Source organism: Sinohyriopsis cumingii, chromosome 15, assembly GCF_028554795.1.
Source record: "Sinohyriopsis cumingii isolate HCF-2022 chromosome 15, ASM2855479v2, whole genome shotgun sequence".
Taxonomy (NCBI): domain Eukaryota; kingdom Metazoa; phylum Mollusca; class Bivalvia; order Unionida; family Unionidae; genus Sinohyriopsis; species Sinohyriopsis cumingii.
The window spans coordinates 37,551,868-37,612,033 of NC_142975.1; the positions used below are offsets into that span (position 1 = coordinate 37,551,868).

The window sequence follows — 60,166 nt, forward strand, 5'->3', positions numbered from 1 at the left end:
TTAAAGTGCAACATTTGACTAATGCTTGCATACTGTATAATTCAACTCGCAATCTTAGGCTTGGTTAAACTGATGTAAAACGTAAAATTAAAGATTTTTTTTTTACCAGTCTTCAAATAATCAAGTAAATGCGAATACATATCCATTGCACTTATGATGGGTGTTAGCGTGTATGTTGCCTGAAAGTTTCCGTAAGCTTCTTTTACCACCATATGCAGCAAATATGACCTGATACGGTAAATTCAAAACTATTTCAGAATCGCGATAACTCGAGGGAGTTAAATACCTCAACAAAACCATCCTTATATCATTATACTGCTCGCACACATAAATTGAACAATTTCTATACTCCTTTAATAAGCCTTTAATAAGCCTCTACTACATACGTATTAAGGGCAATAATGCACATTCCATCTATACAACACTTTCAAATCCAATATATCTTAAATTAAGAAATATATTTATACTAAGCAATGGGTTTATGATTTTCAGGAATGCAAATAAGTGTAAGCATATGCGTTAATATTTGACCATTTAAGGATTGGTAATAAGTACAACGTTGTCGTTGCAATCGTACTTTGTTATTGATTTTTACGTCAGCATTTCTGTGACAGAACATTATTAAGCTCATTAGCGCATCCTACTACTTGATTTCATAATAACTTTGTTTATGACAACGGATAAGAGGGGTGTGTTAAATAGGAATCTGTTGATTCGTTCATTCTAGTCTCCATAATAACTGCCTGTTTTCCATGAGTTTCACCTTTGCCATCATGCGTACTTTCACTTTGATCACCATCATCCAATCCAAAGCACACATTTGTATTCAATAAAGTCACCATTATAAGTTGTACTATGCTGAACTTTGCTTAGTGTAATATTAAACTACTTCTCTTTGTGGTGAATTTCAACATATAATTTGATCGACTCTGAGTCAGCAAGTACTTATTTCTCTCAATGAGTCATTACAATGGAGTTAAGTAGTTATCTACAGGAGTTAAGTTGTCATTGACAGGAGTTAAGTTGCCATCCACAGAAGTTTAGTTGTCATGTACAGGAGTTAAGTAGTCATCTACATGAGTTAAGGTGTCATCTACAGGAGTTAAATAGTCATCTACAGCTTCTACATGAGTTAAATAATCATCTACAGCATATACAGGAGTTAAATAGTCATCTACAGCATCTACAGGAGTTAAATAGTCATCTACAGCATCTACAGGATTTAAATAATCTTCTACAGCAGTTAAGTTGTCATCACCACAAGTTACGTTGTCATGTACAGGAGTTACGTAGTCAACTGCGTGAGTTAAGTTGTCATCTATAGGAGTTAAGTAGTCCTCACTGTCAATTGCTGCAATAGCGCTCTCATTAATTATGCAGTCAGTTTTAACGATTGTAGTGGAACAGACACTTAACGTCTTCGCTTGATCCACGTTATCAGAAGAAATATAACCAACATTTGGAAAAGTCTCCATTGTAGAATCGTTTCTTATCGAAAGCATTTCTTGTTCCGGAAGTTCATCGTCCTGTTTACTTTCATGGAGCTCTGTGTGATCTAAAACGGTAAGGTGAAATCCTTCCTTTGGTTCGCCGTGAACTGTGTCGTATCTTTCGTTTCTGAATTGTATGCCTTTCCTTACTCGACCAAAGATTCCGAAAAGTGTATTCGTCCTTGGAGTTGGGAGTCTTTGACGGAAAGTTTCAGGATTGAAGATCTCCCCACGAATTTGTTGCTGACAATTCTCCACTTTAATGTCTATCTCATTCAGTGAATCGTACATGTTCTCTTTCATGTCGTAAGTAGTGTTTCCCTTTGAAATGCACCGCAGTCTTCAAAAAGAGGGAAATGAAACTTTGTTAGTACGCATATTAACAAATATTGTAGATTCAAACTGAGCGTGCTAGCGACTGCCTATGTCAAATGACAAATGGCAGCTAACGGCTATCCCTGCTGTGAATGTATTGCACGCTCATAAAACACCAGCATTATAGAGCACGTGCCTCTGCTTTAACTCGAAGAGTCTATATCAGGAGTGCACAACCCCCGGCCCGCGAACGTATTATGTCCGGTCACCGGCCATACTCTAACATTTTTCTTTGTACATCAGATTTGCGTTACATGATTAAAAGTAGTTATACTGGCACAAAGAGAATAAAACAATATGAAGTGTAAGGAAAATATAATGTAATTACTCTTAATAGAAGTACAGCGCTGTTACTTCCCATTTTAGTTACGATTTCCATCCTATAGAGGACGCCAACCAGAAATGGCCTACATTTATCCCCACAAGACGAAGTACATGCTTCTCGTTGTCTAAAAATAAAACACCATAAACTATGGATATGGAACATTTAGACGAAACTACTGATAACGAATCTACTGTTCAGCTTCGTATCGATGTCAATGCACGACATACTAGATTGTGTTGCTTTCAAAACTGTTCCATTGTTTCAATTTATTTTCGAAATTCCCGTTGACACAGGTAAAAATGAATTAATGTTGGCTACCCTATGTCGGGCGACTTTGTAAGCAAAATCTCGGCACACTTAAAAGAATCCAAAAGAACCAAAGTTGGATTCCCTATGTAGGCCAACTTCATTAAAAAATTCGGCACACTTCAAAGAATCCAAGGTCAGTTTACTGGGTTGGCTTTGCTTTTCGTAGTAAAATAACATTTGTATTTGATATACTGTCGGTACGTTTAACCAATGAGTTTATTGCTCGCTGCCATTTGTGTTTATTCACCATACGGGCTTCTATATATTTGCCATATGCAATCATAATTGATACAAACGGACATTGATGGTTGTAGGGTAAATAGTATACACAGCCATAACTTGCTTTAATAATACTTTTGTAACCAATCCTAACGAAAAGATTATTATTGTACTCACAGTGAATGTATTTTCAAATAATGATTTTTATTTGACAGATACAATCGTATAGTTAACATGGATGCAATACAATCTCGGTCATTTTGCACCTTTTAACGTCTATACAAACTTAAAGCGTATCATGAGTGAATGGTAGGTGCCTATCAAGCAATCGGTTGACATTCCCGTCTCGTTTTCGATTTTGTTATTTGACAAACGACACATACTACAGTAACTATGCATACGCCAGCCGGAATCCGCAACATAAACGGAGTTCGTGGATGTATATTTATCGTTAATAAATTTCGCATGATGAAAAAAAAAAGGAATAAATGATAACAATCCAGGTTTAGTTTCTTTCATTTAATTTCCAAATATGTGTTTTATTTATCTTTTTTATTGTACCGTGCTGGGTGGAGAGAGCACAAATTCAAAACAAAATTATTCGTTTCTTAAGTCTTGGGACATAAGACGGAAGAGACTTTTTCTTATATTTGAAAGACTCTGGGAATATTGTAGGCCTTGCTGTCTTTAACAAATTATATTTCATTCGTACAACAATGGATTTCATTAACGAAGAAGGGTTTTAAAAGCAACTGTTCTCAAAATACCTCATGCACAAGCGAGATGCTGCTCTTGTCATAAATGGTAAAACTTTCCCATCCCTCATCCTATTCGATATCACAGCTTCAATACACGTTTTCCCGGTAAGAAATGTCTTTCGGTAAAAGATAGAATCCTTTTGTCTCATCATCACTCGTATGATTACTTCCATATGCAACACAGTGCACCATATGTGCTGTACAAATGCACGATCGATAGATAAATACAGGTTTAATAGAAGCGATAAATGTACGTCATATCTGCTTTTGGTACGCGGATACTAGCAATTGTTTACGGAGTTTGCCAAATAATATATTTTTGTATTTAAAAAGCTGATTTTTAATTCTAATTAAATATTTATATGGTGTACATACGTAACAAATGCGTTTTTGTATGAATACAGTAATATCACACGTTTGTTCGATATAGGCGGTCAGTGTCTTTTAATAAAGTTTGTCAATTATCAAATTTTAAATGGTCAACATTACTGCTATCGCATTTATTAGTTTTCCACGACATAACATTTTGAAATATTACACATGTTTAATGCAGAATGTCAATTTACACGTTAGTTTAACCCAACATTGTATATAGGAACATTATTCACTATAAGAAATAGGATAATGAGGGCCTACAATTACGGCAGTCAATATAGACAACTATATCAAGAATACCATTAACTACACATATATGGCATTGTGCACTGCATATTTGTTAAATCTGAGATTTTGTCTATCCATATTTGCATTGATCTTGTCTAATAATCTGTATTGCAGATACTGATTCTATCAAATAGTTCATATTTTCCAAAAGGTAAAATTTGTCAGACATGTGCCTCGACTTCATGTAGCCTCTAATCATTACATAACATACTAGATAAGTCATTTCATAAACACATTCAAGAAATAAGTATTTATTTATTTATTTATTATCTTGTAATGCTAAACAGAGATTGGCCAAACAAGTCAAACTGAACCGTAACAAGTCTACTTGTGAAATTAATCTTCTGAAAGTTTGAGCCTGGAGGTTATAAAACCCTGCCATATAGTTTTGATTTATAGTGCTCGTTTTCAACAAATAACAACATATCTTTTAAAAGCATACTTACGATTTTGAGCACCACACCAGGGAGAGAACAATAATTATGATTAGCAGTATGGCCAAGGGAGCTGCTGCTGTTTGTAATATGACATCTAAAGTAAAATTATATAACGGATTAATATTGCAAATATAAATAAAAAGAAACATATATTTAGCAAAACAGGTAGCTGCAAACCTAAAGGTGAGGGGGCTTGTGTTGGTACATACAAATATGAAGATAAATCCACATATGGCGTATCATAGCAAGTCGATGAATATATGAGTAGATATATATTCTACTTAGTTAAGTAGGCAAGTAAAGAGAGATACACACATAGAGATGCAATATTTATTGATGCATCCACTGTATGGATTTATTCATACAACCAACCTCTCAGACATCGAAGCAAACCTGACTACTTCTAACAAACTAATCAAGACTAAAATGAACTAAAGATATAAACAGTTAACAGTCTACCTGCCTTACCTGCTATAGTACTCATTAACGTACAAAGTTACTAATTTGTCAACTTACATGTTTTATTACCTACATGTTTAACTTGTCATAAAATTACAACAAGAATAAAGGCATAAACTTCACTTTGATTTCCTTTAACAACAACCTTTCTGAAGTACAAACTGAATAGCTTTCAAATGATTAACGTAACATCCACAGTATTTACGAAGAGACGATTTTTAACATCAATAATGAATTTATATTTATTATATCACGAAGGTAAATTAATCATTACCTTATGTTCTAAATGTCGTGTTTATTCATTTTACGTCGCTCAAGAAATAAAAGCTTCTTAGAGAAGTCGATACATACTCTTATGATACGAAAATGTACCTGCTCCTGAAGTTTTCGTCACCTTGCTGTCTTTCTCCTGAAGAGTTACGATGGGATGTGTGGTGGATCCACTGCCATCTTCATCTTTGGTGGACCAATTACTACCTTCCGCTTGGACGACTTCAGTGTTACTGACTAACAAGAAATGTTATATGCACGCTGTTGAGGCGAGTAAAAGACTCAGATAAATTCAGGATGTAAATATATATTTATGTCAAGTGTATTGCTCTGGAAGAATAACTTTCAAAGATTAAGTTTGCTTAGCTAACGTAGTCATCACTAAGGATATGATGTATGTACCAATTCGAAATCCGTAAACTCCTAAACCATAGATATAAACATGCATTTAGATCCGTGTAATATCAGAAGGGAATGTGACCTAAAATAAAGGAATTCAAGATTAGAAAAAATAACAGGTGGAAGAACACAATGGTTGCGCCTTTAAATGAGAATTTGGACCCAAACTTATAATTTTTGAAAATATCATTATAGTTTACTAGAGCATTGCAGATTTCGACGGCTGATACAGTTAAGTGAGATTTGCACTGCTCTGTTGTACCTTCTGGGCACCTTCTATGACCTGTTAGAAGTTTGGCAAGGTATGGCGTCTGTACAAATGAAAACTCATCCCATGAAAAGTATACAACAGAGTCAACAAACGTTCCACAAGAAAACAAAACCACATACAGCTTTCTTTTGGATGTAACGGTTATCCTTTAAGAAGAAACTTGTATGATATCCACAATCATCATTTTGATACACATTAGCAATAATAATGTTCGAAGTCAGAATAAATTCAAATGTGTAAAGTCTCATTTGCTCTCACAAGTCAAATATACAGAGTCGTCTTAGCTATCATTGGTCAAATGTATAAAGTCTAATTAGCTATCGCTGGCCAAATGTATCAAGTATCATTAGCTATCGCTGGCCAAATGTATCAAGGATCATTAGCTATCAGTCGGTCAAGTGTATGAAGTCTAATTAGCTATCGCTGGTCAGATTTATAAAGCATCATTAGCTATCGCTGACCAAAATTATCAAGTGTCAGTAGTTGTTGCTGATCAAATGTATAAAGTCTAATTAGCTATCGCTGGTCAAATGTATAAAGTCGAATTATCTATCGCTGGTCTAATCAATAAAGTCTAATTAGCTATCACTGGTCAAATGTATCAAGTATCATTAGCTATCGCTCGTCAAATGTATCAAGTATCATTAGCTATCGCTGGTCAAATGTATAAAGTATAATTAGCTATCGCTGGTCAAATGTATAAAGTCGAATTATCTATCGCTGGTCTAATCAATAAAGTCTAATTAGCTATCACTGGTCAAATGTATCAAGTATCATTAGTTATCGCTGGCCAAAGGTATACAGTATCATTAGCTATCGCTGGTCAAATGTTTAATGTCTAATTAGCTGTCACTGGTCGAATATTTGAAGTATCATTAGGTATCGCTGGTCAAGTGTATGAAGTCTCATTAGCTATTACTGTTTAAATGTATAAAGTCTTATTAACTATCACAGATCAAGTGTATGAAGTCTCATTAGCTATTACTGTTTAAATGTATAAAGACTTATTAACTATCACAGATCAAGTGTATGAAGTCTCATTAGCTATTACTGTTTAAATGTATAAAGTCTTATTAACTATCACAGATCAAGTGTATGAAGTCTCATTAGCTATTACTGTTTAAATGTATAAAGTCTTATTAACTATCACAGATCAAGTGTATGAAGTCTCATTAGCTATTACTGTTTAAATGTATAAAGTCTTATTAACTATCACAGATCAAGTGTATGAAGTCTCATTAGCTATTACTGGTCAAATGTATAAAGTCTTATTAACTATCACAGATCAAGTGTATGAAGTCTCATTAGCTATTACTGGTCAAATGTATAAAGTCTTATTAACTATCACAGATCAAGTGTATGAAGTCTCATTAGCTATTACTGGTCAAATGTATAAAGTCTTATTAACTATCACAGATCAAGTGTATGAAGTCTCATCAGCTATTACTGTTTAAATGTATAAAGTCTTATTAACTATCACAGATCAAGTGTATGAAGTCTCATCAGCTATCACTGGTCAAATGTATATAGTCTCATTAGCTATCACCAATTATGTCAGAAATAAGAACTGAGTCAAAGACTGAGTTTGATATAGTGTCTATAATCTTGTTACTTAGTTTGTACGTCAAGTGGCTCTACGTATATTGAATTAGATGCGGTCATCATAGCAGATATATCTAAACTTGAAGAGTAAAGGGACATACAGTGGCTGAAGACCATAAGATGTGCTGCAGATAAACTTGAAAAACTGCAATTTTTTTATAGATTGAATACCTTCTGCGCATCTTCATTGTTGTCATTATCCGAGCTGAGCTGTGTACAACACGTGTGTTTTCAGACAAATAAACGTAGGGGAGAACATCAAAATGTGTGTTTTAGTCAAACGGACGTAGAAGAGAACAAATGTATGCTTTCAATCAAACAGACGCAGAGGAGAAAATAGAAATGTGGGCTTTCAGTCAAACTGGCGTAGAGGAGAAAATAGAAATGTGTGCTTTCAGTCAAACTGGCTTGAAAGAGAAGATAGAAATTTGTGTTTTCAGTCAAACGAACGTAGAGGAGAAAATATAAATGTGTGCTTTCAGTCAAACTAGCGTAGAGGAGAAAATATAAATGTGTGCTTTCAGTCAAAAAGGCGTAGAGGAGAAAATAGAAATGTGTGCTTTCAGTTAAAAAGGCGTAGAGGAGAAAATATAAATTTGTGCTTTCAGTCAAAAAGGCGTAGAGGAGAAAATAAAAATGTGTGCTTTCAGTCAAACTAGCGTAGAGGAGAAAACAGAAATGTGTGCTTTCAGTCAAACGGATGTAGAAGAACAAAATTAAGATTATCATTACCAGTTTCCTATGAGTAAATTAAACACTGGAGATATTAAGTTGAAATTAAACATACTTTTAATTTTAAAAGGGTATATATCGGCCCTAATACCTTTTCCTTTAGGCTTCTGAGCATCTTCCGAATGCCATTGCGCATAGAACATAGTGTAGCTCATCCCAGGATCATACGTGAAGACAATACGGAGCAAATTTGAGCTAGACTTATGGACTGCAAATTTCTTGCTTTGACAGAGAATTTTTGATGGATCGGAATCAGCCTCTGTCACCTATTGAAGAAAACTATAATTTTTGGTAACTTACATCTAAATCTACTGTTTGAGATGGAAATTACAGAAGCTTGCTTGATTAATACCACTATATGGTCTTAAGAGAAGTAAAAACAGAAAAAATGAAAAACAACAAGCTTTCTAAAATTAAACAAATACTTTATTTCCCTACAATACAAAGTAAAAACGTAAAATAACTTACGTTATTGCGAATTAAAAGGTAAAATAACTTACGTTATTGAGAATTAAATCCCAAATATTCCTAGAAATATTAAGTCCTAATGAACAAAGTTCTGGATAAAATTTTAGGATATTCCAAAATAAGTCCAACGCTAAAATTGTTGATGTGCGATGGCCTGCAAAGTTAGAGGTGGCAACATTCTTTTGCTGAATCACATTAATACTATCCAAGGTATCCTTGTTTGTATTCACTATAATTCCCATTCAATGTTTCTTTCCAAGAATACTATTCTGAGCACTTTGTATTTTTAGAGAATAATACATATTATCACTCAAAGGAAAATCTGAATACAATAATATAAATGATTACTCCCCAGATGTTTTATTTTTTAATAAACAATATTTTATACTCCTATACCTGACCTATGTCATAATTACCATTTTCTAAAAAGATTCTAAACGTTTACAATCAAAATCTGTTAATAACATTATGATATAGACCAAGATAAATATGTTTTCTTCTATGGATAATGATCCTAATATTAAACCGATACTCAGAGAGACACTATTTGCTATGTTTTAGATCTTTAGAGAATTTAAAAAATCTATGTCTGTGGTAAGGTACACATGTACGTCACTTTTGACAAGATGTATGTGCTCTTAAAATAAGTAAAACAAAAGAGTGAAAGACAACAATCTTTGTAAAATGTAACAAATAATTTATTTCCCTGAAATACAAAGTGAAAGTGAGAAAAAGAACGTATGGTATTGCGATTTAAGTCTCAAAATAATCCACCAATTGTAAATAAAAGTCCTATTAATATAAAGTCCTGAATAAAACTGAGTACAAGTCCAGAGAAGATCCAAAACTGAATATGATGACGAGTACGTTATAGTTATGGAAGTGTTGATGTGTCAACAGTCTTTTGATAAATCACACTAGTATAATTTCAGGTTTGAATTTTGTATAAGCTCCAGTGAATGTCTTTATCCAAGAATCTTATAAGAGCACATTTGTATTTCCAGAGAAAATAATGACTTGAATTCAGTTTGAAGAAAAAGATTCATCCAAACTGGACACAACATAATACATCTTGAAAGTGCTACATATTAAAACACGGATGACCAATTTCTCACAATTACATGATTATAAAATTCTCTACTTGACCTTGGGTCACAATTTGCACGTTCTAAACCAAAACATTACCTAATGGAAATGAACATTCTAGAATGATCACTTGCTTGCATACAACACAGTAACATGTAAATTTCACTTAGGAAATCCAAAACCCCGAGCCAAATAAGCATGTTTACTCCGTCTTGTTTGCCTGATTAATAATCCTGATATTAAGCTTATACATATAGAGAATACTTTAGCTATTCATTAATTGTTGACATAAGATGAAATACAGGTTGTTTTTTATATAAAAAAAACGTCAACCAGGTCAAGCAGAAATGAACGCAATTTTGCACAATGTCAAATCAAACATTCAATGTTGAATTACAATAGCATGTAATGAAATAATGTTTTTAAAACTAACAAGCAAACAATTAAATTAAATATACATAACAAAATTATAAATAAGAAACTAGCGAACAATGCAGATTCATTGTGCATAACAGTGATATTGTCGTTCATCCCCAAACGATACGAAACGTTGCTGTGAAATATATCATTTCCAACATTTTGCAACACTATTTTCGTTATTGACAGTGTATAGGTTTATGTTACACAGTTGCATCATTTAAATCATAGGCTTATGCTAAATATATGTATCATGGACAGTAAAGGTCTATGCTAAACAGTTGTACCTTTACAGCATAGCTTTATGATAAATAGTTGTTTCATATATCGAACATCAATGGATACCGGTAGCGCCAATATATGTTCTGAGAGGAATATAACTCAGTTACTATAAGCCATGATTTGAAAACTGTAAATTTGTTTGAAATGATGCCGAAAATGTAGCTGAGAACTTCTCTCTTGGCTGGTTGAGCAACATCAGCATGCTGTTAGGTGTTCATTTCATAAATGAATGTCCTGTCCAGTGCTTGATTTTGTTACTGCTGACTATACCGATAGTTGTATGAAACGTAAGTTAATTTTTTTTTTAACCATTCGCGAAAAAGAAGACAATAATTTACGTGAAAATATCGTACAACTAGACAGAGTAGCGATTCGCAAAATTAAAAAGAACACTTTAATGTCACTAGAAGTATAACACTGGACAACAAATTTTTACAAAAGTCATGTTACTGAAATAAAATTAGTCAATTCTTATCAATTTTTATGTGCTGAACACGAATATGACAGTCAAATTGCAAAATTGGCTCTAGTTTTTTTGTAATCTGCAAGAAATTAATGTTTACATAACGAAATGCATTCCAATAGTAAAAGGTCAACTGTAATAGCCTACCTATAAAAAATCAAGTCATTGACTACATCTTAGATTTGTTCGCCTGTCTCTTGTACAGCTGTTCGGGAGCATCTCTGAGGAGTGTCCAGCAGTAGTCAGCCAGCATTGTAGTGGACCATTTTCCCTGGTATCTTTGTTCCATTGTTGCGATATCTTGATGAAAACGTTCGCCGTGTTCATCACTAACAATACCACAGTTGCTAGGAAAGAAATCCAAATGGGAATGAAGGAAGTGAATCTTTAGAGACATATTGCAGCCAAGTTTCTTATACTTCATCAACATGTCTTCTACTAGTTCCTTATAGTTTTCTGCCCTAACATTTCCGAGGAAGTTTGTAGAAACTAGGCGAAAAGCATTCCATGCTTGTTTCGCGTCACCTTCCAGCAAGTTGTTGAACCGGTCATCTTTGAAAAGCTCTCGAATCTGAGGACCCACAAAAACTCCCTCTTTAATCTTTGCTTCGCTGAGTCGAGGGAATTTTTCATGCAGGTATCGGAATGCTGGCAAAGTCCGGTCAATGGCTTTCACGAAGTTCTTCATCAAACCTAGTTTGATGTGAAGGGGTGGTAGCAAGATTTTCTGAGCCTCAACCAGAGCTGGGTGTTGGATATTCTTCTCTCCAATGGCTACATTCTGCCTGTGAGTCCATTCCTTCCTCATGTAGTGCATTTCCCTTGCTCGGCTATCCCACTCGCATAAGAAACACATGTATTTTGTATATCCTTGCTGCAGTCCCATTAAAAGGGCAACTACCTTCAAATCACCACAGAGGTGCCAGCTGTACTTGTTATACTCAATGGAATTCAGTAGCTGCCTTAAGTTATCGTATGTCTCTTTCATGTGGACAGCATACGCTACTGGAATAGATGGAAGAATGTTTCCATTGTGCAAAAGCACAGCCTTGAGACTCAGTTTCGAAGAGTCCACAAATAGTCTCCATTCTTGTGGGTCATGAGTGATTTTTAAAGCATTCATGAGGCCCTCAATATCGGAACAGAATATCAGATTACTTTCCTTTCTGAAGAAAGGCTCCAATTGCTGGTGGCGCTTTCGATATGCAGTAATTGTGACATCTTCTTCTAGAAGATTCCATTGTTGGAGTCTTGATCCTAGCAATTCTGCCTTGTTCTTTGATAAGTCCAAATCACGAATCAGGTCATTTAGTTCTTCCTGTGTTATTCTGTGTGGGGTTGATGATGCACCACAGTGAAAATCTGGATCACTGCATGCTGATGGACCAGGAGAAGAACAGGTCGACTCACCTTTGTCTTCGTCAGATGAATCAAGAGAATATTCTGCTGGAGGTTCTGGAATAGGAAGTCCCTCACCATGTGGAACTGGTCTCAATGCAGACGGAATGTTTGGGTAGACTATTCTCGACTTCTTTCGCTTCGTTATTCCGCCGGAAAGAGGAGGAACCAAGCAGAAGTAACAGTCATTTAGGTGGTTGCTTGGCTCTCTCCACACCATTGGGACTGCAAACGGCATTGATGACCTTTTGCAATTCAACCACTGTGAAAGCTGTGTTGTACATGTAGCACAGCATATATGCGGAGCCCAAGGCTTGTCTTGGTCACCAACCTTGCATCCGAAGTAAAGATGATATGCCTTCTTCACTTGAGAATTGATACTTTTCTTCTGGTTGGCAAATGTCACTTCCCCACAAATATAGCAAAAATTGTCCGCGGTATTAACACACTTTCGAGGCATTACTGTTCTTTATTGTACGTAAATGGATAAAATAATAAGTTTTATGTAACAGTAGCTTGAACTGTCTCGCACAACGTCTAAAATATTTTAAATGCTGAACCTATCTGATTGGGCTTTATATAGTACACTGCTTACGTCAGCTTCAGCAGCCGCCTGGCATTAGTATAATAGGCCTACACATGTATAGTACACTGCTGACGTCAACTTACTTCAGCAGCCGCATGGCATTAGTATTGCATTGCATCAGAAAATGATGCAATCAACTGTGGATGATGTGAGCATGATGGTATTATGCAATGTTACATCATTATTCCGGATGTTGCTGCAGTCCTACTGGAGAAATTTACACAGTGAAACATAGAAAATGAGGTATATGAATATCTTCAAAACGAGAGCCAATACAAATTTTTCACGGTTATATTCGTGTTCGGCACACCAAAATACTACAGATTAGGGCCTTTTCAAGTCAGTAATGATTTCACTGTTGACCAGTGTAATCATAATATAAGCCTTCAAATTCGTCAATGCACGAGAGAATAACATACACATTATCATTGTAAATTTTACATTGAACATAGAAAACAGCAGATATTGCATGTTCCTGTGTAGATATGATCAATCTAGAACAAACATTATCTTTTCCAACCTATAGGACATGTAAATATATAGTGAAAAGCCTAACAATATACGTCTAAGGTCTAATCTATATATTATGTAATAGTCCACCGGGATGGTCCATCTATATGCATCTATGGTCCGAGGTGGTCCATCTATATGCATCTATGGTCCGAGGTGGTCCATCTATATGCATCTATGGTCCGAGGTGGTCCATCTCTATGCATATATGGTCCAAGGTGGTCCATCTATATGCATATATGGTCCAAGGTGGTCCACCTATATGCATCTGACCTCCAGATAACTCATATTGTGCAATAGTCCACAGAGAACGCCCTACTATATGCCATCTGACATCCATGATCCACTCTGATTAATAGTTCAGACAGAGTTCAGAGAGAGAGTTCAGAGAGAGAGAGAGAGAGAGAGAAAGAGTCCAACTATTTGCACCTGACATCCATATGATTCATGCTGTGTAATATTAGTCCACAACTGAGATACGGCTAATTTCTATTGTGTAACTGTCCATTGAGAGTCCAGCTTAATACAACTGACATCAGTATTATTAATATAGTGTAATAGTCCACAGAAATAGTCCAACTATATACACCTGACATTAGTATGATTAATATAGTGTAATAGTCCACACAACGAGTCCAGCTATATACACCTGACATTAGTATGATTAATATAGTGTAATAGTCCACAGAACGAGTCCAGCTATATACACCTGACATTAGTATGATTAATATAGTGTAATAGTCCACAGAACGAGTCCAGCTATATACACCTGACATCAGTATGATTAATATAGTGTAATAGTCCACAGAACGAGTCCAGCTATATACACCTGACATCAGTATTATTAATATAGTGTAATAGTCCACATAACGATTCCAGATATATACACATGACATCAGTATGACTAATATAGTGTAATAGTCCACAGAACGAGTCCAGCTATATACACCTGACATCAGTATGACTAATACAGTGTAATAGTCCACAGAACGAGTCCAGCTATATACACCTGACATCAGTATTATTAATATAGTGTAATAGTCCACAGAACGAGTCCAGCTATATACACCTGACATCAGTATTATTAATATAGTGTAATAGTCCACAGAATGAGTCCAGCTATATACACCTGACATCAGTATTATTAATATAGTGTAATAGTCCACAGAACGAGTCCAGCTATATACACCTGACATCTGTATTATTAATATAGTATAATAGTCCACAGAACGAGTCCAGCTATATAATATGGGATCTAGATGATTCATGTTGTCTGATTGAACACCGACATACACTTTACGTTTTACTATTAATTTTAACTGTGGTCACACATTAGTATTGTTTTTGCAGTGGTTGCTGTTGTTGTTACCGCTTATTTTGTATTTGCTGCACGTACGAGTCTGGTACATTAGCAAGCGTAGTTCAAGAGTTAGAACGTTCGTGTCATTAAACATGTCCCGTGTTCGATTACCGGTCCTATCTATTTCGTAAAGTGGATATCCATCATACTCACCAATAGCTTGACATTCGGGTTTGGAATATGTTACAGAAACAGATTAAGTGTATCGATATGTGTAACTCAAGTGGCAAGGTACTTGTGTGGTAGGTGAGGTTTAATTGTACAAATTAATAAGTCATATTTCTTATAAGCGAAAACAAATACACTGAGGTCAAGCAGCCTGAGGTAACATGAATACATATCAGTGTTATTTCATAAAGCCAATACTGGCTTGTTATCTCCTCAGGTTACTGAAGCACATATCCCTTTAATAAAGAAGTGTAAAACTGAATTTAAGATAATCTCGTGTTTATTGCAATGATGTACCTAAGAATAGACTGCCTGGGTTGTAACAGTGCAATATAACTTGGCAAGGTTGAACCTTATGGGTTATCTCAACCTGGTATCTCACAAGAACGAGTTACTGAAACACTAAATATCCTTATGTCTAATTATCACATAGTCTGTACATGTTTCATATACTGTGTGCAGTTTAATATTGTTGATATTATAACATGTTAAGACATCACTTTATGTGAATCTGATTCGCCCCTGAAATTCTTGCGCAGTATTTTCATTTCTGATTGGCTGCGATCGTAGGAAAAATTTACTTATCCCGTCTTTTGGAATGTTTTGCTTTTACTATTACTATCAACACTTTGTGAGACAATTGTTGATTGGATTGGCGAAAGAAATTACGATGAAGAGTCAAGCCTGTCTTAATGTGGCCAATTTACCACACATGGCTTGTTGCACCATGTATCATGCGCTGAAAAATGGTGTTAAACCCCAAACATGAGCAGCAACAACAATACATAAAACTAAGTATATTCTTCAACTGATAGCGATCGTGGATGAGTGGTGTTTGTCATACATGTAATATGGAACCACCCTATGCAAAAGAGTGGCTTACATGTTAACTTCTAAGAACAAATAAAAACACCTCTGTTCATAATAAATGTGGACATAAACCGGTCTCCCAAATAACAGAACGTTTTTAAATCCTATCCTTTTATATTCCGTAAAATAGCTCAAATGATTTAGTGCAATTTTGACTGTCAATTGTTCCAAATCAAATAATACAAATATCCGGTCACAATAATATTACATTAAATCTGGAATTTCTGCATCCAGTAGTCATCTTGTCATATTGATATCCATCAACTTCTAGTACAGAAACTGCCACACGTTATAGCAAAAGTTACACGGGTCATGTATGCGCATTCGGTCATTTTAAATTAAATATATATTGTTATTTTAAAATTTAACACTTATTTGCTTTAACCAAAGTCTATTTAATCCTGATTATTGAATGTTTTGCGCCTTAGATGTCATCAAGAATCTTCAAGACGAAAGGTATTGATATTTATGGTCTTTTACAGTGGTGGCTATGTACTAAACATAGGTCAAGAAAAGAGCACATCGAGTGGAATAGTCACAATATAGGGTATTACGAATTTGAATATCAATATGCGTATCGTTCGTTGTGACATCACAGCGCGCGACATTCAATCTGGATTGTACTGGATCATACCTTTAGGTTCATTTCGTCAAAAACCGTCTACATACTTTAATTTTAATTTTGATATATGCACCTCTTTTTGGGGTTTCTAAATAAAGACCTTTCAAACGAATGTGTATGTCTAAGAATCGAAATGAAGATAATATTTGCCACTTAAAGGTATATAGAATCATATTGAGAAGGAAAATAAACCATTACTGAAATGGTCGATGTTGAATGGCTGCATGTCCAGTGTGTTTTTTACTATAGGTGTAGCATCGTCTAGCTAAACCGACTCAAAATATGTGACAAGAAACGAACTTCCATACACATTCTGCGTTGAACAATGATGTTGTCTGAGTAAAATGTTCTATTTATTCGGAAGGGCAGTTACTGTTTTAATTATAATTTGGAAAAGAAAATCTGCTTTTAAAACGTAGTAGTTATAAAATTGCGCAAATATGTGACTCTTGAGTTTAGGACTATTTTGAACGGGAAATAAATTAAGCGTGCATCGTCTGAGACAGAAAGAACAAGATTATTTCTTCTTCTTTCTCTCTAAACTATTCCATTAAAATACAAACTATGTGAAACTGTACTCGCAAAAGCGGGACATTAATAAACTCGTTTCATAAATTAAATATGAAATCAGCATCCGTTTGAGATTCTCTATATGTTAATACAATAGAGAATATCATTAAAGTTCATGCCCCTTGTTTCTCTACATAGGGCCACTATCGATTTTGTATCAACCACAAACTACATAACAAAGTTATATGCCACTCAAAGGAGAATGTTGGATCTATAATTTCACGGTCTTAATTTCAATAAATTGTGTCTCATATTCTGTTAATGATATAGCTTAATGTGTTGAAGGGTCAGTCTGAATTGATAACATTAGGAATATAATTAAAAGTTCTCTTATCTGAATAGACGTCGTTCAAATTTAAATAGGTATTAGCCTACGATGAGTTCACATTAATGCTCAAAGTTACAAATATAATTTGTTTACGCCATTTGATTGCTTTGTTTCATTTCATGTATGAAAAAGAATACAGAAAGAAGACCTCACATTATATCCGTCACAAACAATTGACAAAAGCAAGGACATTTTAAACTAGCATTGACTTAATATATCCCTGTTCATTGGAATACACTATATACAAATATTAGGTCAGTAACAAATCTAACTTCAGTTGTTCTAAACAAACTTTCCTGATTATTATCTAGAAATATAGTTTTCATTATAAATATTGACGTGTTTAAACTAGTTTTTATGTTAATGCATTTCTGTGCTTATATTTACTATATTTCAACCTGCTTTCTTACTTATCTACTTACTTTGCAATCGCGATTGGATCTTGGTCTAAGGGTATGCTATAACTGAGTTATTTCCAAGAAAATGTTTTTCTTGTCATTATTATAATTACGATAGGTGTTAATGTTATTATTTACATTATTATGTTTCGTAATGCAGTCCCAGTCAGACCACCATGTTGGAATTTTACATAGGACATACAAAATATAATAAATAAATCCTTAAAGTTTGGGCTTCATCCCACTAGATACAGCTCATAGATGATGTTTTGCCCAACGCTGTTGCCAATCGCTTACGTCTAGCACGGCCAATGTTATGTAATCTTTGCATGGAAACAACTGTTTTATAGTTCTAGTCCATAACTTATGTGGGAATGAAAATATATGACACCATTACCTGTACATAAGACTTGCATCTAGCTTCTTCGTTTGAAGTCTTTGGAAAAGTATAATTTATGACAATGGTGTGTCCAGGAGAAACGTTGATGATCCAGTTGCATTGAACTTGGGAATTAAAGTCTACAGGATTGTCTGGACTTGCCAGTTCTCCGTTGTCAGCGTAAAAGGTATCGCCACATTCTACAATTGGACGAAATGATCAATGGAACTCATTCAATCAAATACAACTCAAGACATACAGTGTGTACTATAAGCCTTTTCATTTCTTCTGTTTAGAAGTTTAGTTCACGAGAAACTGTCTAGAAGTCTATAGTGCACCAATACCAATTACCGGCATATGAGAGTGATGAGTGAGTTATTTAATTGTGAGAATAATAAAGCCGATAGAACAACACAATTGCGTCATGGATGTAATCTGTGCGAAGTTCCTTGAATCCGTATCATAACTGCATTAATACACACAGGATAAATCAAAATATGACGTGATACAACGTCCTTGACCTCTCATTGTAATTAATGATTTAATATCACAGTTGTAATACTTTTTAGCTACATGATCAGTTACATTTTGTGAGTTGAAAGGACTCAAATTTTTTAAAATACATGAATTGAATTTGTTACAGAACGAGATTGGATGCTGTCCACTAAGAACAATACATATTTTATGACAGACCTACATATAATGCCTACTCATATTAATGGCATGTACCAGACACGCACATACAACACTTGGTTGAACTCTACCAATCCACATTTAAATTTCAAGGGGTTTATTGTTGTCAAAATCCTCAATAATTAGGTCCACAATACTTTCTGACACGGATTAAGATATCAAGGATCTTGATTTCACTGGTCCCATTTTAGTTTATCTTCTTAGTCTGAAAGACAATGATACCCCCCTTTCAATCCCTATTATATAAATTGACCCTGCCCCAAAATGTGAATATTGAAAATATTTAAGATCGATTCACAAACTTCAGATATGAAGACCACTCGTGTAATCCACCACCACAACTACAACTGCTACTATTATTATCATTAGCATCATGTCGTTGTCGTCGTTTTCGTCACCGTCATCATCATCATCATCATCATCATCATCATTAATTGATGTTCATGAAAGCATTGACTTACTTGATTCCCACGAAGCATTGAATGAAAGCCCAGTAGTAGAATCATAATCAGATTGAAAGACGATTCGCATCGATGCATTAGACTTCCATTGCAGCATTCCAGAACAAATCGGGCCTCTGCTTATCGTTTCGTCATTGTCACTCTCTATGACCTAGAAACATAATAAGGCTTAACAGCATTTTTTGTTGCATAACCGTCTGGGGGGTTCTTTATGCAACAGTACCGTTTTGTTCTAAGATAGTTTGAAAATTTTGAGATTTAAATATAGAACATGTATTGGATCATCGACTAAAGCGCGTTTTAAAGAATGTTTTGAATGTTTTAATGGTTTTCGTGCTGCCATCCTAATACTCTTTATTATTTGAGAGAACCACATAAAACAAGTATTTTATAGACATTTTTCTTCTTTTATTTAAATGTATTAGGTCAAATATATCTACCAATTGCTCCAATGTGGAAAGATGACATATTCTAACTTGGTTTACAAATTGATTTAAAATGCCATTAAAATACGTGCCTTGATGCATAATATAATGCGAAAATGACAGTCACTAATGTTTATAGCTGTTATCCTACAAGAATCATATCGCTGGGGCTCAGATTCATTTCCGGTCATGATCCAAACGATCGAATACAAGTTACTACCATTGTAAGAAGTATTTTATTATATACTTGTCACGCTTCTATCTCAGAATGAGTCAAAATAACTGTACATTCCGAAAAGTAGAAAAACGATACTGTCCTTTTATGATTTCATATTACCCAACTCTCAAAAGAGTCTGAAACTAATTTGTCCTCCAGGATTCTTCGTTACATCTGAACAAGTGTGAATAAGTATGCCGTAGAATCACCTGACATACAAACATACATGAGTAGCACTGTCTTTAACAAATCTGTATCATCTATTTCTAACAACCTGGTCATTCACGCTGTAAATAACTATTGAAATAATGATGTAATCCGCATGACAAATTCCCATCAGAGCTTCTCACAACGTCCTCCCAGGAAAAGTTCAAACGCTATCAGCCGAACTTCAAATATAATCTGCCCTATTTATTCAGCTGGTAAATGATGCAGAATCTGACAACTGGTTTTTAAAAAGAATTATGAAATAAACCATCGGGCTCAACGTTCTTTATGTGCATAAATCCAGTTTAATTTTACTTGCTCATATTTATTTCTTCTTTTCACAGATCGTACGAACCACGATTTATTAAAATAGAAGTGAACAAAAGACAAAGTCTCGACTACAGACCTAAGGCAGAATTGTAATCTATCGTACAAACAAACGTATATAGACACAGTTGGTGCTTTAACAACTTTTAAGCTTTACCTAATATAAGGGAGGTAACAGTCAGTTGTTAATATAGCATATTTCCTACACAACAAAGTGTGCAATCAAATATGTTAACATCCACCACACGGACATGCATCTGTCCTCTTAAGATGTTATTTCATGTCAACATCCACCACACTGGCATGCATCTGTCCTCTGAAGATGTTATTTCATGTTAACATCCACCACAAGGACATGCATCTGTCCTCTGAAGATGTCATTTCATGTTAACATCCACCACAAAGACATGCATCTGTCCTCTGAAGATGTTATTTCATGTTAACATCCACCACAAGGAGATGCATCTGTCCTCTGAAGATGTTATTTCATGTTAACATCCACCACAAGGAGATGCATCTGTCCTCTGAAGATGTTATTTCATGTCACCATCCACCACAGGGACATGCATATGTCCTCTGAAGATGTTATTTCATATCACCATCCACCACACGGACATGCATATGTCCTCTGAAGATGGTATTTCATATTACCATCCACCACACGGACATGCATCTGTCCTCTGAAGATGTTATTTCATATCAACATCCACCACACGGACATGCATATGTCCTCTGAAGATGTTATTTCATATCACCATCCACCACACGGACATGCATATGTCCTCTGAAGATGGTATTTCATATCACCATCCACCACAAGGAAATGCATCTGTCCTCTGAAGATGTTATTTCATATCAACATCCACCACACGGACATGCATCTCTCATCTGAAGATGTTATTTCATGTCAACACAAACCAAATGGACATGCATCTGTCCTCTGAAGATGTTATTTCATATAATAAACAGTCATTAGTTCGTCATTTACTTTTGGAGCTCGTCTTTTCAAAACTTGTCTGTTTAATAACAGTGATTGTCCAATACTCTTAACTTTTAGAGCAGGTATGACTGTCTTCGTGTTTGCTATATAAGGCTGCATCTGACAGAAAGCATGTATTAGAGACGTTGAGAAGATTTAAACAGACGCTACTAAATTTATATACACTTCAGGATATTCGACTTGACACATTAATGCGATTTATTAAAAATATGCCTGTTTGAAAAATGTTGTGTATGACATTAATAACAAAAAGCTTCCGACTATGTATTCCTAAAGGTAAGTCAGCAAATTTGGGTACGAAACGCATGCATATGCCATTCAAAAACTTATTGCTGCCATCTACTCTGCCTTTTGTTTGGACATTCTTTTCAGTGGCGTAGCCCAGCAGTTTAGGTGAGGTGGAGCTGATGAGACAAATAATTCGGTCAGATTTTGTTGATATTTATAAAATGTACACATTGTGTATATAATATATGCAATATATGTCAAAGAGTGTTGTCGTTTAACCAGCAAAATTTATCTCATCTGTACACGTTTGGTCTGATTATTACGTTAGTCTTTCTTTCATGAATGAATTAATAGATTCAAACTAAAATCACACCATAATATTAAATGAATCCTTTATGTGTAGGAGCATGAATCTATAGATTTGATCGAATCTTCGTGGATGTGGTCGAACTAGCCACAACATCGTCTGACTTAATGTATTGATTTATTTTTACTTCAATCCACCCTTATGTCATCAATGGCACTTAACCAATCGGAAACTGGAACTTATCTTCGCCCGCACATTCAATAAAATAACTCCAGTCTGCCGCTTTTGTAATCCTATTTCACGCATGAAAATATAAGATATTATTATTTAAGAATCTAAGGACGAGTTCACGACTAGTATCATTCAAACCGTGATGTCTTCACCTGTCTTACTATCAGGGCCGCGGACAGGGTAGGACAACAGTAGGACAACTAGGACAGAATTCTGGCGGTCCACAATCGTCTGGTAACCCAACGTTGAAGAGAAATGATTTTTGGAATTCATAGGGCCTTCTGAAGAATTATTCCTAGTTTCCACAAATCCTGTCTCTGCCCTGCTAACTATAGAGGTTTGTTCTTGTTGTCATTCTGCTTTTGTGGTTGTCGTCATGTTTGCTTTCTAGTTAATATGTTCCAGTAAATAAAATAAAATGACTGAAATAATACAATCCACAGAAGTTTAAACATGGCCTCGATCTCATTCGTAAACTAAGACTCAGCACCAAATTATATTGCTTGATTGGTAAATGTTTAGAATTGGCCCAAGAATATGTCTAAGTTTCGACATGAGAAAATATCATGACATCGAGACCAGGTACATTTCGGAAAAAAAATAAACCAAGAAATAGTAATAATATACCTGAATGTAGTCAAACGAACAATTAGTGGAGTCGTTATAACCTTCAATATTTAGGTTGAGTAACAGCATGTACCCGTTCAGAACCGTGATGTTCCAGACGCAGGTTTGGTTTTCCGGATATCCGGAAGCATGCTCTGGACCAATCAGTTTCCCAGAGTTTCCATCTAGCGACCCTCCACAAACTAGATCATCCAAAAATATAATAATGTTTTGAATATGTAAAGGTAAAGACGATCTCCTACCTTAAATATAATTGTCTGGGGTTCTTCTCTCAATTCGATATTTTGTAATATTTATATTACCTGTCATTCTTGTTTGAACCAGTAAGTTCTCCACTTCTTGTACATCCAGCGACGTCAGTTTATTTTTGTTGTTGTTGCAAGCATCAAAATATACACTACATTATTGAACACTATCTTAAGATTCAATAAGTCAAAACATATCAATTATAAATAAATAATAAATGGTTTTTCTACTTCTTTAAGTTAATGCAACGATTGTAACAATAATCGATGAAAAAAATGAAGATTATATATATATATATATATATATATATATATATATATATATATATATATATATATATATATATATAATCATGTATAATATCAGTTGAAATATAGCAATTTGCATAATTTTTTAGAGACATCGAATGATACAGATAATTCCATTTTTGAAAAAATAAGACTTGTATTACATATAATTAAATTCATTTAAAGTATATACATGGTGAGAATTTGCCATGAGTAAATTTTGCATGCATTTTGAAGAACAAAATGTGTAAATTAACATATGTGGGAACAATACGGGAGCGCTAAAGTTAGTAAAAAGTTCTGTCCAACACTTGGCTTAGACTACGCTGTTGTGTGACCACGTGCCATGAAAAGTTCACGCACTGTATTTTCACAACAGATGTGCATTGATGAACAGGATATCTCAAGCGTAAATAACTCTTTGTGCGCTCATTATACTGATAAATGAGACGAACGGCAACGTTTTTCCCCTTTAATATATTTTGATGTTATAAAGAGCACATATTATAGATTAAACAATAAAACTGAATCTTGTATCGATAACATTTTTGAAAGTGCCGTTTATTTGATGTTTTCCAATCCTATTACCAGCTATTCAGTCTTTATAAAATCATTCTAAACGTTGACGTCATTCGTAGAAATAAATGATGGCAACAACTGTCGCCGTTTTCGGACATGATACAGGTGTAAAATGGAGCGAGGGAGAAAGCCAAATTGCATTTAAATTGTTTTCTTTCATGGTACAAGTGTATTACAAAAGAATCACGGTTTTATATTTTAACACTCCTGAATAACGAAAGGAACTTACACACTTAGTAGAACATGGGGAGGTGTTATTAATAAATAATGGGAATGTTGGGTTCGGTGGGGATGCGGAGCATTACATTGTGATATATCTGTGAGTTATTGATTATTTGTTGATGATATTTGCCGAAATTAGGTATAGACTGTTCTTATCTTCTTTTAGTATCTTTTACGTTGTCTCTTGTTAGAAAATATGTTTACAGAGAAAAAATCAATTTCATGAATTGATGTTTTGGGTTAACGGCCATTTTTCAGTTTATGATAGGCTGTACATGGTGGAATAAAACCTCTGAAAAACCACTGTAAGAACAACCCAAACCACTGTAAGAACAACCCAAACCAACAGAAAGCAACTGGCGAGATTCATCACAAACCCACTTTGTCCGAGCTCAAGACTCTAACACTAGCGAACAGAAATGAGATGGTATTAAACATTTGGCTATCCTGGGCCACTATGGGGTGCATAAACACACACATACACACGCGCGCGGACACACACACACACACACACACTTATATATATATATATATATATATATATATATATATATATATATATATATATATATATATATATATATATATATATATATATACCTCTCCACCACTGTATGTCTAGACGAGTCGAGTTGGCATCTATCCTCACTTCGATTTCATTTTGCTTACTTTCATACGTTTCAAGGTTACGATTTAATGCTCGAATTGAAGATGTCGTGCGGTCAGCACATTCCACAACCTGTAGATAAAAGGTCATAAGATAACATGTTATCATATTCAAAAACATAATTTAAAAACTGCCCTTCCCTTAGTCCAAATTATAACAATAACATGACGTACAAATGGAATATTGTACGAAAATTCCGATTAAGTCTAAGAATGTCTGACAAATATACCGCAAAGACCGAGCCATACGTATGCTATCTGTCTGTCTATCTATCTGTCTAATATCTAACTATCCATCCATCCATCCATCCATCCATCTGTCTGTCTGTATATCTATCTATTTATCAATCTATCTATCTATCTGTCTGCATGTCAGTCCATCTATCTATCTATCTATAGGTCTGTCTGTCTGTCTATCTATCTATCTATCTATCTATCTATCTATCCATCCATCCATTCATCTTTCTATATATATATATATATATATATATATATATCAATCTATCTATCTGTATGTCTGTATGTCAGTCCATCTATCTATTTATAGGTCTGTCTGTCTATCAATCAATCTATCTATATATCTATTTATCTATCTATCTATCTATCTATCTATCTATCTATCTATCTATCTATCTATCTATCTGCCTTTATGTCAGTATGCAAGTATGTATGAATGTGTCGGTCAGTGTTCACATTTGTGGCCAGTGTGAAGATTTAAATTATGTTGTCTTTTGATATGTTTTCTTTTAAGTGTTTTTGCATATGGCACTGCTTGTATGCTTAAGTATGTGCCTATGTCAATAAACTTATTTATATTTAATATTGTGGTTTTGGTGCACGTCTGAGAATTGTGGAAACAATATTAGCACAATCAAGAAACTCGTTTTTCCGGCTCATTTTGTCTTTTATGTTTCAGTATGTTACAATGTGCATAATGTTATTCCAAAAGCTACTGAAACTTACTTCAACTTCAAAATTACTCGTTGACGACATAATAAACATCTTAACACGGAATCCTTTGCTGACTTTAATCCTTTTAACGCAATCGAAACGAACATTGCCTCCCTTCAATTGAAAGTAACCTCCAGCATCTGTTTCGCTTCTGGAGGAGCATTCTGCATTTGAAAGTAGAGATGAACCAAAAAGAAGTTTTTAATAAAACAGGCCTTGATAATTTGTTCCAAACGATAGCTTGACCAGCTGACAAGAAACTTTAACTTGCCTTTTTCTTTTAAGCCTTCCCCCAAATTAAAAATGCATCATATCTCAATGACAGTTACAACAAGATGTAAAATAAAAATGGGGATGATTCCTTGAAGTTGTGTACTGATTATTTAACTAATACAGAACGTTTTCTTGCTTTTTCTGTTAAAGTAACGAATACATATTAATCCCAAAATATTATTTCAGTCAAAAATGCCACTTTGTAATTCCAATAAATAATTTAAATAAAATTTTCCTCAAAACTTATAGGTAAACACAACTAAAAGGGACGCCAAACACATATTAAAATAGGAACGAATAATTGTTTTCCCCAAACCCTTTTTATACATCTCCACTTGATCTATGGCGCATATGATATAAGACCTGTCTGAAGAACAAAATATAATGCAATATTGTCAACAAATTCTTGCAGAAAATACTAAACTAGTAAACAAATTCAGTACACATTATGGCAATTGTAAGGTAGACAATAGAATTTGCAAGAGTAAAACCATCATCTTGAACTCAGATCCAATTAAACATGCTTTTAACAGATTTACATTAGTCATTTAGGCCAAACGCACAATTACGGACAAAGGTCCAACACGGTACAAATTAAATATACATAACAGAAGACAATTAGATATTACTATTAATATTATAATTATATATGATTAAACATAGGTGAAATTTTGAAATTATTCTTATCATGAAATTTAATTAGCTATTATTATTTATGCCTTCTTGTTTGTAAGAAAAAAAAGAAAGAAAGACGACCACACAAAGACGAAATGGTTTAGGAGAAGGTAAATGGATGGAAAAGGAATTCAGAAGAAGGGAGATATTTAAAGTCACCTGTAAACAGTCGTGAATACAAATTGACGTTCTTCAAATGCAGTAGGAAATACAAAAAATTGCATGCATGTTTGTTTTTAGACAACTATTCGACTAACACACATGTACCTTTTTCCTTTCCGGTAAGAGCACTCCCTTGTATAAGACAACTAATGTACAAAGCTACATGGATGATATTCATATCGGGATGAGCTCAAGTACGCATATGAAATCGACAAACCTGCAATATTCATTGCATTAGTCAATATTACATGAATTAAGAGGGAGAACGACATATTTTATCACCACCGACGTGTTGCAGTGACAACATGTGAAGTCCCTTATTTTATTTAATAGTTAACAAATTAAATATACTCACCATCTCTCTCTCTCTCTCTCTCTCTCTCTCTATACATACTGTGCTGTTCTGTGCTGTGCTGTACTGTACTGCTATGCTATGCTATGTGATGCAATGTTATGCTATTTGATACTATAATATACGATGTTATGCTATAATATCCTATGCTATACTATACTATACTATGCTATACTATGCAATACTATGCAATACTATACTATACTATACTATACTATACTATACTATACTATACTATACTATACTATACTATACTATACTATGCTATGCTATACTATACTATACTATACTGTACTGTGCTGTGCTGTGCTATGCTATGCTATACTATACTATACTATACTATGCTATACTATACTATACTATACTATACTATACTATACTATACTATACTATAGTATACTATACTATACTATACTATACTATAATATACTATACTGTCAATAATACTTTAATGATAAAATTGACTTTTTGTATGATCGCGGACTACCAAAAGAGAGCCGTGGATTTGCAGATGGGCTACTCTATATTAGGTATATCCATCTCACATCCATATGTCTGAAGCTTTCAAAGTGAGATAGAGGTAGGGAGACTATGACGCAAATATATATTCAGTTTATATCTCTATATGTTGTAACAATACATTCATTTCTATCTCGTTATATGTTGCAATGATGTTCACATTTCTATCTCGCTATATGATGATATGACACATCATTTTCTATATCGTTAACCTAAAAAATTAATGGCAGTTCTAAAATGAAAGCAAAGTAACTCGTATCTTCAAATGTGTCAAAATTGTATGCATTTGTCTATGTACCATATATTTTGTAAACCATAAAATACATCTAATCATCAGACAAATGTATTCTGTACAAATACTTGCAAAATAGTAAAATATACGTAAATTAGCGTGTTTATTGATTATATATATATATATATATATATATATATATATATATATATATATATATATATATATATATATATATATATATCATACTATCGCGAAACCGAGTCGCCAACATTTGTGTTTGTATCATTTATTATATGACCAATATGCTTTAGCCGATGCGACTTTCGTTAACAGACATACATTTTTTTCACGTCTAAAGCAAAAGTTTCTAATATATTGTGTTTTGTTTAGGCTCAGAAGAAGCCAAATAAATTTAAAGGCAAAATAGATTTTTCGTTTAATTCAATCTCGTCCCACTCCAAACAAATGTATATCTCTTTAAATGAACTATGAGACAGGATTGGTTAAAGTTGGATGAGTTGTGACGGTGTTATTTTGTTTGGTTAAAGTTGGGTGAGTTGTGACTGTTAGTTTGATTGGTTAAAGTTGGGTGAGATGTAACGGTGTTATTTTGATTGGTTAAAGTTGTGTGTGTTGTGACTGTTATTGCGATTGGTTAAAGCTGGGTGTGTTGTGACTGTGTTTTTTGATTGTTAACGTTCGGTGAGATGTCACCGTATTATTTTGTTTTATAATTGTAAGTTTAGCAAATGGTGTGAGTAGCATTTTTAGACCATTTTCAAAGAAGATTTCTTACTTTCCTAGCTTTTGTAAAATGATTTTAATTTGCTATTTTGTTTACATATGTAGAACAATGTATACCCAAATGAAGTAACAATATATACATGCCCGTCTTGATTCTATTTGAAACAATGCCTGGTTATTACTTCCTGTTTTACTATTTGCACTTACGCCTTTAGATTGTTCATTTAAACAATTGACATATGAGCCTCAAAATTGATTTATTGATTTAGGTTATTTTTTCAGCGCCATGGAGAGAGAGAGAGAGAGAGAGAGAGAGAGAGAGATGTGTGATGTATATATCAAACAAATTATCACTAGCATCAATAATCTTTATGTTTGAATTTTGACGAATTAGATCAGATAATTACTGCAATGCAGATTTTTACTAAAATTATTCTTATGAACCTAAATTGTTTCATTTTTGACCTCATTTTCTGAAATTCTGAAATTGTTTATATCTTTGTTTTACTATGCTTCATTGCTTTATCACCCAACATTTCTCAGTTGTTGTTTTTAAATCTTTACTATTGTTTGTTCGTGCCTTATTGTATCTATACGAATTACATGAGAAAGCGATGGCCCCCTAACACCAAAGTTGTATGACACATACTCGGTAAAGAACACTCAAAATATTATATAAATAAGAAAGCCACTAAACCCATCTTCCCCTCTGTGCTGTTGACAACTATGAGTCACTACACTAAACCCATCTTCCCCTCTGTGCTGTAGACAGCTATCAGTCACTACACTAAACCCACCTTCCCCTCTGTGCTGTAGACACAACTCCACTAAACCCATCTTCCCCTCTGTGTTGTACACAACTATCAGTCACTACACTAAACCCATCTTCCCCTCTGTGCTGTACACAACTATCAGTCACTACACTAAACACATCTTGCCCTCTGTGCTGTACACAACTATCAGTCACTACACTAAACCCATCTTCCCCTTTGTGCTGTAGACAACTATCAGTCACTACACTAAACCCATCTTCCCCTTTGTGCTGTAGACAACTATCAGTCACTACACTAAACCCATCTTCCCCTTTGTGCTGTAGACAACTATCAGTCACTACACTAAACCCATCTTCCCCTTTGTGCTGTACACGACTATCAGTCACTACACTAAACCCATCTTCCCCTCTGTGCTGTTCACAACTATCAGTCACTAATACCCGCAAGCTTTTCAACGCCTTATGCAAGTAATATTCAAAATTTTATTTTAAAAATCACCCTCACAATAATGTTTAATAACAAAATGCACTGTCACTCTAACATTTGTGAACAACGGTTTGCCTCATATCATGTAGTCTTATGAAAGCATTCATCCACGAACATCAAAATTGATGCAAAACCTTAGGTTACCGGAATCAAAATGTTATTCACAATGCTAGGACAGTGGTCATTAAATTTGGACTCACAATGCTAGGCCAGTGTCTTCAACATTTTACTCAAAATGCTAGGCAACTGATCATCAAACTCTTACATACAATGCTTGGCCAAACTCATCAAAAGTTTACTCACAATGCAATGCTAGTTCTTATGTTACTTGTTTAGGCTTTAATAAACAGTAACAAAAGAAAGAGTGAAAACAACAAGCTTTGAAAATTTAACATATAATTATTTTCCAGGAAAAATACTGTAAAAATGAAAAAAAAAAGAACTGACGTTTTTTAAAAATCAAATCCAAAAATAATCCAAGAATAATCCACAATTTACACTCCTAGTAATAAAATGTTCTAATGCAATTTGAGTATACTCTAGTCAGTATTGTGCTGTTGTGGCGTTTAGAGTTCCTTGTAATTCCATAGACAATATTTCGGTGTTTGAATGTCCGAATAAAATTTAAATAAATGTCTTCGTCCAAGAATTCTGAATGAGCACTGAAATATTTCCAGGAAAAAGAATCATAATTTAGAATCCAAATAATTTGAATAAAATTTAAAATGTAACCTAAAACTGGTCACAAACAGACACTTTCCACTGTAAAGTAAAAGCCCAAACTGAGAAATATCTCTTTAAGCATCACTATTAAAACTAACTACTGCGCAATTAAACACAATCCAGAATTGCGAAACAGAGGCTGTTTACATGTAAAAAATCATGTACTCCTTGTATCACCTTGCTAAAAACCAATCACTTTACTCTAGAATAATATAAAGATAGAAAGTTGTTTACTTGTCTCAGTGATTTCTGAATCAAGGTCAGGAACTAAGAAATTTAAACAGTGTTTCTATTATTAGGTATTTATGAAACGATTCAGGTTAAACTGAATTTTCTGGAAAATATCAAATTCCGAGTAAACAAGTTTACATTACTTTGACATTGAATGCAAATAAAAAGATTTAGGTTTTAAAACTTACAAACAATTACATTAAATCAAATTAGAATAGTGGCCATCAAAATATTACTTGCAATACTAGGTCAGTGGTTATCAAAATTTTATTCACAATGAGAGTCCAGAGGTGATAATAATTTTACTCACTATGCTAGGTCAGTGGCTATCAAAATTTTATTCACAATGCGAGTCCAGATGTCATAATAATTTTACTTACTATGCTAGGTCAGTGGTTATCAAAATTGTATTCACAATGCGAGTCCAGAGGTGATAATAATTTTACTCGCTATGCTAGGCCAGTGGTCATCAAACTTGTAATAATGTCTGAACTGGTTATCCGAATTTTACTTAGAACCTTAAGTAAACAGTTTTTCCAAAATCTTACTAATTCAATCCAAATTTGATTTAAAACCTAGGCGACAAGACATTAAAATGACTCCCATGATCAATAACAAGTGTGCTCAAAACGTTAGGCCACTGGCCATAAAACTAACTAAAAAATTTACCAAGTTAAGTCTAGAGAATAAATAGAACTAAAAAAAACGCATTTACATCATTAATTCAGCTACCTAGAAACCCCAAACCCGTGTTAATAACTCATACTGAAAAAAGGTGCATACCCATTTCTCATGCGTGGCGAGGGAGGATGTACGCCATCTCCATAACCCCTCTTCATCTTTTTAAATTATGTAAATATAAATTATTGGACAGTAAATCTCGTTATGAAACATACAAATAAAACATGAGCTTTGGAGTTAAAATCTTAATAGCAGCGCATCTTATTCCTGTAATGCAACCCCGTTTAGCACACCAAATGTGCTAACTGGAATTAACGAAGTTAATATGGAAAATGCATTTAACGATGTAACACTATATCATGCAGGAGATGTTTTGTATCTTGTTATCTATATTTAATTTGTATTTGTTAGTTTTTCTCCACGAGTATGTATAATTGTATTTTGGACTTGACCTTGTCCCAAAAAAAGTTCATGCTCCAACGACTTTTATCTTTGGTAAACAAATTATACATAGCAAGTGTTTTCTTTTTGATTGTCGGTTAAATATTAGTTTCATTACCAATATAAGTTTATTAAAAAAATGTGGTCTGGGTCATAGTTTTTGAAATTCCGAACAAAAATACCTAGCCTACCTGATGTTTACTACATTCTGTATTCGAACTTTAGTAACAGATTGCTCTAGAATGGATAATTCCATTAAGTCGAAATACAGAAATATAAAATGCTAATTGTGACCTGGGGTCAAGTAGAGGGTTTTATAATCTTGTTTATCTAAACATTATTTATTCTTGCCTAATATCTTTAAGCAGATACAGTCTTGCTATTTTGTTCAACATTTGATTTGGTATACAATACTATTCTTTCGGCAGAGACATTAATTTAGAATTATAAGTGAATTCAAACAAGAACATTTTGGATTATATTATTGTGATTCATCAAAGGTCTGTTGTCACTATACCATTTCACAGGCTACTACAGGCACATCAACACCTCAGCACTGAAATTAATTAGAACTTTCTTATTTAGGACTGTCGATGTACATGTTGTTACTATTTAGGATTTAATTCTGAATACTGCTTTTTACATTTTCACGTTTTATTCTCTAGAAAAAAAATATTTGTCGAATTTGATAAAATTTGTAGGTTTTCGCTCTTTTCTATTACATAATGTAAGACAGTAGAGTCGTAATAAACTTTCACAATGTAATTGAAACGTCGGGATATAAAAGTGTGCTTCATTGATGACCTGTATTTGGTTATTATGTGATGACGATGACATACTAACATTGTCACAATGCTAAGAAGAAATTATCAACACATTGCCACGATGCTATGGAGAAATTATCAACACATTGTCACAATGCTAAGAAGAAATTATCAACACATTGCCACAATGCTATGGAGAAATTATCAACACATTGTCACAATGCTATGGATAAATTATCAACACATTGTCACAATGCTGTGGAGAAATTATTAACACATTCTCACAATGCTATGTAGAAATTCTCAAGACATTGTCACAATGCTATGGAGAAATTATCAACACATTGTCCCAATGCTATGGAGAAATTCTCAACATATTGTCAAACTGTTATGGATAAATTATCAACACATTGTCACATTGCTATGGAGAAATTATCAACACATTGTCACAATGCTATGAAGATAATATCAAGACATTGTCACAATGCTATGGAGAAATTATCAACACATTGTCACAATGCTATGGAGAAATTATCAACACATTGTCAAACTGCTTTGGAGAAATTATCAACACAATGTCACAATGGTATGTAAAAATTCTCAACACATTGTCTTAATGCTATGGAGAAATTCTCAACACATTTTCACAATGCTATGGAGAAATTCTCAACACATTGTCACATTGCTATGGAGATATTCTCAACACATTCTCACAATGCTATGGAGAAATAATTATCAACACATTGTCACGATGCTATGGAGGAATTCTCAACACATTGTCACAATGTTATGGAGAAATTCTCAACACATTGTAACAATGCTAGGGAGAAATTATCGACACATTGTCACAATGCTATGGAGAAATTATCAGCACATTGTCACAATGCTATGGAGAAATTATCAACACATTGTCACAATGCTATGGAGAAATTCTCAATACATTTTCACAATATTATCGAGAAATTCTCAACACATTGTCACAATGCTAAGGAGAAATTATCAACACATTGTAACAATGCTAGGGAGAAATTATCAACACATTGTCACAATGCTAGGGAGAAATTCTCAACACATTGTCACAATGCTATGGAGAAATTCTCAACACATTTTCACAATGTTATGGAGAAATTCTCAACACATTGTCACAATGCTATGGAGAAATTATCAACACATTGTCACAATGCTAGGGAGAAATTCTCAACACATTGTCACAATGCTAGGGAGAAATTCTCAACACATTGTCACAATGCTAGGGAGAAATTCTCGACACATTGTCACAATGCTATGGATAAATTATCGACACATTGTCACAATGCTATGAAGACATTCTCAACACATTTTCACAATGCTATGGAGGAATTCTCAACACATTGTCACAATGTTATGGAGAAATTCTCAACACATTGTCACAATGCTAGGGAGAAATTCTCAACACATTGTCACAATGTTATGGAGAAATTCTCAACACATTGTCACAATGCTAGGGAGAAATTCTCAACACATTGTCACAATGCTATGGAGAAATTATCAACATATTGTCACAATGCTATGGAGAAATTATCAATACATTGTCACACTGCAATGGGAAATTATCAACACCTTGTCACAATGCTATGGATAAATTATCGACATTAGAAGAATATGAAAATATTTAACTATCCCGCAAAAGTCAAGAAATCGAGAATGAAATTTTACTATGGAATAAATGTTTTATTAAAAACCTCTTGGAAAGACAGCAGTGATACAACGTCTTGCGAAAACAAAAGTCTCCCATCTTTATTTAACTTTACCAATCCCATCAGAATATATACGGATTGAACTCAGTAGAACTTGGAACATGTTTCTATGGAACGGAGCAAAGACAAAGTAAAACGAAACATTTTAATGAAATAATATTATGAGTGAGGTCTAAATTTTAATTTGCAGATCCTTTAAAGCTTACATGAATTAAGAGAATGTTGTATTGGAACACTGAATGGAAACATCCCTTACAACTCTCTTACTAAATGGAAACATCCCTTACAACTCTCTTACTAAATGGAAACATCCCTTACAACTCTCTTACTAAATGGAAACAACTCTTAGAAATCTCAGTGCAGAATATTGATCATTTCGGCTTATTTGGGTCAGATTAAGTTCAGTCCGTAAGAAAGGTTCTTAATAATTTTGGACAGTTTACATTACTTCAGGTTCATTCACATGGATATGCGTGTAGCCATCTTTACGGATGAATCCTAGCATAAACATAGTAGGTATGAATGTTTTTAAAAATATATGATTTTGGATAGGTGTTATCTATGTAAAAGATTTTATTAAAAAAGACGGGTCTTTGATATGTTTTGACAAATTCAAGGCAGCTTCTTCTTCAGCACCAGCTTGCAAAAATTTCAAGGCATACTAACGATTCTACTCTATTATAAAAATACATTTAACTACGATTGTGATTGTAGCTGACAGCAACGTTTTATAAGTATTAACCACACATCATCATTTAAATAGAAGGCTGTAAATCTTCATATATAAAACTGGTTTTAAAATAAGATGTAAAACGAACTTATTTTAAAAATGGAATGATCAGTTCAGTAACACGGAAAATAAAGATAGGCCCCAGATTTGTATACTTCCTTACAAAGCCACAATGGGCCAAAAATCTTAAACGGATGCAACTGAACGTCTACATAGGATATTGGCTACGAACACTTTACTTAAAATAGTAAATATGTCACTAAATGATCTTTGGTCTGCGTACGATATATGCTGTAACAAAAGACCATCTGTTCTGGTTTTGTCACATATCGTAGTAACTTCTGTATGACATTAGCAATAGACCAAGAGTAAGTGCATTCACACCAATAACTTAGTTTTCTATAATAAAAAAAAAGAAATACGTATATAGGAAATGAAGTAGAGAACCCAGTCTGGTAATCTAACAAATTTACTGATAGCAGAACATCTTATTTATAAACGTAGATATTTGAAAGAAAAGCCAGTTGTGTCGCATTTTCGATAGCTACTTATATTTACTTTTTAATGTCGCAAAATACAGTTCATACAGAAACTATGAATGCGAAAAGTTTTATGTATACATTTGTATGTACAAATGATTATCCTACATTCATATTTAAGCGTATGTGTTGCATAACATGCCGGTGTGAAAACCAATGATCCTTTACTTTCAGTGAAAAAAACACAAAACCGAAAGATTGCGTGAGCACACGTAATAATATACTAGTGACGTCAAAATTGTAGCTTGTCTGAGCCGCCATATATAAGAGATGTAAATGTATGAATATGGAGAGATAGTAGGATCCCTTCCAGGTTCTGTTGTGACAATTTAAAAAAACTCATTGTTACGGCACCGATATGTATTGATTGAGTATGAGCTGTGAGAACCGTGGTTACTTTTAGAAAGTACTTTTATTCTCCGGAAATAGCCATTTTGGGTATACTTTCTGAAATTAAACTTGATACAAATAGTAAGTGGACACAATTTTATTATTAATTTCCTACCCCAGTGTTGTCATCGAGGTTTATTAACAGGTAATACATTGAGGCAAACCCTGCAGCTTTTTACGTCTGGAGCTCCATAATGTTAGCGATTTCTCCCCAAAGGGGCATGTAACATCAAATGATCCCACTTTAAGGAGCATGTAACATCCAATGCTCCCACTATAAGGAGCATGTAACATCCAATGCTCCCACTGTAAGGAGCATGTAACATCAAATGTTCCCACTATAAGGAGCATGTAACATCCAATACTCCCACTTTAACGTAACGCGTCAAATGACGACTTGGCTCCGATGCCTGTTGCTGACTTTAGATTGCCTACTGTTGGATTGCCAAATGGGAGGGTCGCCCACATTGTTCATCTCACAAACTATGACGCTACCTTTATGTGCGAAACAAATCAAGATCCGAAGAAAACAAGCAAGACCACATAATCTTCCACCATATATGTTTATTCAGGAAATAACTGTAATTATAATATAACTTTAAATATATTTCGCTCTAAACTAGCTTTGCATTTAAATATTAACGTTTCTTTTAGCAATATACTGTTTAGTTTCATGGCTGGTTTCATTACACGACATATGATTCCAGAAAACACGGGCTACCTCTGGTTAAAGAATGGCACGCCACTACATAGACATAAATGATAAAACAACAGGTCATTATAGAAAAATATACCTACACAAAACACCAGTCCAAACACTAACTTACATTCACGCCATAATCACACCCAAATGCAGCAGATGTCATCTTCATCACAGTGATGATAATTAATTATAATTACATTTTGCACACACGGACATACAAAGGACCATATTACTTTTCCAATCTGAGGCTGAGCATCATTGACTGCCCCATGTCATTCAATGACACAGGGACACTGCCTTTTTCACGTTGAATTTGTTCAAGAGGACTTAGGTCTACTTAATGTTACTAAATATTCAAATTTTCGATAAAGTCGAGGTTTGATAACGAGAGATCCTTGATCTGTTATGTACTGACTGTCTTCATGGGCCGTTTCCAACCATTTCTTTGCAATATTACTTGTATTTCTGTCAGTTCTGTATTAATATTAGTATTATTTCACTCGACCGACTTACACAACTGACGACTATATCTACCTATCCTATTTTATACAGTCATATATATGACTGAGTCTCTCCACTGGCTCTGGAAAACTGCAAAAAATCCTCTTTCTGTTTTCCTGGGAAAACAGTCTGGTGAGATCTCTAGTCTGAAATTTCGTCCGCCGGACCATACTACAATATTATAACTTCCACTGTATCCTAAGTTATTATTAGGTAAAGGGTGGAAAAACGTCAAGTTGTTTTTCCTAAGGATAACTTCATTTGCGCAAACTGTTATAATCTTGATCAGCCTCCCTTTCCAGCATTATATACTTGAGACAAGTGTTAATCCCAATATCTGTCATTATTGAACTAAAGCGACTAGAATGTTCTAAAGTATCCTAGTAATATTTCTCACCATGCCATCCTCATCATTCACAATTCTAAGTTGTCGACATGTCTGACTAAAACTTCACTCTTAAAATATCGTCCTTGAACTGTGTGATAACGCTTTGTAATCTCAGCTTTGCCAACACTGTTACATTTGCTCGTCGCATCAATGATACCCAAGTGCCTTTGTGCAAAACTGTCAACAATTACTAGGATATAGCAGTCTACATATAATCGTCAGACCTGATGCAATTCTTTGTGTAGGAACTCTTCTCTTCTCTTCCGCTTTCTTGACTTTATAACGCGTATGCAGTACATGTCTGGTACAACGATTGTAATGTCCCCTTAAAGTTATCGAGGTCGCATTTATATGCCCTGGTATGAGAGACAAAGACAACCATACTTTTAAAAAAAAGCAGCCTCCACAAAATGTGTGTATTTATAGAATATTCTTGCAAGAAAGACCAAGTTCTTTCTGAAGCCCTCTGATCATCCCTTTCTGGACTATATGGTCAAATATGCTTACTATGGACGGTTGGCTTGACCCATCTTTCTTTAAGAAGGAAGTCTTTGCCATGGTAACATTTTAAAAATAAAATAAAAAACCACTATTGCAGAAACATATGAACCTTATTAATACAAACACAAAATAACCCTGATGGATGTATCTTTCCTCATGGTAAAAAGCTATTGTCATAGAGGTACGATTTATCATAGTATTTTATAGTAGTATATTATGGGTTGCACATTTCAAATATTCATGGATTTCTTTCTAAATACACACAAAACGCTTCAAACGATAAACCCCATTAGGTTTTTCACTTGGAATCATAGTCATAGCAGGTTCCGTGGAAGGTATTTAATTCAAGGGACTCTTCAATGTGGTCTATCAAGGGTCGATACTTTGACCTTTACTTTTAATTTTATATGAAGAATTTATCCATTAAACTGAATTTAAAAAAAAATAGAATGTATTTAGATGTAGTAATATTCTAGTAGCCATAGAGCTACTGCTTTATAACCTGTTTTTAAGTAACACAAAGGCCGTGCACTAGGAAGGAGCAAAACAAACTCATCAGAAAAGTAAAGAGGACGCATCATATATTTAATAAACAATATCATTCAAACTGTGGATATTGATGTATTGACACTGGATGTTAAATGATTAAATTTGCCAAGAAGGTAGTGGTAATATGAATTATAATTGATTATTTAACAAAGTCTTGGAATGACCACACATGACACATTCATCTGAGCATTTCCAAAAGGTAGAACTGTTTTAAAGTCGAGAATTTTGTAGATACATTTATTCTGTGGCACTGTAATACTATCGTCTTTGCACATTTGAATTATTTATGCACAGTTAGGTGTAACCTTTCCACCGCTCCCACCCCCAGCCTCATTTGGAAGCATCATTTTTAAAATGCTTGATAATTTATTGGACTTTTACTACATTTGACTCTAAAAATTCACACTACAAAGTATTTTACTTGAATGAATTATATGACTGGTAAGGATTATATTAGTTTTATAAAGTTTATGTCTCACTAATCTAGCCCAGGTGTCATGATTTTTATATTATTGTGACACTTAAAACAAGAGCCAATGAAAGAACCGCCACTGTAATTGCCAACTGTATCAAAATTAGTGTTCACAAAATTATAATTGTACTCATGATTCTTGCTTTGAAATATAACAGAATAAGAATTTAGAAACTAGAAGCGATTATGACGGTGAGAAATATTAATATAAAAACATGTATAAGTAATGTCACAGTCTTTTATAAATATTTTAAATTGTGTCTCAATTGTGATTTATAATTTTAACATTTTGCTTTTGTTCGATATTTTATATGTCAGTATTTTGTTGAGTCCTGCAGTTTAGTGCGGTTGCTAGCGTGAGATATGTGTATGGTTTTATTTGAAAAGTTGTATGGCTTTACAGGCAAGTGTTTTTAAGAGTGGATGCTTTTTTGAGAGCAGTTTAGTCGACTTGGCATAATTAAAATACATGCATGCAGTTATATCAATTTAATCTTTTTAATTAAAACTAAATAACAAAATATAATTTTGAAATTTCCGTAACATCAGTAAGAAAAGCAGAGAAAACAAAAAAGCGATGGAAGAAGCACGAGAATAACCTTTACGATGATAATTTTAAGAATTTTTGGCATCAAAATATTCTACTTTGTGTCCTCTATTATGTCGTTGTCATTATTATTATTATTATTATTATTATTATTATTGTGATTAATTATTATTGATATTGCTATTGTTCTTGGCCTCGGCTCCTTGACTCCTTTCTTCTGTAACATCATCATTTATCATCAAAAACAGGCGCAACATTTCGTTGTACTTCTTATAATCAAGAAATGATTAAATTACTTACCAGTTTTATTTTAGCCAAATCAGTAATGTTTCTTTTGGTACATGACAGTGAATATTAAATCAAAGATATAACCAACTCGCACATCATGACCGGCACACTTGCTTCTCGTGACAGAGAGTATGTAGGCCATTGTCGCAATGTTTCGGCTCTAATCTTTATTCCTGTACATATTTCCTGAAACTTATTGTTTAGTCAGAGAATAAAGAAAGCATGTTCTGCTAATCTAACGATCAGTTTTCAGGATTTTGCTTTATTTTTGTCTCGGATGAGACGCGAGTGAAATATCTTTCGGAACAAACTTGTTTTTCATATGCAGATTTGTATTTTTAACCCAAACCTGTGTTATCATTTAATTAGTGCAAAATACAAAAAGAACCAATAATTATTTTCATCGTCATTTTCCTATTACTGTGTCATTCTAAAAGGAATATATTTTCCCTGCTTGTTCATTGACTCACTTTTTCTTTAAGTGGTATGTTATATCACATTTTAATTGTTGAGATGAAAGGATGATAACATTTGCTATTTGTCATGCAAAAGTAGGAAGTTAAAAGTATCCATTTTCTCTGTCAATATACTAGTAACTTGATCGTCTCAGGTAAGGTACGTAAGGCAACTTAAAAGGTCAATACACAGGTCATGCCTGCTAGAAGTTAGTGACGAATTTTTTGTTTCATTGACATATTAACGCAGACAGCCTTTAATCTTAAACCATAACCATATCTAGCTATTTATTTTCATTGTATTCTCGGTCTCTTTTCCACCCCTCCCCGCACTCTGTCTCTAACATACACATATATGCGCACAGCTTTACAATATCCAGACTCAGGCTGAAATCATTGTAATCTTTCCTTCAATGTTATAGAACATGCTGCATTGATTCCCATTTCGTCTTCGTTTTTACAAAACAGCTTACATTTAATCCATGATTATTATGAATTAGCTGAATCCATTGTTTATACTTATAATCAATCCTACATATTATTATATCCAACACTGTCCATTCGATATATGAATCGTTTTAGAGTACTGTACGACAGACATTGTCCATTCAAAGTATAAATCTTGTATAGTACTCTGTCATAGACACTGTCCATTCGATAGATGAATCGTTTTAGCGTACTTTACGACATACATTGCCCATTCAATATATAAATCTTGTATAGTACCCCAGTACTAGACATCACTATAAACTGCCACACTGCAGACATTGTAGCGATATGACTGACAAACTGTTAAAGCTACGTTAAAAATCCAAATTACGTACACACATATTCGATATATGAATATTGTATAGTACTATAATACAGTTCTTGTCCTTTCGATATATTAATCTTGTGCAGTACTATAGCACAGTTATTGTCCTTTCGATATATGAACCTTGTACAGTACTATAGCACATATATTGTCCTTTCGATATATGAAACTTGTATACTATTATACCATAGTTGATATCTATTCCATATATATTTCTTGTAGTTTAATATACTACAAACATTGACCATTCGATATATAAGTCTTGTATATTACATTACTACAGACATTGTACATTCGATGAATGAATCTTTTATAGTACTATACAATATGCATTGTAAATTCGATAATGAAAATTATTTAGGACTAAACCATTGACATTGTCCATTCGATTTATGAATCTTATATAGTACAATACCAGAGATATTGTCCATTCGATATATGAATCTTATATAGTATTTTATCATACACATTGTCCATTCGATACATGAATTTTGTATAGTACTATATCATATACATTGCACATTCGATATATGAGTATTGTACAGTACTTTACCACAGACATTGTCTATTCGATAAGTCGTGTATTGTACTATGCCATAAAAGTTGTCCATTCGGTATATGAATCTTAGATAGTAGCAAACCACAACCAATGTCCATTCGATATATGAATCTTGTAATTTAATATACCACTTACATTGTCCATTCGATGTTTGAATCTTTAATAGTACTACAACATACACATTGTCCATTCGATATAGAAAATTTGTATACTACTGTACCACAGACATTGCCCATTCGATATAAGAAAACCGTATAGTAATATAACATATACAGTGTTCATTCGATAATCGAACTCATATAGTACTATACCAAAGACATTGTCCATTCGATATATGAATCTTGTTAAATGCTATACCACATACATTGTCCACTCTTTTTATGAATCTTGTATAGTACTATACCATATACATTGTCCTTTCGATATAGGAATCGTGTATATATTGTATCACAGACATTGTCCATTCGATATATGACTCTTATATAATGCTATACCATATACATTGTTCATTTAATATATGAAACTTGAAATCCCTTTCAATGTCAAATATTATAATTTATATAGATATAGCAGATATAAAAAGGCATAATATCAACTTGAATTGGTAATTTACACGTAAATACTGTTTGTTTTATTAATATGAACATCGCAATAGCTATTTAGAATTTTAAAAATGTAGAAACTTTGGCAATGTAACTAAAATTGATGTGCATTTTAAGCGCTAATGACTACGACTTCTACATTTGCAATAAGACCCGGCTTGACTTGTTGTCGAGGACGCATTATCGGATGTATCATTTCTAAACATAATAGTTTAGCCAGCATATCTCTGGTAGTCATGGTTTTATATGGCGAGCCCAGTAAGCGTTGTGGTAATGTCAACATTTTGATGAATTGCTTCGATTTCTTTTCCGTCCTTAGAATAACGTGCGCCATTGGACTCCATATTGTCATTGTTAACAAATCCAGATGTGGTACAAATGAAACAATTGTTACCGACGTAGTCGTCTTTATCAAAGTTTTCTCACAATTGCCAAGAAAGCCTCCCATGGAAGAAAAAACCAATATTTGTATTTGTTTTTTGTATCTATTATGCAGATTAAGAAACTAAAACGTATGCTTGTAATTCTAAATTTGATTAACAAGAAAGCATAACCGGTTAAGAAAAATGCTGAAAATCTCTTTCACTTCGAAATACCAGCATCTATGAACACAGGAGCATCAGTGTCAGTGTTCACTCATTTTTTTCCCCTTCACAATAGCCAATCGCTTCCCATTGCGAGATTTGCAATAATCGAATTGGAAAGACGTTGTTTGAATGACTTTATTAACAATTTTACTTACCGGAACTGGGATTGTCACTGTAGATGAATAAAACTCGGATTTGGTAGAATTCTAGTGCCTAAACATCGTAGTCGATCTTGAACCAATTGAACAGCCTCCAACCCTAGATAGCTTAATCAATCTGCACCAATGCTTTTATGCCATCAATAAAATGCATTGCAAGGTACAGAATACGAGGTCTCGAGCATATTAGGTACGCATGTAAATAATCCCTAGACATCATCACCAAAGCCATTTCCGTAATATGTCGCGCAAACGGGTTTTGTAAACTTGTATTGTCAATTTCTCAACGTGCAGGTCAAACATTTGATAATCCTGGCGAACAATGGTACAACGAATATGTACCAACCGGCTATTATGACATGGAATATACACGGTGTAGGAGTTATCGATATCAGATCACCCAGGGCCTCAGTGGGAGCAAACGCAGACAATATAAAACTCATTCACTCCTGCGTTTTTGAAGCTGAAGATTCGTATCTACCACTGATGGCGTCCAGGTTCAGAGCAATGGTAGTAATTCTGACAATTTCTAGCGCTTTACTGTAACTGATACTGTCTTGTTCTTCATGCAGAATTAGTTGGTCATCTGGGACATTACTAACATCTTCAGGCCAACCGAGAACTATTCTCCACAATAATTTTGCAAACTCAGTCTCATACGTTGGAGATAGCTGAGCTGAATGTGATGACATATACGCGTTTGCTGATTTTTAAATTAGTACGCGCTTTAGGGAAGTCGAACAACGTACCAGGTTCCTTCTCAACCATTCTCCGACAAATACACAAACCATTCAATCGCGTGGAATATACCTAATAGCCTTGATCGAATATTGGGCCAGCATCGAAGTTGTTCCTATCTCGACTGTATGGCCTCCTATAGCGGTGATTAGCGTTTGAAACTTTACATAAAATACTGGTTTCGTTTGCTACGGCTCTGTGCTGATAAACTAAGTACAGAAAGAAGCAAAATCAAAAGGTTTTGTAAAAATTACCCAATATTTTAAATATTAAAGTTATAAAATGAAAACGTAAGACGAACTTACTGTATTATGAAGTTTATTTAAAATATTCATAGAAAGTAATATTCAAGTCCGAAATAATCGAATGTTACGAATGAACTTCAGATCCTCGACTGTACTTATCACAATAGCTTTGTCCAGAACTCCTTTGAATATTTCACAGTAGTCACTGAATAATGTTCTATCCCAATGAACACTTTGTAATCCCAATGAATAATCCTAACCAATAACTCCTCTCAAATTATCTAAGCACAACAATTGACACATCAGGGGACTTATTTCAACGTATGAAATAAAAGTCCGAACTAGAAATGAATCCAAAATATGGCATGAACCCAACTGATCAACTGTCTCCGTATACACACTTTAAAAAGTCTATTACAACTATATAACGCAATGTACCTCACGTGACATATCTTAATACTAATATTTTAAAATACCTATTTATGTGACCTAACACACCCGATGAGAAATAACTTATTTCTTCTAAGAAACCAAATGATATTAAGTCACAATATACGGTGTAAATAAGGAGAAAGTTAAGCAATCAGATTTATTCCCATTTTTGGAGTCATTGACACTTATGGTGTTCCTGTTGTAAGTCTGCAGACGTGTTTTGAATTGCACTTAGATATTTTTTGAGAGGTAAAGCATTTTCTTGGACTGTTCATAGAAAATCCAAAAAAGTGCTCTTTACATGAAATATAATGTTATTCTGGAACTGTTATAAATTATTCGAAGGGATTCTGGGCATCGTCATCGTTCCAACGTCACAGTCTTTGGAGGACCAGAACATTTCCGGAATTAAAATTTATAATGAACCTTTCATTCTTTAATACTTTCATTGAAAAAGATCAGGACTAGTTTGAATTTACTTTATCTTACTGTAAGTTTCTCTCGTATGATTTATTTATTACTTTTATAATTAAATTGTTTCTTAAGTTTTATAACACTTGTTGTTATTTCTTCTATTCTGTTACTTAAAATTTTGACCATAAATTCGCATTGGTCCAGGATACGAACTTGATAGAAATTGAAATTGTTTTGAAATTTAAAATCGTTTTGTTTTAATTATCTTTATCCCTGCTCTTTTGAATTTACATAGTGAAACTAACAAGCTTTCACAATGTCAACTAAAGTGGATTTTTTTTTCCGGTTCAACCTACAAAAGGTTAGCAACTTTAACAATAGAGTTGCAGCTGAGAGATGGAAGTTCAAGTCAGATTAAAAGAATTAGAACTGGAACTCAAATATTGCTCCTCCGCTTTTGATGTTTTCAGAAATACCAAGTTCGTTCACACTTTTGAGGACAATGAAGGTGATCAGTATTTTCATTTTCAAAAAGTAGCTTCATGTTCAAAATAGCCAAGAGAGTACTGGACTTTGTTATTACAGAGGGTACTTAATGGCAAGGCTAGTGATGTATATACTTCACTATCAGTAGAATCAAGTACTGATTATTATTTCGTCAAAGAGTGTAACGTGAAGCCTTATGAGTTAGTACCTGAAGCATATAGACAGCACTTTTGGAACCGCAGAAGCGGAAGACCAAACCTGTGGAGTAGTGGAACAATTTGATAGAAGGTGCACTTCAATAAAGGTTGATAAAGATTATGACAAAATTAGAAAACTGATATTAGTTGAAGAGTTTAAGAACTACGTTCATAGTCACGTACAAATTAACTTTGATGGCCACAAGCTAGATACTTAATAAAACATTGCCTGTACAGCCGACGAGTATTCCTAGGCTCACAAAGTTTCATTTGTCAATAAGTTTTATTCTCAGCAGATGATTGTAAGAGACAAAATCAATCTCAAGCTAGTACTTTTGTGGTAAAACTAATAAGAATCAAGATGATAAGATTGATCAGAAATACTTATCTCTTGCTAGATGCACTTATTGTAAGAAAATAGGGCACATTTTTTCTGATTGCTTTAAGTTAAAAAATAAGCAAAATAATAGGGACAGAGCAGTTACAAAAGCTCTTGTTTCGCATAGGTCAATGTCATTGCCAGGTACTGGAATCAATACATTGGTGGGATCAAATAAGTCCCAGTCTGTTTCTAGTTATGGAGAATTATGAACCATTCCTGTGATTCAACCAATGATATCTCTATTAACAGATTAATTGACGCAGGAGCTTCTCTGAGTTTTTTTATTGTCAGGTATTTCTTTAAGTGTTCTTGCACGGGGAGTAGAATGTTGTTTTATTTAAATTTCTCTCCATGGTGTTAATTTCACATGAGACTTAGTTTCAGGGCCAGCAACTGTTGGTGCAGTGATTTCTTGATCCATTGTGGGTGTGTGTTCATTTATTGCTAGACAATGACCTAGCTGGAGATAAGGTTGTGGTTAATCCGCTGGTAACTGAAAGATGCTAGAGAAAATCATTTAAAGAACTGGTGAAGCAGACTTTCGTCTGTTTGGAACTATGAATTATGGAAAAATGTAGTCACACAAAACAAAGGCAAGAGAAATGTTAAAAACGAAAGATAGAAATGTTAATTAAATCATAATAATGACTTAGATGATCTGTAAACAGATTTAAGTTTTTCAATTACCTCTTGCCGGTTCCACATTTTGCCTGATTTATATTTCCAACTCGTTTCAATATATTAGCCGGTATGTGAAAGACAACAGTCTTGAAGTAATTAACAAAGCTGTGTTTTGCAGTGCTTTACTTTCTTCATTTAAACCATCTGTTTTGTTTAAAACATGTGTGTGTGTGTGTGTGTGTGTGTGTGTGTATGTGTGTGTGTGTTATCAACTAACAAATTAGATTATGATTATTTATTCGCAAAACAGGTTAAGAACTATATTTGGCAGAATGTGATTAAAGATGCCATTGTTAATCATCATCTAATAACACGAATATGAAATGCTATCAGTTATACATTGATATTTCATTGTTCTTGTACAATTATATAGCACATTGATGACCACTTTTTTATAGAGACTATCCACTGGACATATAGCATTGATTCCAATGAATAAAGCCCAAGTTTCCAAATAGCTCAATATGCGTGGAGCTGCTAATATGTTCGTTTAGTATCTCCAACATTTAAATTTTAAAATATAAATGTATATATAAAAGTGTATCTTATTATTATGTCTAGTACTGCAGTTTTCTTTTTACCGTTTTTCTGGCTTTGTTCTTAAAATTGCATTTCTGAACCTGTATTTTCATATCACACTGCTAGACTCTTCGTATCTACAATGAATAAATGCATCGGTAATCTGCTGAACTAAAGTGTTCAAATCATCTACATTTTACATGCTGTAATACAAAGACAGACAATACAACAGGGAAGTCTCAACTAATTGAAGCACGCTGTCATACCCAACCATATTTAGTCTTAGCTTGAATCCTCCAATAGACTGTCATCCTCAACCTTTGTTAGCCTCCATTGTATTCTGAAATGTCCATTCATACCCAACCTGTGTTGGTCTGTGCTTGAATCCTGTAATAGGTTTTCATACACATTCTTTGTTAGTCTGTGCCTAAATCCTGCAATAGGTTGTCATACAGATCCTTTGTTAGCCTCTATTAGATTCTATAATATCCAGTCATACCCAGCCTTTGTTAGTCTATGTTTGAATACTACAATAGGCACTCAAACTTAACCTCAGTCAAACTCAATATCCATTTGGACACTGAAATGCACACTTATGCCCAGCCTGTGTACATATATATCTAGACACCAAAATACACAGTTATATCAACACGTGTTAGTCTATACTGGATACTAAAATACGCAGTCATGCCAAGTCTGTTTTAGTCAATATTGGATACTAAAAATGCAGTCATACCAAATGTGTGTTAGTCTTTATTGGATACTAGAATACGCTGTCATACCCAATCTGTGTTAACCTATAGTTTGATACTATAATAGGCAATCATACCAAAACTGTGTTAGTCAATATTGATACTAAAATACGCAGTCATATCCTAATTCTTTGCTAGTATTCATTTAGATCCTATATTGAAAAGAAGCACCAGTTATTTCTTGGTCTATACTTGGATCCTGAAATGGGAAGGAACACTCGTTCTTTCTCGGTCTATACTGGGATCCTAAAATTGGAAGTAATACCTGTCATTTCTTGTTATATACTTTGATCCGGAAATAAATACCCGTCCTTTCTTGGTCTATTTTTGGATCCCATATTTTATAGCCATACCAGATTTGTTTTAGTTTCTATTTAGATCCTAAGATAGCAGGCACATATATACAAACATTCTTAGTCTTTGTTCAAATCCCGAAGGAGACAGATTAACCCAAAGGTTATTAGCCAATACTTGTATCTTGAGATGCAATCATATCTGGTCCTTGTTAGTCTATATTTTCATACCAAAATGAGCAGCAATATCTAATATTTGATAGTCGATATTTGCATACTAAAGAGGGCAGAAATATATGACCTTCGTAAGTCGAAATTGTCAAACCGAAGTGGGCAATCATATGCAGTCTGTGTTGATCAATATATGCATACTGTACATAATGAAATGGACAATCATATCCAATTTGTGTTTTTCAATATCTTCATACTGAAATGGACAGCCAAATCTGTTCTTTGCTTTGTTCATTATCCGCCTAATTTGATCCAATAATTTCAGTTTTACAAAGGACAAATATTAACATTCAAAATATTGAGAAGTTATTACACATTATAACATTATGTATAGCAATTATATTTCGTTCATTTATCTTCTCACGTGTTACAGACGTCTCAAAAGTCGTAAATTTGTAACAATATTCATGAATGAAACGTTGTCCAGCCTATGCAAAAGCAACAGTGTGACAGAAAGCGTGGTATTTGCACCCAAAACTAAAAGATCCACTACTTTTAGTGTTTTATTGAGACTATATAATGCCTGTTAAAGTAAATACCGATTTTGCATAAAACATTTCCCACCAAGCAAACTCTATACACTACACAGTTACATTTATAGCCAAACAACATAATCCTGTGAAACCTATGAACTAAATTCCCGGTGACCACAAAGTGACATACTCGTGCTAAAACTATAATGTCCTCATAGTATAATTTCCTATTATATTCTACGTAGACTCAAGAATCCACCAGCCATTTTCAATATAGGATGCTCACCACATTTGACACTCAATTTCACACAATACTAATTGCTACTTTCGGTATTCCCCTTGTGTGGTCAAAGCGTCATTTCAGTGATAGTTACTGGTCATGATGGCAGACGACGGGACAAGATAACAACATGTCATATTTAAAATCATCATCATGATTTAATATAAGACGTTAAATAATTGGAAAAAAATGAAGGCTTTTCTAAAGACCTAAACCTTGGAACAAGAGAAACATGTCCATATTACGACCTAGAAAATTTTACATCAATTAATTAGTTACACTGGGAATGCTCGTACATCACTTGAATAACTAATTGCGGTAGAGAGAGAGTTTAACGTAGAATCAATATATAATCTACTTCTGATTGTAACAAATAGCACTTACCTTTGCTTTAGGAAAATTCGAAGAGTCTTTTTGAATGTGCATATTGGCTGCAGACACTGAATTACATTACACCTTACTTGAAATATGCTACATGCGTCAAAAGAAAGCTGTTATGAATATGTTGCCTCCTCGATGAAACGGGACAACGCTGAGGTCAATCCGAATCATTTTTAAGAAGCAGCACGTGGTCTTTGTAATATAAAATAAGCAATAAAACTATCTTGAGAAAAATGACCGTTTTCCAATTGTAAAATCAACGTGACTGAAAGATATTAATGGTTACATAAAAACAATGTATTTAAAAAATTTAAAGATAATAGCATCCACCTTGTTTAAACAAAAATTGAAATATGTAATTACTCATCAATACAGCTAAGCAAGATAACATTTATCAATGTGTCAGTCGTCGAATTTAATATGGTTAATATTAATGTAAGAACATTCTCAAAGGCAATAAATGTACCACATATACACTTGTTAGATACAGAATGATTATTCGGATGTTTTACTTTAAAATAACGCACTGGATATGGTGACGTTAGACTGTGTCCTTGTTGAAATCAATATAAACATGTAATTATATAAAAATGCCAATATCTACAAATGTATCCCTATATCTACCATTCATTTTAGGTCCTTGATATCTGTATTCCTTTATTTTTTACGCGTCATAATTAGATTGTACCTTTCGTTCAATTATGAATATGACTAAGGCCACAGGTGTTGCTACCGTTTGTAATATGACATCTGAAATATATGGATATAAACGTGTAATATTCCAAAAATCCAGATATTAATGTCAAAGAAAAACAAAATTAAAAAGTGTGAAGTTACGAATATTTGCGTTGAATATTTCTAACACGTATTTAGAAAAATAAATAAATTTGCCAGATTGATAAACAGATTAATATATATAGTGTGTGCGTACTTAAGAAAAAAACAAGATGTAGATATGAACAGACATTCGCTATTGACAACCAGATCCATGGAACACATTTACTCATCCATCTATCCGCCCAGACATCCAATTAGTGAATCCAGTATGCACGTTTTTTCATACATCTATTAACCTAGACGTTAACTAAAAGAATCCAATGAACACATGTATTACAAATTTCATTCCCAAGACATATAAGTAATGAATCCTACTGAACACATTTATTCATACATACATCAACCTAGCCATCCAGTAAATGAATCCAACTGAACACATTTATTCATACGTACATCCACCTAGACATCCAGTAAATGAATCCTACTGAACACATTTATTCATACATACATCCACCTAGACATCCAGTACATGAATCCTAGTGAACACATTTATTCATACATACATACATCCACCTAGACATCCAGTAAATGAATCACACTGAACACATTTATTCGTATATACATCCACCTAGACATCCAGTAAATGAATCCAACTGAACACATTTATCCATACATACACCCACCTAGACATCCAGTAAATGAATCCTACTGAACACATTTATTCATACGTACATCCACCTAGACATCCAGTAAATGAATCCGACTGAACACATTTATCCATACATACATCCACCTAGACATCCAGTAAATGAATCCCACTGAACACATTTATTCATACATACATCCACCTAGACATCCAGTAAATGAATCCGACTGAACACATTTATTCATACATACATCAACCTAGACATCCAGTAAATGAATCCAACTGAACACATTTATCCATACATACATCCACCTAGACATCCAGTAAATGAATCCGACTGAACACATTTATTCATACATACATCCACCTAGACATCCAGTAAATGAATCCTACTGAACACATTTATTCATACATACATCCACCTAGACATCCAGTAAATGAATCCTACTGAACACAGTTACTAATGCACACATCCAGTAAATGAATCCTACTGAACACATTTATTCATCCTGTTACAATTCTATAGTCGTACAATTAGTCATTGAGAAGAGTTATAAGCAACAAGCTTAAAAACCTCAAACAATTTTATTTTCTACAATCCAAAGTGAAAATGTAAAAAAAGAAGAATTTACAGTATTTCGTATTAAATTCCAAATGGAAATGCAAATAAATCCAACGCTGACGTGATTATGTTCATGTAGTGGCCGTATAATACTGATGTGCCAACTGTCTTTTTGTTTTATCTTATTAATATATTTCTAAAAATTAAATCTGTATTTTAAATGGTACTAAAATTAAAGTCTTCATTTTCAAACATATCTTAAATTCCAACCCAAATGGACACGACAATAATACTATTGATTATGCTAAGATCTTAAAGCACGAATGAATAATTTTTCCAGTAGACCATTATATATTCCTCTAGCTGACCTCAGGGCACAATAAGTATTTTCTAACAAAACTATTACCTGATGGAAAAGAACCGTCTAGAAACGTCTTAATGTTTGCGAAATAGAATCATTGGTTTGAATTATAAGATCTGCTTATAATATAGCTGTGGAATATTACAATTAGGCCAAGTGTATGCATATAACATAGAACCAGATCCAAGAAATGTGTTTACAGCTATTAATAATGATCCTAATATTAAACCAATACATATAGAGAATATCTGAGCTAAGTATTAGTTGTTGACAGAATACACAACTCAGTGAGTCAGGTCAAGTAGAAAATGACATGGATTTCGGATAAGGTCAAGTCCAACATACATTGCTATATTACAACAGCATATGGTGAAATTTGTAAGAAATGGCAAACAAACAATGCAATTGAAAGATTTATGCAATGAAAATTTATTTTAATTATTAATCAAATATTCAAGAAAGACAAACTGAATAAGATGAAATCTTATGAATTTTACAAAGTATAGATGAAACAATAGAATATTTCTATACTCGTGGAAGCGCGTCTGCTTTAAGACTGACTTTCCCCTTGACGTGCCTGATGTCAATGTTGTGTTCCAACAACATCAAACATCTACTTCAATAGCTTTGATTTTTGTTTTTCATTTTGTCAATGAAGGTAAGGTGCCAATGAAGGTAAGGTGGTTGTGATCGCTAAATACAATACTCGGAGAAGGAGTTGAATTATTATACATTTCAAAGTTTTGCAATGACAACAACAAACATTCCTTCTCTAATGCAGGATGATGTCTCTGGCGTATATGCGATTTCTTATAAAAATGGATAATCTTGAATTCAGAGATAGCTTTGATCTTAGCATATATAGGCCTATCAGTAAAAAGCAGCCGATGCAATTGTTTGGTGTGACTGGAGGAAATGAACACATTCGTTAGTTACAATCTTTCCCAGTATCAAAGTATGACCGAATCATATTTTTCAAAGTTGGATTAAATCTTTCTAAAGCTGCTTGGCTTTTAAGATGACTGGCAGAGGACATGTATTGCTCAATACCCAATTCATGCATAACTTGCTGGAAAATTCCACACTTAAAATTTGTACCTTGATTACACTCGACAGAATTGGGCAAGCCAAACTTAGTAAAAAAAACTTTATGAAAGCTTTTACAATTGTTTTAGTTTTAATATTTCTCAGAGGAATCACCTCTGGGAATCTTGCAAACGCACGTACTTTGGTTAACGAGTATTTGTTGCTTGCCTTGTTTTAATGTATTGGTTGCTTACCTTGTTTTAATGTAAGGGATTGACACAATCTACCATTGTTCTGCTAATTTGTTTGTCCAGTGCAGGCAAAAGTCGCAGATCAGCCTTAGCTTTCTTCTGACTGGGTTTTCCTACAATTTGACAAGTTTGAAAAGACCTGCAATATTTACAAACATCATTTTAATTTTTGCCAATAAAAGTGATTAAATAATTTGCAATAAGTCTCACTGATCCCTTAATGACCGGACAAAGGAAAATATAAAGAATATAGATATCCATCATTGTAATACCATCTTAATGGTAACACATAATGTTGAATTTTATTGACCTTCAACCTCTTGCACCACACCAAACAAGCTTGTAAACAATAACATCTATCTCCGTAAATGAACTATCCGACAGGATTGGGTAAAGTTGGATGAGTTGTGATTGATGCGTTTTTCATAATTGTATTCTTAGCAAAATGGAGAGTAGCATTTTGGTCCATTTTAAAAGAAGATCTGATGCTTTCCTAACTTTAATTTCATTTTACTGTTTTGTTTACATATGTAGAACACTGTATACCTAAATGAGGTAACTTCGGATGAATACCAGTCTGGATATTCGAAACAATGCCTGATTATTACTTCCTGTTTTACTATTTATACAAACTGCTTTAGATTTATCAACGTTTGTGCAGTGGCATACAAATTTACGGTAATGAGATATGAGAGCCAAAGTTGATTTAAATTACTTTTCAGCGAGAGAGAGAGAGAGAGAGAGAGAGAGAGAGAGAAAGAGCGGGAGATTGAGAGAGAGAGAGAGAGACAAAGACAGATGGACATGGAGAGAGAGATAAAGAGAAAGGGAGTGAAAGAGAGAGAGAGAGAGAGCAATGTGTCATTTATAGAAAAACAACATTATCATTAACATCATTTTGTTTGAACGTTTCATAATTATATGGAAGTAATATAAATAGAAAAAGCTTCTTAGCTGATTACTTCATTGTTTTATTTGTGGAATCGATTTTGACAAATTTGATCAGATAAATGCTGTAAAGCATTTTTCTGCTAAAATTATAATTTTGTACCTAAAATGTTACATTTTTACCCCAATTTCTCCAATTATGAAGTTGTTGATATTTTTGTTTTTGTTTTAGTAAAACCACATTTTAATGCATTTTCGCCAAATTTCTCAATTGTAGTCTTTATATCTTAACAACTTTACCTTTTTTGTTCGTGCCTGATTGTTTCATTGCAAATGATATGAAAAAACCAGATTCCCCTAAATCCCAAAATTTTAGGAAACCTAAAAGAAAGTCACAAACCTTCTAAAAGTATTATGGAAATAAGAAAGCTACTACCGCTACCACCCCATCACCCATGGTGTGAAAATTCATAAGACACTAAGATCGACAACTCTTGGAAACGTTATAAGCCACTAACACTCAAAATTGTATTTTAAAAATCATCGGTCACTGTCATTCGAATTTTTTTGAACAACAGTATGTCACATATCGCATAGTCATATAAAAGCCACCATCCACTAGCATTAAATGTGATGCAAAGCCCTAGGTTACTGGAATCAAACTTTTACTTACAATTCTAGGTCAGTGGTCATCAAACTTCGACTTACAATCCTAGATCAGTGGTCATCAAAATTACAATTCTAGGTCAGTGGTCATCAAGCTTTTACTTACAATTATAGGTCAGTGGTCATCAAACGTTTACTTACAATTCTAAAGCTTCTGTTCTGGGGCTAGGTGCAGCCTTGTATGCCAGGAGGGATTTCCTCTTTGCCTCAGTCACGGGCTCCATCTCCTCCAAGGTTGCCTCATACTGATCGCCATTCTTTCGCTCCCTCTTCCCGTGATCTGTGATGGCTGAATTGTACACAGAGTCACGGATATGGGACCACTTGGAGTCAATGGTGTCATCAGATGTCACTTTGGTGAGGGCTTCCTTCAGTTTGCTGACGAACTGCTGTGTTTTCTCTGGATTGCTTGCACAGCAGGTGTTGATGCGTGGGTGACCCTTCTTCTTGGCGTGGTGCAGCTTTTTGGGTAATATTCGCACCTTGCTGGCCACAAGGGAATGGTCCGTGTCGCAATCGGCACTGTGGTAACTGCGGGTGAGGAGGACACTGGCCAGTTCTGCACGCCTGTTGATGACGAGGTCTAGCTGGTGCCAGTGGCGTGAACGTGGGTGTCTCCACGACACCTGGTGGATCTCCTTGCATTTGAAGAAAGTGTTGGTCACACATAGGCTGTGTGAGCAGCACATCTCCAGCAGTCGCTGACCATTCTCGTTGATCTTGCCCCTTCCGTAAAAGCCGAGACAGGTGGACCAGGCCTCATGGTCAGCTCTCACTCTAGTATTGAAGTCTAGTAGTAAAGAAAGGCTTTCATTGTTGGGGATACTGGATATTACCTGATCCAGAGCCTCATAAAACTTGTCTTTCTCCTCGTGGGTGGAGCAAAGGGTTGGGGTGTACACGCTGAAAATGTTGACCGGGCCTAAGGATGCTGACAGCTGGAGGGCAAGGATTCTCTCAGTACATGATGATGGAGATTCAATGAAGGCGAATAGCGTGTTCTTTACGGCAAAGCCTACACCATGCTGCCTAGGTTCATCCGAGGGCTTCCCCTGCCAAAAGAACGTGTAACTGGCTTCCCTGATGGTGCTACTGTCATCCAGTCGGGTCTCCTGGAGGCAGGCAATGTCTATGTTCAGTCGGGAGAGTTCTCTGTCAATGACGGCAGTCTTCTGTGCATCGTCGATATGTTGTAGGTCAGCGGTCAATCCAGGACACATGGTCCTGATGTTCCAGGTTGCAAAATGAAGAGTTGGAGTCTTCTTATTTCTTCTTTTAGTCTTTCCTATTGCGTAGTTTTGTGGCCCACTTGCTGAGATGGTTCTCTAAGCTGCACGCACCCAGTGAAGCAGGCAGGCCATGGCGGGCAGCACCTTACTGACTGGGGGCTGCCCAGCTTGAGGCGGGCGGTAGCTGTCCAGTGAGACCTGGTGATCTCTCCCACCGTCAGAAGTAACCCCTGGCGCCAAGCTCAACGCCAATCGAGCTTTGACTTAGAACCGGTAAACTGCTACTTCTCGTGTTGTGCCGACGCCATATGACGACGCTGGAGTGTCCTCTCCAGTGGAGCTATGAAGCCTGGGCAGGGTGGTATGGAGAATCAGCTGTTGTCCATGCAGCAGATTCCCCCTCTCCACGCTGCTGGTGGGCCCAAGGGAACGACGAATGCCGATACAGCTTGACACCAACGGCGTCGCAGGAGTTGCTAGAATGACGTTGAAGTCAATGTCAGACCGCCTTAGGGACTCCGTCTCCGGATTTTCTGTCGAGGTTTACTCCCTTAGCCTTTCCCATGAGTGGGTATAGCCACAAGGCAGCAGAGGTTTGGAATTGGAGCTTTCCTTCTCCTAAATGAGCCACCATCCAAGGTTTACGAGTCCCATCTACCCGAAGCAACTGGTTTTTAGGCGCCGGAGGCCCACCTTCACCCCTTCTCCTGTTAGTGGAAAACGTGGTCTGCCGGACTTCAAATCTAAGCCACTCGCGAAGGCCAGGAGATGGATTTTAGTTGACAGAGGCAATCAGAGACGCAAGCCGTATGGGGCATTTTTGGAGGATTGGGGCGCTTGTCTCCCACTCCCACCCCAGGCAGTGTCAACCTTAGACCACCATTCTAGGTCAGTGGTCATCAAAATTTTACTTACAATTCTAGGTCAGTGGTCATCAAGCTTTACGAAATATGTCTTCACTGAACATAAGAATCTTACTTAGAACCTTGGAATCGTAAGTCACTAGGTCATCAAAATGTTAGTCAAATCATCCCTATTTGATTCAAAACCTAGGCCACTAATCATCAAAATGTTACCTAAAATGAGCGCCCAAGATCATGAACAAAACCTTAGTCTACTGGCCATCAAAATATTGCTAAAGATATAATAAGTTAATAATGCTCAAAACTATTAACAACTAAGAAATACCACATTTGTTGTTGTTGTTGTTATTATTATTATTATTATCGGCTTCGGCTCCTTTACTTTTTCTTCTGTAACATCGTCATCATTATCATCATCAACAGGAGCAATATTGTGGTTTACTTCTGGATATCAAGAACTGATTAAATTACTCACCAGTGATATATATCCAAATCGGTTTCAGAGATATTCATTTCCTATGCATATTTCCCGTAACTTATTGTTTAGACAGATAATAAAGCGTGGACTGCAAATCTAACAATCAGTATTCAGGATTTTATTGCTTTTTTTTCTTGGACAAGACGCAAGAAAAATATGTTTCAATAGAAAATTTTGTATTATTGCCACAAACTTGTGATATTATTTGATTATTGCCATAACACAAAAGAACCGATACGGTTTACACTGTCATTGTTTACACTTTCATTTCCAGTTTTACTTTACCCCTTCTTTATTGTAGCTTGATACCCTGAGGCAAACAATAAAACAATATGTACTTTGACAAAGAGTGACAGAGAACAGCATTCATGGAGCAGCCCAAGAAGTTTAAACGTATTTGTTTGTATCTGCGTGTTCACACACACACACACACACACACACACACACACAAACACACACACACACACACAAACACACAACCATCAGAGATATGGTTAAGTATAAAACTATTTTGTGCTTAAAAAAACATAACTGAGTTAAAGCAGGGAGGGGCTGGGGCGGAATTTATTTGCATACTGAATCAATTATAAACCACCGTATATACAAGTGAAAACACTTTTTGATTAAGTACATTATCAGTACAAACACATATATGTCAAACGGAGCGAACAAAGTCATGATATATAAAGAAATGTACCTTAGTAATGGAGAAACAGTACTGGTAGCCACCATGAAATGATACATTCTTTCCAAAATGCACCAGTCTTCAATAAAAGATATATTACACTTTAATTCTAAAGCGAACGCTCTGGTGGCGTAGTGGTTACAACGTCCACCCCGGATGCGGGAGCTGGTGGGTTCGAACCCATACCAAATACTTCTAAAGATGGTACTAGGCGCTCAACATTACGAGGTTAGTGTTAGGACTGGTCGGCCTGGTGTCAGGATAATGTGACTGGGTGGGACATCATGCTACATGTCTGCGACATGATGCCCCAGTGCTAGACATCACTATAAACTGCCACACTGCAGACATCGTAGCTATATGACTGGCAAATTGTTAAAGCTACATTAAAAATCTAAGTCACACACACACACACACACACACACACACTTAATTCTAAAGCTATCCTGATATTGGCTGTTTTTACAGTTCATTCAATTGATTATTTTGGATCATAACTGCCCTTCATTTTCACAACCGTTGAGTAACCCCAGAGTAGTGGATGATGTTTAATGATTTAAATGCCAATGAGATTCAATATAATTTAAATCCACTTTAAACCAACTATTGTTCCTAAAACAATGAACGAAGGTCAAACCACAGTTTAAGTCTATGAATAATATATCTTCCCTAGTTGTTCAATGACTCACTTCTTTCGGTACTCTGTTTTTCTTTCAGTGGCATGCTCTGTCATATTTCAATTGAAAGGATGATATTTGTCTTTTACAAGGAAAAGGAGGAAGTTAAAATCTAGTGTCCGGTTTCGCTATCAACATACTAGTAACTTGATTGTCTGAGTGAAGGTACTTAGGGCACCTTAAGAGGTCAAGAGGTCAAGACACCGGTCGCGCTTGCTACAAATAGTAACTGGTAGCTTTTAATTTCCATCTGTCTTCCGAGCCTCTTCTCTCTCTCTCTCTCTCTCTCTCAAACACACACACAGAGAGCATTACAGTCACGTGACTCAGACTAAATTGTTTGTAATCCCTTCTTCATTTTTACAAAACAACTTACATTTCATGCATGATTATTGTTATTTTTATTGAATGGAATATTTGTACTTACAATCAGTCATGCATCTTATTATGATCATGCAGCTAAATTGCTTGTGTACGTCACGTGTCCCTGTGAACTGTAAATGCACAATATGCTCAATAAAGTAGTGCTATAAAAGCGTTTATGTCATTTTGCGTGACTTATCAAGGTCATAACCTTTAACCCCGCATGACATTGACATCGTATTACGCGAACCGTCAAATTGTGATCCGCAAAAGTTATTATTATGCTCCCTCGTAAGAGAATAGTCATGTGGAGTTAAAGGTTGTGATCTCGATCAGTAATCAGAAAAGTGCTGGTCTACAAACGTGTAACCAATTACTATATTTTGCTGATACAAATCTCACACACTCATAGAAAATATTTATATCAGTATTAAAAATTTCCGGTGAATGTGCAATCTAGGGACGTTGCACAACCTTCATATTGAACTATTCTGTTGAATAACGTATGAAACGATCTTTCTCGTCATCATTCATACACTGTTACCCGGACACAGGCGTCCTTGTTAAATAACAATGGAGATTTAATTCTACTTGGCTGATTCAATCTTGTGCATCATAATCAAAATGGAATGCTTCTGGGATATCTTCAGCAGTCCAATTGCACTATAGAATCAAACACTGAATGTTTTCATGCCTGGTAGTTTCACGTGCTAATGCAATCGAT

The 60,166-nt window shown here is 34.6% G+C and overlaps 1 protein-coding gene across 3 annotated transcripts; it reads right to left on the bottom strand.

The window, feature by feature from the left end:
- Positions 1–349: 349 nt before the first annotated feature.
- Positions 350–43,879, bottom strand: LOC149781626 (uncharacterized). 3 transcript variants are annotated; one of them, XM_089935681.1, is made up of 11 exons: positions 43,464–43,879; positions 27,104–27,215; positions 25,901–26,052; positions 24,872–25,010; positions 22,938–23,119; positions 19,369–19,519; positions 18,233–18,414; positions 8,401–8,575; positions 5,408–5,542; positions 4,586–4,670; positions 350–1,830 (listed from the first exon to the last, which is right to left on the bottom strand). In XM_089935681.1, the coding sequence occupies exons 2-11, from the start codon at positions 27,174–27,176 to the stop codon at positions 1,041–1,043; spliced, it is 2,064 nt and encodes a 687-aa protein (XP_089791807.1). In that variant the 5' UTR covers positions 27,177–27,215; positions 43,464–43,879; the 3' UTR covers positions 350–1,040. The 3 variants fall into 3 exon arrangements, with proteins under 3 accessions (XP_089791807.1, XP_089791806.1, XP_089791808.1); XM_089935680.1 differs by lacking the exon at positions 43,464–43,879 and adding an exon at positions 40,304–40,411; XM_089935682.1 differs by lacking the exon at positions 27,104–27,215 and having other exon boundaries at positions 43,464–43,878.
- Positions 43,880–60,166: the final 16,287 nt, after the last annotated feature.

Excerpts from the sequence above, each read along its gene's own strand:
- LOC149781626 (XM_089935681.1), bottom strand. The coding sequence starts at position 27,176 with ATGAATATCATCCATGTAGCTTTGTACATTAGTTGTCTTATACAAGGG. Across the intron at positions 26,053-27,103 it reads TCTTACCGGAAAGGAAAAAG|AATGCTCCTCCAGAAGCGAA; the intron begins GTACATGTGTGT and ends TTTCAAATGCAG. Across the intron at positions 1,831-4,585 it reads CTGGTGTGGTGCTCAAAATC|ACTGCGGTGCATTTCAAAGG; the intron begins GTAAGTATGCTT and ends CTCTTTTTGAAG.